The 65,924-nt window shown below is 44.3% G+C and overlaps 5 protein-coding genes across 6 annotated transcripts; 3 read left to right on the top strand and 2 right to left on the bottom strand.

Annotated features, from left to right (window-relative positions):
• Positions 1 to 3,047: 3,047 nt before the first annotated feature.
• Positions 3,048 to 3,719, bottom strand: Ccdc70 (coiled-coil domain containing 70). Its single transcript, XM_075984517.1, has one exon. The coding sequence runs from the start codon at positions 3,717 to 3,719 to the stop codon at positions 3,048 to 3,050; it is 672 nt and encodes a 223-aa protein (XP_075840632.1).
• A 10,940-nt stretch (positions 3,720 to 14,659) lies between these two features.
• LOC142857017 (ubiquitin carboxyl-terminal hydrolase 17-like protein B) lies at positions 14,660 to 25,604 on the top strand. Its single transcript, XM_075984634.1, has 4 exons — positions 14,660 to 14,699; positions 14,777 to 14,870; positions 24,120 to 24,295; positions 24,385 to 25,604. The coding sequence occupies exons 1-4, from the start codon at positions 14,660 to 14,662 to the stop codon at positions 25,602 to 25,604; spliced, it is 1,530 nt and encodes a 509-aa protein (XP_075840749.1).
• Positions 25,605 to 33,822: 8,218 nt separating this feature from the next.
• Positions 33,823 to 36,895, bottom strand: LOC142856875 (beta-defensin 12-like). Its single transcript, XM_075984516.1, has 3 exons — positions 36,826 to 36,895; positions 36,442 to 36,483; positions 33,823 to 34,475 (listed from the first exon to the last, which is right to left on the bottom strand). Exons 1-3 carry the CDS (start codon positions 36,893 to 36,895, stop codon positions 34,351 to 34,353), a joined length of 237 nt encoding a protein of 78 aa, XP_075840631.1. The 3' UTR covers positions 33,823 to 34,350.
• Positions 36,896 to 39,361: 2,466 nt separating this feature from the next.
• On the top strand, positions 39,362 to 42,768 carry LOC142856689 (beta-defensin 15-like). Its single transcript, XM_075984362.1, has 2 exons — positions 39,362 to 39,410; positions 42,605 to 42,768. The coding sequence occupies exons 1-2, from the start codon at positions 39,362 to 39,364 to the stop codon at positions 42,766 to 42,768; spliced, it is 213 nt and encodes a 70-aa protein (XP_075840477.1).
• Positions 42,769 to 48,640: 5,872 nt separating this feature from the next.
• LOC142856873 (sperm-associated antigen 11A) lies at positions 48,641 to 55,434 on the top strand. Of its 2 annotated transcripts, XR_012911736.1 has the most exons (3): positions 48,641 to 48,775; positions 50,310 to 51,339; positions 54,418 to 54,499. XR_012911736.1 is itself a non-coding variant. In XM_075984514.1 (2 exons), the coding sequence occupies exons 1-2, from the start codon at positions 53,109 to 53,111 to the stop codon at positions 54,579 to 54,581; spliced, it is 219 nt and encodes a 72-aa protein (XP_075840629.1). In that variant the 3' UTR covers positions 54,582 to 55,434. The 2 variants fall into 2 exon arrangements, 1 of the variants encoding a protein (XP_075840629.1); XM_075984514.1 differs by lacking the exons at positions 48,641 to 48,775; positions 50,310 to 51,339 and adding an exon at positions 53,109 to 53,163 and having other exon boundaries at positions 54,418 to 55,434.
• The last annotated feature ends 10,490 nt before the right edge of the window (positions 55,435 to 65,924 follow it).

The following is a 65,924-nucleotide window of genomic DNA, read 5'->3' as shown; positions in this document are numbered from 1 at the left end:
TTTTGTTGTTTCTATTATTGTTGATATCCAGCTTTATTCTATGGTAGTAAGATGGGATTCATGGTGTTGTTTCAATTTTTTAAAATTATGTATACATAGTCTTTTACCTGCATGTCTGCCTGCAGGCCAGAAGAGGGCGCCAGGTCTCATTACAGATGGTTGTGAGCCACCATGTAGTTGCTGGGAATTGAACTCAGGACCTCTGGAAGAACAGCTAGTGCTCTTTTTTTTTATTATTATAAAAAGTTTTTAATTTAATTAATTTTTTTATTTTGCATACCTGCCACACTTTCCCCTCCCTTCTTTCCTTCCATGCTTCCCCTCCCCGCCCCACCTCCCATCTACCCCTCCCCATCCACTCCTCTTTCGTCCCTATTCAGAAAGGGGCAGGCCTCCCATGGGTGTGTCCAAAGCATGGCACATCAAGTTGAGGCAGGACCAAGCTCCTTCCTCTGCATCAAGGCTGGGCGAGGCATCTCTGCATGGTGAATAGGTTCCAAAAAGCCAGCTCTCATGTCGGGGACAGGTTCTGATCTCACTGCTAGGAGCCCCACAAACAGACCAAGCTACACAACTGTCACACACATGCAGAGGGCCTAGGCTGGTTCCATGCAGGCTCCCTTACTGTTGTTGGTAGATGTTGTTGGTCCAGCATCCATGAGCTCCCCACAAGCTCAGGGTAGCTGTCTCTGCAGGTTCCCCTGTCAGGACCATGACCTTCCTGATCTCACAATCCCTCTCCCTTTCTTTAAGAGGACTCTCAGAGCTCAGCCCAGTGCTTGACTATGGGATTAGCTTCCATCAGTTACTGAATAAAGGTTATCTAATGACAATTAGGGTAGTCACCAATTTGGTTACAGTAGATGGCCAGTTCAGGTACCCTCTCCACTATTGCCAGGAGTCTTAGTTGAGGCCATCCTTGTGGATTCTTGGGAGTTCCTAACCCTGAAATACCCCTCCCCATCACGCTCTTTACTCTCCCCCTCCGTCCCGCCCCCAACCTGCCTCCTGTGCCCAGGTCTCTCAGCCCCATCCCTCATTTCCCATCCCCCATCTCTGCCCTGTCCCCCCATCCTCCCACCCCATTTTACCTGGGGGTCTCTTCTATTTCCCCTTCCCAGGGAAATCCATGCATCCCTCTTTGTACCCTCATGTCTTATTCTCTGGGGCTGAGGGTGCAGGTTGGCTATCCTATACTTTACTCCTAATATCCACTTATGAGTACATACCATGTTTGTCTTTCTGGGTCAGGATTACCTCAGTCAGAATTGTTGCCTGCGAATTTTGTGAATTCATTGGTTTTACCACTGAGTAGTACTCCATTATGTAAATGTACCACGTTTTCTTTATCCATTCTTCAGTTGAGGGGCATCTAGGTTGTTTCCAGGTTCTGGCTATTACGAATAATGCTGCTGTGAACATAGTTGAACAATGCTAGGGGGATTGCAATTCCACATCTTAAGATACATTACAGAGCCATAACAAACAACAATAACAGCAACATGTTACTGGCACAAAAACAGACATGTAGGCCAGTGGGACAAAATCAGAGACTTAGACATGAATACACGTAACTTTAGTCACTTGACATTTGACAAAGATACCAAATACAAAAGCTGGAGAAGAGCGAGCATCTTTAACAAATGGTAGAGAAAGCCGGATGTCCACATACAGAAAAATGAAATTCGACCTGTATCTCTCATCATGTACAAACAGAACTGCAAATTTATCAAAGACTTCAATATGAAACCTGGAACATGAAACTTCTAGAAAACATAGGCAGTGCTCTCCATCATGTAGATGTAGGAAAGGACTTCCTGAATAGAACTCTGTTTCCTCAATAGTTAAGGTTAACAACGGACAAGTGGAACATCATAAAACTTTAACACAGCTAAAGAAACAGCTGGATGAAGAGGAAGCCCACAGAGTGGGAAAGAATTGTTGCAAGCTATACATCTAACAGAGGAATAATATTCAGAATATATAAAGAACTCAGAAACAAAGAATCAAAAAAATTTAAAAAAGGAGCCATTCCAAAAATGGTCCTGGAACCTGAACAGAGAGTTCTCAACAGAAGAAGAAAATGGTTGAGAAATACTCAAAAGTGTTCGTTGTCCCTAACAATTAAGGAAATGCAATTCAAAACAACTTGGAGATTCTTTCTTACCCTAGTAAGATTAACAAAAAACATGAACAACAAATCAAACATCAATAAAATGGGACAACAAATGCTGGAGGTCGTGTGGGGGAAAGGAAACCTAAATTCACTGTCAGAGGGATTTTGCAGTCGGGTGCAGCTGCTGTGGAAATCCGTGTGGAGAATTCTCAAAAAGCTGAAAACTACTCTACCTACATGCTCTTTGGCATACGCCCAAAGGACTCAACATCCTACTCCACAGATACTTGCTCAGCCATGGTCATCGCTGCTCTAGTCAAAATAGCTGTGAAATGGAAACAACTTCAATGTCCTTCACCTGTCCAATACATAATGAAAAGGTTGCTCATATATACTGTAGGGTATTATTCATCTGTAAGGAAAAATGAAATCATTAATCTTATATGTTAATGGGTGGAACTGGAAAATAACCTAGGGAGTGAATTAACCCAGAAAGACAAAGGTCTCATGTTCTGTCATTGAAGGCTCCTTGCTCCAAATCTTCAGATGTGAGTACCTGTCTTGGAATAACTGCAGAAACCAGGAAAGCAAAAAACCAAAACAAAACAGAGACCTTTGTCAGGGTGGGGTGTGACGGAGCATGGGGGGAGGGATAGCAGGTACCAGTGATCTGACTGGTGAAATGGGAAAAGTGGGGAGGACTCCAGGGAGGGGGAGGGAGGAAAGTAAGAGAATGGTGGATAAAATAACAGTAATGATGTCTGGGAAAGTTATAAGGAATCATACTATTAACCACTCCTCAGGTCTTTATTATCTCTCTCATGGCAAAGAGACAAATTAGTGTCTATTTACTCTAGCACATGGGGCCACCCTGGTCTTGGGTCCCTACCAGTGATGGCTGTTCCCCGTGGTCCAGCGTGTCTAGTGTTCACTATGCACGCCCTCGGGGGAAGACTGTTGACTGTGGCTCTTCATTGGCATGGTGAGGACCATTCTGGGGTCTCTGCTCCCCAAGGATTTGGAAGCCATGGCCTTCCACCCAGAGAGCTTTCTCTTCCTCCCAAAGGGCATGCTCTTCCTCCCAGAGAGACTTTTTATCCTCCCACAGAGCCTTCTTTTCTGCAAGCAGGGCTCTTTCCTCTACCCACAGGGCTTTTTCCTCTTCCCATAGAGCCTTGTCTTCCTGAAGAAGATTCCGGTCTCTTTCCCGTAAAGCATTGTCCTCTCTCCAGAAGGCTTTGTCCTCTTTCCAGAAGGTTCCGTATTTTTTCCAGAAAGCCTTTTCTTCTTCCAGGAAAGATTTTTCTATTTCCCAGAAGGTTTTTTCTTCTCTCCAGAAGGTCTTCTCTTCTTCCCAGAATGGTCTTTCTTCCCCCTGGAAACCCAGGATCTGGCTCCGAAAAGCCCGGATCTTGCCTCGGAAATCCCATATCTCTTCCCGGAAGTCTTTTATTTTCTCGTGGAAAATTTTCACCTCCTCTCGAAAAGCCTTTTCCTCTTGCACCTTGTGTATTAGTTTCTTCTGACGAATACTGGGTGGGGACAGCACCAGGGCCCGGAGGCAAGCCAGCCCCATCCATTTGCTCACCTTGAAGGGAAACATCTTCCAGTCAGCTGGAATGGTGGGGTGGCTGTGTTGGCGATTAGTCTGTTGGCCACGTCCAGGTCAGTTGGTCAAACCCTGTGAGTACCCAGAGAGAACACGTCCATGAGTATGGGAGGCTCCTGTCTGATAGTGGAAAATTTAATCACCGCTCTCTTCGTGAGAGGCAAGACTTAGTACAGAAGAATGCTGGGTGGCCATGGCTCCGAGCTTCTTGATACGTACAGGGATACAAGGTCTAGTGTTCCACAAATAATCTCGCCCAACAATGACAGCAGTGCTAAACTCGGAACCAAAGTACACAAGGATGATGTGATAATTTGAGGTGGTTCGTGGCAGAAAAACTGGGGAGCGACAAAGAGATGATTGGTGAGCGCCCGAGAAAGGCCTTAGAGGGGTTGGCAGTGTTCTGTTCTTTTGCTTGGGAAGTGGCTGCAAACACGTCGTATATATATAAAAAAAAGGTTCATAAAAATATTTTACACCAGAAAGGGGAAGAGAAGAGGAAAAAAGAGGAAGATGAGAGGGAATGGGAAGAGAAGAGAAAGGGAATTAAGGGGAAGGAGAGAAGAGGACAGGGAGGGAAGGAAAGGGAAAGAGGAAGGAGGGGAGGCAAGAGGGGAAAGGAAGGGAAGGGCAGGAAAGGAAAGAGGGAAATGGAGAGGATGAGGATTTTCAACACCAGGTAGCATATATCAGGACAATCCACAATCCAGATAACTACCAAGGCCATCGCAGGGCGAGAAAGACAAAGGCTTAGAGTGCAGGGAAAGCTGAATGCAGACAGTGTGCACACTCGGGTGCAGAGATTGCATTGTGTGCTTCTGGGAAGCAGAGGTTTGTCCTCAGTGACCCTCACCAAAGCACCACAGTGTAGAGCAGCATCAGATATTTGCAGGGGGTTTCCAGACCTTCCCTGCGTTTTTCTTTCTCTTTTGGATTGGGATGAGAAAATAAAGAATCTCTATCCCTCCTTCCCCCTCTTTTCCTTCCTCCCTCTTCTCTTCCTCTCTCCCTCCTACCCTCTGTCTTCCCTCTTCCCCCCACTGTGTGTGTCTTCATGCTCACTCACACTGGGTGGCTCACATGTTAAAGTTGTTTTAAGACACCTGGGAATTGGATGGTGAACCCCACCAATGGAAGGAGGTGTGTGTGTGTGTGTACATGATGCATATGCATACACGAAGAGATAGTGGCTATGGTGTGTATGGCTGTTGACCTCCCTTCTCTCCAGTAACACAAACCAGAAACCTGAGGCTCACCTCTGATCTCCTATACTAGGCTTCTCCTCAACCACCAAGCCCTATCAATTCTAATTCTTTACATCTCTTGGAGGCAGGCACACATTTGCTGTTTCATCTTCAGGGTAGGATGTCTTTTCCCCTCCTGCCTGGTGTCTGGTGTTGATTTTGCAGTCCAGATTCTCTGCCTACACAGTATAGCCTTTCTCCGTCCTGCATGGATTTCTAAAGATTTGTCCTGGTGCATCACACTTGCTTACAAGCAGTCAAAGACTCCATAGGCTGCAAATCAAAGCCAACCGACTGCTGCTTGTCTGTCTCTTTGCTTCCTTCTGTCTCTCCACTCTGTTCCATGTGGCATATAGTGAGTTCTCTAGATACAACTTGAGCAGTTTTACCTCTACACCTAAGCACCAATTGTGTCCTCTCGAAGGCTTCCTTCACCTTCTGGGATGGGCTCCAGTTCTTGTTTCTCCTTCCTCTCTGTGTCTGTCTGCCAGTGTCCTACCATTACCTGACATACTTGACATTATGTATGGATGTCTCTTCCTGCCGTCTCTGTAACCTGGGAGCTAGTAAAACAATGCTGGATGAATATAACTGAATTTAGAACTTTGATTTTGTTTATGTCATCGTATGGTTCTTGATCTAGAATCCCTGGAATATGCTAAGTTCTCCATTAGTCCCTTTCCCCTGGATAGCTTGAACTAATTGACCTGATTCTTTCAGATTTAGGCAAGAAGACCCCCTCTCTTCACAGCTGCTGAGACTCAGGGCCGCCCTCCTGTCCAGTTAGTAGCCCCGTCTCCCATCCCTAGGCACAGTGCCTAGCGTAGTTTCTGCTTCAGAGTAGATGGTCAAGAAACAGCAGCTGAACTGACGGCAGTTTCTTGAATTAGAATATGAGAGGGAAAATCGCCCCCAGTTTTTCTCCTGTTACCACGACTCAGCGAGCCCGGTTGGGGGCAGGGCAGGGTCTGGCGAGGTGGCTGGTGCTTGCTGCCAAGGCAAAAGACCTGCGTTTGGTTCCTGGAAGCCACATAAGGGAAGGAGCAAGCCAACTCCTACATGCACAGTGGTCACACCCCCATACCTATACACACAAACGAATATAAAACAAATGCTCTTAACAGAAATAAAATCGGTAAAATCAAGTATAAACGCATTATATATCAAGAACAGTAGAAAACTGCCTATATGTGTCTATGTAGATACTTTTAAATTCAATAAAAACATGCCTGGCCTTCATAACCTTACTTTTGAGGTTACTTACTGCTTAGCTGTTTCCCACCTGGGAAAGCTCTGTAGCCCTCAGAGGGCAGGCAGTCTTTGTCACATCAGGATCCCAGTGATGCCTCTCTTGGGCCCACCCCTCCCCTCCTCACAGTGACCCCTTTGTACTCAGTTCTGAGTCACAGGGTGGGGGCTAAGATGGGGCCCTCAGTGAGAGACCTATGAAAGGAGAGAGGACCCAGAAGGTTGGAAAGATGGTGACATCTGTCATCTTGGACTTCACCAATTGTAACTGTTACCTCGGATTCTGTCCAGGTTGTTTCTGGAAGGGCCTCTGGGACCATGCTTCACGGGGGCCTATGTATGTGATGAAGGGCTCTTGTCGCTTGCTTTGTTTGTCTTTGTCATTTGGTAATTTGACTAGGACCCAGCAAGAGTTTTCTGCCAGTGCTCAGATCATCTGCCGGGAAGCATGTAAACACGCTGAAACATGATGTGATGTTGATTTCCAACACAGTATATGCCTTTGGGTGGCTGTGTCTTCGACGGACACATATTTTCAGGGCATAGCAGGAAAGTCAGAGGCTTATCATCCACACAACATTCTTTTTTGTGGATAGAGATTTTTTTTTTATTATGTATACAATGTCCTGTCTGCATGTGTGCCTGCAGGCCAGAAGAGGGCACCAGACCTCATTACAGATGGTTGTGAGCCACCATGTGGTTGCTTGGAATTGAATTCAGGACCTTTGGAAGAGCAGGCAATGCTCTTAATCGCTGAGCCATCTCTCCAGCCCCTAGAGATTTTTTTTTTTACTGTGGTTTTTGTTTGTTTCGCTTTTAGTGTGGTTTCTCTTTTTTCTTTTCGTTTTGCTTGGTTTGGATAAGGTTGGTTTCAGTTTTATGACTGAATCTCTTTGCTTGCTTGATTAATTTGTATTGTTTCCTTTGTTGAGGGTATGGTAGTGATGAGGGGTGGTAAGGGGGGGATTGGTAGTGATTATCATCAACTAGTGATTAGTGTTTACCATCAAGTCAGGTCTCAAAACCTAGGCCAGGGTAGCCTGGAATTGACTATGACTTGTAGATTGACATATTTTTTTTTTCAAAAATCCTCCAGCCTCCCGTGGTAATGAATTGCAATGCATGTGTAGACAGATAACAAGAAGGAAATGATTTTTTAAATTTTATTTAATTAATTAATTTATTTATTAAAGATTTCTGTCTCTTCCCTGCCACCGCCTTCCATATCCCTCACCCAATCAACTCCCCCTCTCTCATCAGCCTGAAGGGCAGACCAGGTTCCCTGCCCTGTGGGAAGTCCAAGGACCTCCCACCTCCTTCCAGGTCTAGTAAGGTGAACATCCAAACATCCTAGGCTCCCACAAAGCCAGTACATGCAGTAGGATCAAAACCCAGTGCCATTGTTCTTGACTTCTCAGCAGTCCTCATTGTCCGCTATGTTCAGCAAGTCCGGTTTTATCCCATGCTTTTTCAGACCCAGGCCAGCTGGCCTTGGTGAGTTCCCGAAAGAACATCCCCATTGTCTCAGTGTGTGGGTGCACCCCTCGCGGTCCTGAGTTCCTTGCTCGTGCTCTTTCTCCTTCTGTTCCTGATTTGGATAAAATAATAAAATGACTGGTTCTTTCTTTGCAGCTGCAAGTTACAGCCCACCAATTAGGGAGTTGACTAAGGAAAAAAATGTTCCTTGCTTGCTCTGTGACAAGTTATTTAGATTTATTTCATGTGCGTTGTCAAGATGACTCTGTTTTTATTTATTTATTTTTTTTTTGATGACTCTGTTTTTATCATTTACTTAAGAAATGGAATGTGATTTTCAAATGTAACACCTGAAAGATTTTGTGGGTATTAAAAGCTGTGAAGAAAAAGGAGAACTGGAATTCAACATAAGTAAATAAAGAAAAACCATCAAAAAAAAAAACAAAAAAACAAGGAAATGTTACTTTTGTGGATTTGTCTCAGGTGAGATCAATTGAGACCAAATGTGACCTTGAGCTTGGGTTCTGGCTGAGCTGCTTTGAGCTGCAGAACACAATGCCTTTCCCTTCAAGGTGCTGAAGACAGTGTTCTGAGCAGAGGACTGACCTCAACTCAGAGGGTGTATAATGTGTATCCTTAGGGAGAGTTAGAATCAGGAAGTACCTGTCCATCAAGGACGTCTCCAGCTATCTTGTCTTTGCAGACGTGGAGTTTAAAGAACAGGGACAACAGGCACACAGTTGCTGACTCATGGCTCAAGGACATCAAACCCATACCAATTAAGATCCTGGGAGGACCCTTGCTCGATCTAGTGAAGTCAGGAATGGAGCATGAAGCAAAAGAGAGCTGTTGGAGAAGTCAGAAAGAGTTGATAGCGAGGAAATTATTTCAACTGAGAGCCCAGCAGCCCATAGAGCATGGGTAGCACCCAGGGAACAGAGGTTATGATATGACAGAGGAGGATGCAGCAGGGGATGCCCCAACAGAGTTTCCAGAGCTTATGTTGGTTGTGGGAAAATCCCTATACAAAAGTTAGCCCTCTTCCAATCTAGTAGGCTCAAGACACACACACATCCCTGATCCTGCTAGCCAACTAAAAGATGCAAGCTGTTAGAGCATCCAGTCAGTGTGAGACTGTGTCTTAAGTATGAAAGTTACCAAAAAAAAGAGGCAGTGGGTGTTGACATGAATGGCTGTAAGCCAAAAGCCAGGGTGGAAATTGTGTGTGTGCGTACAAGTGTGTGTGTGTGTTTGTGTGTGTTTGCGTTTTAGAGATATATGGGGGAGACAGAGACAAAGACAGAGAACATCTCGTTTTGTGAGTTAGTCAATTCTAGTGTAACTGAATACACAACCCTCCGGAAACTCTGAGTTTCAGTGCCCAGAGTTCCATACCTTATGGTAGTTGTCCCTATATATCAGTATGACAATCAGACCAAACACTTCAGCGACACAGGGATAGCTAAGATGGCAAGGCCTACAGATTGTCTTACCTCTCAAGGGTCTTGTGATCATAAGGTGACGGTGTGTGTGCAATGTCTGTGTGGCACACCCAATGTGGTAGGTTTGAATGCCACTTGCATTTGTGGATTTTTTTTTTGAACAATAGGTATTTGGAAAAACCCCATGTCCTGGGCACAGGAAAACCTCTGAATATCCATAATTTCTATGACAATTTTAATGATAAAACTTGATAATATCAAAACATGACACTTAGAAGATAGGTTATGGGAAGTATCTACCAGATGCCACTGATTGACAAGGAGAAGAGAGGTGACCTCCTTAGAGTATTTCTCAGGGGGCACACTTCATAGTTCAGAGTCCACACTGAGCTGAGGCTATGGGCATGGAGATGTGAGTCAAGGCATGGGAGGGAGGAGTTCTCAGTTTTGTTGCCACTTTTGAAGTGAACATGAGCGATTACAGTCATCTCCGTAGTTCATTCTGGAGAGGAACATCCATTTCCACTCAGATTCTTCTCCCCCCCAAAGAGGCCATTGTGTGACAACCCAGAGGCATGTGGACAGTCTGAACAGAGGTGGCATCTTCTCTCCAGGTGACGACTCAGTCCCCATCACTGTCCTCTGAAGACGAGGAGACCTGAAGGTCCTCATAGAGGACAGTCCATGGGACCTGGGAGCGTGTTTGTTCGCCATTCTCCTGAGAGGCAGGACATGCAGAAGGAGGTGTTTCCCTTTGAATGCCAAGTCCTGGGGCCGCTGTGATGAACCTGGAAATCCAGGAGTCACCAAAGATTCTGGTGAATTGCATCCTCAGGGGTTGGCTTGAAACATGGGCAGCCGAAGGCGTCTGGAAAAAACCAAAAAGGTCTGGATGAGAACAGAGAAGCTCTTGTTTGTAGGTGTTCTTAGATGCCCTGCCTTGACCCCGACTCTAGCATGGTCTTTTGGGTCAACTCTGTAGTCAACAGGAAGGAAGAGGTTGGGACATGTAGGTTCCAGTAAGAGTTCTCCAATCAAAGTCTGGGTTCTAGAAGCAGCAGCAAGAAGCCGAGCCCTAATGGCAAGAGCAGATTCAGTGGACAGAGGGGAAGGGGGCCAGAAAGCTAATGGGGCAGGCTGCGTTTGTAATACAGAGCTCTGATAGAAGGAGGACCTGGAGGCTAAGCTCCAAGGTCATGCTCAAGGACAAGTGAGGAAGACAAGGACAAGCTGCCTGTCCTCTAGGACAGCTGGTCTACAAGGAGGAGAACCACACAGCAGAGGCTCCCACATCAAAACCCAAGTCAGTCTGAATTCCAGAAGTGACCCAGGGAAACAATGCTGCCACACCAGAGAGGTTTATGTTATCTGACGGGCACAGTGGATATGAGCCGAGCAAAGACCCGCCATGGCAGGCAAAGGGATGATGTTTCAGGGACCAGGAAGACAGAATTTCCTTGACAGGATCAGGTCTTTTACTCACCGCCAAGTTGAAGTCTTGTTCCATCCTTGGACTATCCATGGGAAATTCCATAAAGGGTGCCTTCCCCTGCTGCTCATCAGAACTGTGTGGGGCACACAATGGTGTGGGACACATGTCAGCTTTTGTCTCAGAAGGAGAGATTACTTTCTAGATCTCTGGCCCCCTTTCAGATATTTGGGGACAGAAGATGAGGTGTGGCTTCCCCATGAGCTCCTCTGTCACCTTCTCTCCTGCCAGCCCCTTCCATATGTACCCTGGCCCTTGGCCATCACTCACCTCTGTCTGGTGACTTGTTTCTGTTTCTTGTCTCTCTCAGCTTGGTTTATGGTTCCTGGTGTTGGGAGACCCAAGAGCCTGCGAGGATCCTGGTTCTCTTTCTCCTTCCTGGTTTTCAGAGGCTGTGGCACTAGGAGGCCATAGCCACACTTGTTGGGGCACCTGTTGCTCCTCGAGGCGTGACCAAAGGCCCCACAGTCCTTGCATTTCACCTATGCATGGCAAAGGAGTCACAACCAGAGAGTCACAAAGGGATCTGGGGACCTCTCCACTCTCGGTCCTTGTCAAGGTCTGAATGTGCTTCAATGTTCTCTCTCTAGAGAGGACACACAATGCACAATGGGTTTCAACATCAAACCGTTGTTCCTTTGAATGTGGAAGAAACAAACATACTTGAGAGGTGTCCAAGTGATGATAGTGAGCCCTTTATCAGACAAAGATCCTATCCTGCTGAAGAGTAGTTCCACCTACCTCCCTTTAGGTCTACTATCAGCAGGAGTAGTAATTCCCTTGCCTTGCTGTCTAATATGATCAGAATCATGGATCAGTGGGACAAGTGTAATAGGCCTGAGACCATAGTAGACGCCCAGATATTGGCACCACTGACCGCAGGATGGACGTACCAATTAGGCCATAGAACTCATTCCATTAACTCTACTGGGTGCCAAAATGAAAACAAAGTCCTAATCCATCCAAGTCCATAGTTGTGGCCAATGTATTGCCCTTACCCCTTGGCTTTTGTTTTCTTCTTGGGGCCCACTGTTCTTGTTAACTGAAATAGGTCAACTGAGAATTTGGTGCTTAATTAAAAGTTCATCTTGAGAAAGGCTCAGTGATCCACTGAGATAGGGACCACCCGGCACCTACTCTGCCTGCCCGCTAATAAAGACTTTCTATTGGCTAATCCCATGTCTGAGCAGTCTTCTCTGGTGGATACCCCATAGTACAAAGATTCTGTCATAAACCCAATGCATGTGTCTCCTAGCCCCAGTGTCTTCTGACACATAGGCCTCCTCTTACTCTCGGGATCTCCTTTCCCAGTAGAGCCCATGGTCCCCTCTTGGCTTACCCTGGACTCCCTAGGTTGGAATGGCTCTGTAACCCTGAATCTCCTTATGTGTCTCCTGACTCATTGCTAAATGTGAATCAGTCATCCGGAGCTGTTGCCTTGGATTTGCTGAATCTAAGGAAATTGGAGAGCAGAGCCAATGAAATCAAACCCCATGAGAAGAACACGTGCCTGCTAATGGCCACCCAAACCCCATGAGAAGAACACGTGCCTGCTAATGGCCATTCAAACCCCATGAGAAGAACACGTGCCTGCTAATGGCCATTCAAACTCCATGAGAAGAACACGTGCCTGCTAATGGCCACCCAAACCCCATGAGAAGAACACGTGCCTGCTAATGGCCATTCAAACCCCATGAGAAGAACACGTGCCTGCTAATGGCCACCCAAACTCCATGAGAAGAACACGTGCCTGCTAATGGCCATTCAAACCCCATGAGAAGAACACGTGCCTGCTAATGACCATTCAAATCCCATGAGAAGAACACGTGCCTGCTAATGGTCATTCAAACTTCATGAGAAGAACACGTGCCTGCTAATGGCCATTCAAACTCCATGAGAACACGTGCCTGCTAATGGCCATTCAAACTCCATGAGAAGAACACGTGCCTGCTAATGGCCATTCAAACTCCATGAGAAGAACACGTGCCTGCTAATGGCCACCCAAACTCCATGAGAAGAACACGTGCCTGCTAATGGTCATCCAAACTTCATGAGAAGAACACGTGCCTGCTAATGGTCACCCAAACTCCATGAGAAGAACACGTGCCTGCTAATGGTCACCCAAACTCCATGAGAAGAACACGTGCCTGCTAATGGCCATTCAAACCCCATGAGAAGAACACGTGCCTGCTAATGACCATTCAAACCCCATGAGAAGAACACGTGCCTGCTAATGGCCATTCAAACCCCATGAGAAGAACACGTGCCTGCTAATGGCCATCCAGCAGTGATTCCTGTTTTGTGTTTCCACATCCCCAGCATATTCAACTAAGTGGGAATTTAGGAACTTGAAATTTGAATATTCTGGGGGAAGTTTCACTTTAAGAAAGCTGTCACTGGGCAGTGATTTTACATGACTTTTATCCCAGTCCTCAGTGAGGAGCAGGCAGTGCATACCTGAGTCTGAGGCCAGCCTGGCATACAGAGTGAGTTCCAGGACAGTCAGAGCTACACAGAGAAACACTGTCTTGAAAAATCAACAACAACAACAAAAACAAAAACCCGCTGTCAAACTATCTTTATGGAATTATGGATTGAGCCCAAGTAAGCAGCCAGAAAACCCTCATCTTGCTTATTCTTTTTCATAGACCTTGTCTGAACACGATTAGTTAAAAACTCAGAGGCAGAAATTGGGGTTCGACCTGAAGGTCAGAAAAGTGAAACAGCCAGCCACTGGCTCTTTCTTACCTCTCCCATAGTCCAAAATGGCAATCCTGCCTCCAAGAATCTCAGAATGAGACTGAGTCTGAGATCTGTCTGCTCCTGTTTTATAGCCCTCTCTGTTTCTGGGATTAAAGGCATACACTGCCTGGTTTCCCTAGTGTGGCTACTGGGATTAAAGGTGTGTGTTACCACTGACTGGTCTGTAAGGGTGACCAGTGGGGCTGCTTTACTCTCTGACTTTCAGGCAAGTTTTATTAATTAAAATACAAACGAAATGCCACTACCGTTGTCTCCCTTCCTGACTACAGAGCTGCCTGCTGTTCATGGGTTCCTTATCATCAGGAGCCTGGTAGACTGCCGATGGGAGCAATTCTCCTTGTAAGGATGTTTTGCCCCCGTCTGCTCCATGTGTGGACTGGTGGATCACCACTGCCATTTGCTGACAGAGTGGGTTCAATTTCCCTGAGGTTCCATGCAGGCTTTAGGTGCTTGTATTTCTCAAGCATTTTCCACTGCTCTAAGGAGATTTCTTTGGTTGCTTTACTCACCATGTGTTCCCACGGCTCTGCAGCTTTTCTGTCAATCAACAGATGCTCTCTTGACCATACTCTGGCATGTTTTCCCTTCCTGGTATTTGGTGCCAAGAAGCCTGTTTACTATCCCGGCTGTGGCATAGACACTATCCTTTTTGGGGTCAGTCTGTTGAACATAAAGCACATAGGTAGGCCATTGAGGACAGAGTCACATCATACCCTGGGACCCCAGAATCATCCTGTTTTTACCAGTGGCCATTGCCGGCTTTGACATAACAGAAGTAATGTCCACTGTGACAAGTCACACTGTCATGAACCAGCCCAGCATAGAAGGCATATACCAATGATTCTCTATAGGGTTGAGACATGTATGGCTGGAAGGGACTCAGGTTAACTCACTTCCCTCACTTCTCTGTCCTTGTTATCACCTGTGAACTTTGAGAAGAGATTTAACACCATCAGGAGGACCTCTGAGCAGCTTGCCCAGTCATGGTCTTGGAAATTTTCATCTTCTGACAATGGCCACATTGGTAGGCCTTTCCCCTACATAGCTCTTCCTCCTTCACTAAATCCTCCAAGGCTTGTTTCACACCCTGAGATGCTGGCAAGTTCATTTCTTCATTGGCATTAGAACATCTTCCTTTGGAATACCAGCATCTAGTGAAGACCAGCTGAGCCATCTAGCCTGGTGAAGGGAGAAGTGGGCATTTATGGAGGGAAAGGATCCTTCTGCCTGCTCACAGGACTCCAGTACCATATGTGGAAGCTCCCCGGGGACATGGAGGCTGCTAAGCTTCTCTCAGAAGTTGAGTCTCGCAGTAAGTCGATATAGCTTACATGTCCTCAACCAAGGCTGTTAGCTCTGGAGTCTATCTGTGATCTTGTCCTCCCACAGATCCTGCCCTGTCATCTCCTGACCAACCAGCCCAGCATCAGGATGAAGTTCAGGTGTCAGCAGAGCTGGCTGCCAGGGGGAAGCACAGTCTGAGGTGGGAGAAATCCCATGGTGTGGGAGATTGGCTCCAGAACATGGGTACCAGCTGCTACCGGAGCTCCACCCTGCAATGTCTGACACACCCCACCTCCTGTCAACTACATGCTGTCCCAGGCTCACTCTTGTAGGAGGAAGCCACTTGTTCTTCCCAGCTGTCTGGCTAGCTTAGACCCAAAATAATCCTACAGAAACCATATTATTTAAATCACTGCTTGGCCCATTATCTCTAGCTTCTTATTCACTAACTCTTACATATTAATTTAACCCATTTCTATTGATCTGTGTATTGCCACATGGCAGTGGCTTACCAGCAAAGTTTGGCATGTCTGACTCTGGCAGCAGCTCCATGGCATCTCTCTAACTCCTCCCTCCTTCTCCTATGCTATAGGTTATCCATTAACCAATAATAGCAACACATAGAAGGACCTCCCACACCACACTCTGAGCTACTATCACCAGGAAGGCTACATGATGTGTGCTATAGAAACTTATGTGATCCAGAGTCTCCTCCACTCCAGGGATGCCATCCAGTCCTCAGAGGAGTTGACTGCTGCCTTCCACAATCATAGGGAGGAAGATGCCCTTGAGTTTCTGATGTTCACCTTGAATGCCATGCATACATCCTATCTGCAATGAAGCAAGCACTTGGGATATACATCTGAGAAGAGCTCCCTGACCTAGCATTCAGTCTGCTCTGCTGTACCCAGAACAGTAATAAAGGAGTTACCCATAGGCAGAAAAACAAAAAACAACAAAGTCTGTATGAACATAGTGGATAAACAAATAACATAGTGAATTGATCTATCCAAGAGCAAGGATAATACTATGGGAAGAAGGTTGTTTACTTTGCTTAGGAAGGGAAAAAAAGAGGAACTAGGCTTCAGTGCTTCACAAGGAGATGAAATCCATATGATTGTGTCAACTTGGTGAGTTAATCTGGCCATCACCTCAAGAAGTAACTCAGGCATGGGCTGATGGCATTACATAAATGCCACTATATCTAACTAGATATTTTTTAAATAATTAAATTTATTGGGCTGGAGAGATGGCTCAGCCGTTAAAGGCTAGGCTCACAACCAAAAATATAAATTTATTTTCACATACTAATCTCAGTTTCCCCTCCCTCCTCTACACCCACTCTCCCTTTTCCTCCAACACATCCCCAATCTGCTCATCAGAGAGGGTAAAGCCTTCTCTGGGATGTCAACTAAATTTGTTCCATCAGTCCATTGAGGCAGGACCAACCCTCCCCCCCTGCTCCTGCCCTGCCTCTTGTGCTGAGACTGAGCAAGGTATCTCTCAATAGAGAATGGGCTCCACAAAATCAGTTCATGTATTAGAGTTAGATCCTGGTCCCACTGCCAGTGGCCACAATTTCCAAAGAAATGAGGAGACTATCAAAATCCCAAATGTTTTAATTGTGGTACAATAGGACATCTGAGAAGAGATTGTAGACAAGGGATTCCTAGGAATAATATCTCCACTGGGAATGGCAAGAATAGGAGGACTCAGCCTTCAGGTATATGTAGGAAGTGTGGCAAAGGCTGACATTGGACCAATAAACGTCGTTCAACAAAAGACAGACAAGACAATCCAATACCATCAGGAAACTCCTTGGGGGGCCTCTTGTAGGCCCCCATGATAAACGTGGTATAATCATTTCCAGTTACTGTGGAAAACAAGTCTCAACAGAAAAATTTAAAAATCCAGTGCCTACTGTAAAAAACCATACTGGTCTGAATGATGGACTAGATCTGGAGGATGAATCAAAAACTCCAGTAGGAAATAGGAAGCATATATTCTGGAAGACTTCTATAAATGATCAAAGACCAAAGCTAAGAGTGTGTATAGATGTCATTGTTATTGAAGACTTGATAGACACAGATGCAGATATAAGTATCATTACTCCAGAATCTTGGCATCCAAATTGACCTCTTCAAGAGGCAGGTGTTCTCCTTGGAATTGAAACCTTATCTCAAGTGAAACAAAGAATGAGATAGGTTGAATATATAGGGTATAGGGCTAGAAGGACATAGAGGAAGGCTCAGGCCATATGTAGCTAATCTTGCAGTAAATTTGTGAGGTCATGACCTATTGCAGCAATGGAATGCTCAGATTAACATTCATGCAGCTCCCCAAAAACTCATGTTTCTGGGGAAGATATTAGAAGATGTTATAGACAAAGGTCACCAGCCATTCAGACTTACAAGAACACAAAGCAATTGACAAACCTTCAGAGGTACTAATGGCCCTACCTTTAAAATGGTTAACTGAGAAACCAGTATGAGTTAAACAGTGGCCTTTAACCGAAGAAAAGCTGCAGGCTTTAGAATAGCTGGTACAAGAGCAACTAGATGCTCACCATATTGAAGAATCTACTAGGCCTTGAATTCTCCTATATTTGTTGTTGAAAAGAAATCCAGAAAATGGAGAATGGTGACAGATCTTAGAGCTATCAAGAAGGTTATTTAACCTATGGGCCCTCCACAATCTGGAATTCCTCTGCCTTCTGTATCAAAAGGATGGCCTCTCCTAGTTAATGATTGAAAGGATTGTTTCTTCACTATACCTTTACAAGAAAAGGCTAGAGAAAAAAATCGCCTTCACAGTTCCTACTTACAATAATTCTCAGCCTACTAGGAGATACCAATGGACCATCCTCTCACAAAAAATGCTCAATGGCCCCACCCTGTGCCAATACTTTGTCAATCAGCCACTGGAAATAATACGTAAGCATTTTCCTAAGTCTATAATCTACTATTACATGGATAACATTTTGTTATGAGATTCAAATTCAGTTACTTTAAAAAAATGTTTGAAGAAGTAAAAGTTTTGCCTAAATGGGAATTAAAAATTGCCCCTAAAAAGATTCAAAGAGGAAATTCTGTTAATTATGTAGGTTACAGAATATGTTTACAGAAAATTAGAACACAAAAGGCACAGATTTGGAGAAACCGATTGCAGACTTTAATGACTTTCAAAGATTGTTAGGAGATATTTCCAGTCTATGATTGGCTGTTGGGATAACAGCTAATCTAATAATCCATTTAAACAAAACCTTAGATGGTGACAAAGACTTAAATAGTCCCAGAGAATTAACAGATGAAGTGGAAAAGGAATTGATGATTGTTGAGGAGAAATTACAGGAGGTACACGTAGATAGGATGAATCCAAATCTTAATTGTATTCTAGTCATATTGTCTTCCAGAATTTCTCCTACAGAAATTTTAATACAGAGGGATGATATTATCTTAAAATAGATCTTTTACCACATAAACCAAGTAAAAAGTTAAAAACTTATGTGGAAAAAGTCTTTGAATTTATTATAAAAGGTAAATTGATACTACCTCAATTAGCAGGTATACAGCCAACAGAGATTATAGTGTTTTTTACTACTAATAAAATAAAAAAGTTATGAAAAGATGATGAACCATGGCAAAAAACTTGTGTTATTTTTTGGGGGAGAAATTTATAGCAATCATCCTAAAAGTGATAGACTTAACCTTATAAAGAGAACTTCTTGGATTCTTCCCCAAACTACGTGACACACCAATATCTGGAGCCTGCTTATTTTATACTGATGCAAATAAATCAGGGAAGGCAGGTTACAAATCAAAAGAATTAAGGAAGGTGGAACTAAGCACTTATAATTCTGTCTAGAAGGCAATATTGTATGCTATTTTTATGGCACTAAGAGATTTTAAAGAACCTCTTAATATAGTTTCCTATTTACAATATGCAAAAAGAGTTGTCCTACATATTAAGACCACTAAATTTATACCAGATAATACAAAATTAACTATGTATCTCAGAGATTTAAAAAAGGAAAAAATCAAATGGGATAATAATTTAGTGAGAACTTCTTCACACTAATAATAATAGTAGGTAGTAGAGTGAATACTTGTGAGTTATTATTATGGATAAATTTACATTAGTATAGTTTTTGTATATTGATAAAGTTCAAATTATACTTGTTTCTGTTTACAATATTTGTGAACCTATGCAAAGTTATTTTGTCAGATTGTATGCATGCACGTTTCTACCTCTGTTTAAGACATTTTGTATATTGATACAGTTTTTAGGATATATTTTCATATTGCATTATATACTATTCTGCCGGGCGGTGGTGGCGCACGCCTTTAATCCCAGTACTTGGGAGGCAGAGGCAGGCGGATCTCTGTGAGTTCGAGACCAGCCTGGTCTACAAGAGCTAGTTCCAGGACAGGCTCCAAAGCTACAGAGAAACCCTGTCTCGAAAAAACAAACAAACAAAAACAAAACAAAGCATTATATACTATTCTTACCTCTGATCAAGATACTTATACATTGTTTTCATTTTGAGTTCATTGTCTTCATTTGCTACACATTTGTTTACAATTTATTTAATATTTTGATATAAAGTCTTAGCCTTTAAGTTATGCAGGTATTACATATTATAGGTCAATAGTTATTCATGTTTTTTATACATATAGTCAGATTAATTAGGATCTTCAGATACATAGAAATTGTATTCTGCCTAGATAGGTAATCTTCAACCACTTCAAGGATCTGCAAAACATAGCATTTAAATAATTAGGGTTCTGTTGACATGAGATATGATTGATCCTGACAGCACTAATCTATTCCCAAGAGAATGTTGAGCACCGAAGACACTCCCCACCCTTCTCTCCCTTCCTTCTACTCCCCTCCCTCTTTCCCTTTCCCACCATGTCCACAGTACCATCCTTGCTCTGCTTGCTTTCCCCTCCCCTACCTTTACCTCTCTCTCCTTGTACCTTTCATGCTACCTCCATCTTGGCAGTCGTCTCTAACTCTAACTACCCCACGCACACCAGCCCAGGTAGAGAACATGCTCAAAGTCAGTGTCTGTCTTAGCATTTCTATTGCTGCAATGAAATACTATGACCCAAATGCAAGTTGGAGAGGAAAGGGTTTATTCAGCTTATGCCTCTACATTGCTGTCCACCATTGAAGAAGTCAGGACAGGAACTCAAACAGGGCAGGATTCTGGAGGCAGGAGCTGACACAGAAGCCTTGGAGAGGAGCTGCTTTCTGGCTTGCTTTCCCTAGCTTATTCAACCTGCTTTTTTAAAAAATAGAACCCAGGGCCAACAGCTCAAGGCTGATACCACCCACTTGGGAGCTGGACCTTCCCCCACTGAGTCACTAATTGAGAAAATGCCCTACAGCGCTAGTATGTTGTTAACCACAGCTGATTCTTCAGCCTTTGCTAACCAGAACCACAGAATCTTTATTCAAAATAACAAAAGGCTTTGAGAGAATCTTTAAACTTTCCTCTGAAACTTCACAAGCCAGGCCTTAGTCTTCTGGGTTGCTCTTAACATTCTTGAGTTTCAAGGTCCTAAAGAACACCCCACTGAGCTCTTAACACTCAATTATTCTTCTAGCCCAAAGTTCCAAAGTTATTCCACAATTATCCCCAAATCATGACCAGGGTTGTCCCAGCAACACCCCAGTATACTGGTACCAGGTTTTCTTAGGGTTTCTTCTATTCCATAACCGAAAAGCAAGTTTGGGAGGGAAGGGCCCAAGAATAAGTATATAAAAATGTAGATTCCAGAAATAGGAATGTAAAAATAAAGAAATATGAAGTTATAAGCCTAGGAGAATGAGGACAGACTGACAGCAGCTTTCTTAGCAGCTTGAGGATTAACTATTCACAGTGGGTTACTCCACTTTACAACCCATAGCTCTATTTACAAGGCCAAAGCATCTCTCCACAAACTGAGAGCTAGCCTACGGATATGAGTCAACTTTTAGAAAATAGTTATATGACCTCTGGGTTAGGCATTATCCCTGCTATGTTAAACTGGCAGCATCAAGCAGACAGCAAGGGCTTCAGTAAGCACCACCTGGAAGTACCAAGGAAGATAATAGGTTAAGTACACACACTAGTTTAACTAAAAAACTGTTAATGGAGGTTGTAAAGTAAGGCAATCTGTATCTGAGTTTTACCTTAAAATTGTAAAAATTTCTTTGTTCAGACCTAATGCTTGGTGCCTACTATAAAAGAGTGGGTTCAGAAACCAACCTCTGCCACAGCCTTACCTCCCCACCCCCAAAAAATCTCTGGCTGTGGTCTCAGCTGATAACTTTTTGTGCCCCGTGGAGATTTTTTAATTTTTTAAATTTTTTTCCTGGATTCTGGTTTCTGGAATGAAGTTTGCGTCTGGTTTATTAGACTTTGGTGGTCTGTCCCTATCTTTGCGCAACCCTCCTGAATCCAACAGGAGGAGTGGGTTTACTCAGCTTACTCTACATTGCTGTTTACCTCTGAAGGACATCAGGACAGGAACTTAAAAGGAGCAGGTTCCTAGAGGTAGGAGCTGAAGCAGAGACCTTGGAGAAGTGCTGCTTTCTGGCTTGCTGTTCCTGGCTTGCTCAGAGGGCTTTCTTATAGAACCCAGGACCACCAGCCCAGGGATGGCACCTCCCACCATGGCCGGGACCCTCCCCCATTGATCAGGAATTGAGAAAATGCCTTACAGCTGGATCTCAGGGAGGCATTTTGTCAACTAAGCTCCTTCCTCTCTGGTGACTCTAGCTTGGGTCAAGGTAACACACAAAATCCACCAGCACTGTCAGGATGGTTCAAAGGATCTTGCCTCAGAAACAAACACAACAGTAGCATTTGCTACCTAAACATTCATCTTATCTTTTTGAAGTGGGAGTCAGCAAGATTTTTGAAGGGAATCAGTACAGTTTATACCACAAAGTAAACTCCAGGGTACCTTAGCCTAGGACTTAGACCTATTTCATGATAAACACTAATTATCTTAGAATTTTTGTTTAAATATTCATTATTCTAATTTTAATCATTTTGTGAAACTTACATTATTACCAGACTTTTTCCACCTTCTTATTTATTACTATTATTATTATTATTATTACTATTGTTGTTGTTGTTTGAGACAGGGTTTCTCTATGTGTAATTCTGGCTGTCCTGAAACTATCTCTGTAGTCCAAATTGGCCTCTAACTCACAGAGATCCATCAGCCTCTGCCTCACTGAAGCTGGGATTAAAGGTATATGCCACCACCACCTGCCTAATTTTGGCCCTTTCTTAGGGAGTAAAACAAAGCAGACAAACAAAGAAACAAACAAAAACCAAACAAAACAACAACAACAAAAAAGGAAAAAACAAAAAAAGAAAAGGAAAGAAACCACACAAGGAAAGTGCCCAGTGCTGGCAAAGGTGGAAGCTCGGGATTCCTCACTAGCTGGATGGCATAGAGGCACCAGTATGCTGGTTTGTAGGCAGGGCCCAGAGGCCACGTTGAGTTATGGGTTGGCACCTTAAACCCTTCAGTAAGGCACCAAGACCCTTCCCCTGCCTGAGATCTCCTCGCCTGAGATGGCCAGGAGCTCCTGCGATCCAGAGGCTGCCTTAATTACAGATTATGTCCCCCTCTTCAGGGTCCTGCATGTGAGAGGTCCCCTAGAGGTCAAAGTTCAGCAGCTCTGTTGAGTGGGGGAGGAGAGGTCTCTCTGAAATACTGCAGGGAGGAGGAGGCGTCAAAAGGAAATGTGGATTTGGAGGAATCTAACCAAATACCTATCTTTCACGGCAGGCCAAAGAAAGGTCAGTGATTGTCCTAGCCTACCAGCCATGGGGGAGACAGTAACATTTGTTTTTCTTCACAGATGTTGTCTGTCTTATCGTTGATTATACCTCCTTTTTGCTTTAAGAAAATTGAAATCCCCTACCCAGGGAATAAGACCAAAAGAAAAAACAAAACAAAACAAAACAAGATTGCCCTAGGCCTGAGTGTGGAAAGGATGAACTTCTCCCAACTCTCTTGATATATTCTTGCCTCACCAAATTCCAAAGATCTAACAGCAACCCTGCATGCATGAATGCCTCTTGTCCACTGCAAAATACTTCCCATCTGGCCAGCACCTAACTAATCTACTGGCTACACCTCTCCTGATTAATAACTCTCTGTCACGGCCATCTCTGTAAATCTGTACATAATTCAAACCAGTCAACCGGCACCTTCCACGAGGACACAGGTTCACCACGCACCCTTTCTCCTCAAAAGCATGACTCTCACAGCCTAGCTCGTTCACTGTGGTGTGCTGAGTTAGCTGTGTGCTTCTGCCTTGTGGTGCGAAGATATTTTACTGTTTGATCTCATACCTCTCTGGTGTGGGGATGTCCCACCGTATAAGACAGGGATCTCTTCCTCAGTAGTGGGGTTACTAGGGAGTGATCAGGATAGAGGGATGCTTGAACCATGAAGCATCTGAGAAGCCTGCTTAGAGCAATTTGTGTGCAGATTGACAGCCATAGAGGCCAGCAGCCTTGCCTGTGCCCGGGAAGCACAGCTGTACTTCTGGGTGATAAGTTTGACCTTGAAAATCTGAGTAAGGAGCAAAGGGCATAGTCTGGAGGTCAAAGGGAGAAGAAATATTTGAGAAACACTCCTGCTCCCAAGAGCAAAATGTTATCTCCAGAGTGTCAAACGTAAGGTTGGTTCTGTGAAATTAGGCTTTCTCTTTTCTGACCTAAGATGTGGACTAGAGGCATGTCTTCCTACCTTAAAGATCCTGGGTAGAGGTGGATCTTCCTGCCTCAAATTAAGGAAAAAAATCTCTTCCAGGTGGCCGCCATGTTTGGATTTTAGATAGTTCCAGATGTAGTTACCTCGACAATCAAGGATAGGGTTGAGGGAAAACAGTAATCTAGGGAACAAGCAAACAAGCTGCAGAAAGGAATGCTACCACAGGGGCATGGCCTCTGCCATCTTGGAAGCTAGTTCAAAACCAGGATCATGTCCATTTGTTGCCCCACCCACCACTGAAGTGAAAGTCTTGGAGTGCACGTCTACAAACCTTTCTGCATTGGCTGTTGTGTAGATTTGTGTTAAAAGGAACACCAGACTTTGAGGTGGGAAGACGGAAGGCTTTAACTTTCATCATGATTCCAGAAGACATACACCTGATGGGTTTTTTTTTTAATTTGCTTTTTTGAGACAGGGTTCCAGCCCTGGCTGCCCTGGAACTCACAGAGATACCCTGCCTCTGCCTCCTGAGTGCTCAGATTAAAGGTGCGAGCCACCAACTCCAGGCTTTGATTGGGATTGTAAGGAGAAAAGACACACCTTTACTCTGGGCCACACCTTCTGTTGGAAGCCTACTTAAGAACCTGGAAGAAGGAAGCTTTTGACTTTTCCTGCTTGCTCCTACCCTGCTAGTAAGCCCATTCATCCTCTGGCATCAGAGACACTTCCTTTGGGATGTCAGCATCTGATGAAGACCAGCAGAGCCAGGTAGACTGCTTAAATGAAGAAGTGAGCTTTTACGAGAGGGAAAGCACCCTGCCTGCTGAAAGGACACCAGCTCCACATGTGGAGAAGGACGCTGGGGACATAGAGTCTGCTAAGCTGTTCTTAGAAGGTGAGTCTCACAGTAAGTCGATATAGCTTACATGTCCTCAACCAAGACTGTTAGCTCTGGAGTCTATCTGTGATCTTGTCCTCCCACAGATCCTGCCCTGTCATCTCCTGACCAACCAGCCCAGCATCAAGATGAAGCTCAGGTGTCAGCAGAGCTGGCTGCCAGGGGGAAGCACAATCTGACGTGGGAGAAGCCTTATGACGTGGGAGCTGGGCTCAAGAACACGGGGAACAGCTGCTACCTGAATGCTGCCCTGCAGTGCCTGACACACACACCACCTCTTGTCAACTGCCTGCTGTCCTGGGAGCACTCTCAGAACCGTTGTCACCAAGGAAGCTGCATGATGTGTGCTATGAAATATCATGTGTCCCGCAGTCTCCTCCGCGCGAGGGGTGCCATGCGGCCTTCAAAGGCGCTGACTGGTGCCTTCCATAAGGACAAGCAGGAGGATGCCCATGAGTTTCTGATGTTCATCTTGAATGCCATGCACACATCCTGTCTCCAAGAAAGCAAGGACTTGAAGTCCACATCTGAGCAGAGCACTCTCATCCGTGAGATATTTGGAGGCTCCTGGAGATCTCAGATCAAGTGTCTCCACTGCCAGAAAACCACAGACATCTTAGAGCCCTTCCTTGACATCACCCTGGATATCAAAGCAGCTCAGAGTGTGGAGCAAGCCTTGGAGGCTTTAGTAAAGGAGGAAAAGCTGTGTGGGGAAAATGCCTATCACTGCAGCCACTGTCAGGAGAAGACGGCAGCTTCCAAGACTCTGACTGTGCAGGATGCCCCAAAGGTTCTCCTGCTGGTGTTGAATCGCTTCTCAGATTTCACAGGTGACAACAAGGCCAGGGAAGTGAGCTACCCTGAGTCCCTTTATTTCCAGCCATACGTATCTCAGTCCAGTGGAGGCCCATTGGTGTATGCCCTGTATGCTGTGCTGGTCCATAATGGTCTGACTTGTCATAGTGGCCATTACTTTTGTTATGTCAAAGCTGGCAATGGCCAATGGTATAAGATGGATGATTGTAGTGTCGACAGATGTGATGTGATTTTGGTCCTGAGGGAGCCTGCCTATGTGCTCTTCTACGTCCAGCAGACTGCTCTCACAAGGAGTGCTGTGGATGCTCCCACGGGCAGAGTAAGCAGGGATCTTTGCCCAGAATCCCAGGTAGGAACATCCGGGCAGAGAATGACCAACAGAGGATCCATCAGAGAAATGACAGAACCACTAGATCTCACAAAGAAAAGAAATACCAACGATTTCTTAGACCAGTGCAATGTGTTTTCTGACTACCCAAGACTGTGGTGAATCTTGGCAAAAATGAATTCACTCTGTCAGCCAATGGAGTTGTGATTCTCCAGTCCATACAGAGAGTGAACTGGGGGAGGCACCATCCCCATCACGACAGGAAGAATCACCCGGTCAACATTCTGCCAGGCTTCTGTCTCATCTGGGGATCACGGACACACTGGGCAGCTCTGTAGTGAGGGTGGGAGACCAAGATCTAAGAAGAAGATAAACTAAGGTAGGAGGCTTCTGGCTGTTTTCTAGGTCTCACTCCACTCCCTGACCCTGGGATCTGTGATCTTGAAGGTAACTTTGGAGAGAGAGATGGGAACCTGTGCTCTAGGCAGGACAGAATTTCTCACCCTGAAGGTTCTCTCCACCTTCCCCTGTGTCCTCCACTGTTGTCCCTGCGACCCTAGGAAAGTCACTTTGGACATGGAAGAGACTGCTCAGAGATCTGGTCTAGTTAACCCTCAGTAGTCTTTTGTATTTGGGAGGTGATGTCTGCAGCGCCCCCTACTGGAGCTCATGGACCCAAAGTAGGGTAGACGCTGCCACCCAAAAGTTTTATATTTAGGATTTCCTCTCAGCCAAGGAGGTGCTGGCCAGACCCACTTTTTAAAGCTAATTCCTTTTTAAAAACCTTTCTCTTGGTTTTACTGAATAGAACACATTGGGGGGATAGTTTTATTCATTGTGCTTGAACTACAGTTCTTTTTACCAAATAAAATCTGTTACTTGACACTCTCTGTCCTTTCTTATTTATTTATTTATTTATTTATTTATTTATTTATTTATTTATTTATTTATTTATTTATTTATTTATTTATTATGAGACAGGGTTTCTCTGTAGCTCTGGAGCCTATCCTGGAACTAGCTCTTGTAGACCAGGCTGGTCTCGAACTCACAGAAATCCGCCTGCCTCTGCCTCCCAAGTGCTAGGATTAAAGGCCTGCGCCACCACTGCCCAGCTTCTCTGTCCTTTCTTTTGTCTTGAAGGATAATTGATATTGAATATTATTCAAGTTGAAGTATTTCCTGAAAATTTACCTCATGTATATTGAAACTAGTTCACCTGCCAGAATTAGTTATTAATTCTGGATTTCTACTCAGCCGTGGAGTTGCTTACCCAAACTGACTTACACTAAACTTTGCAGCTAGTGAAACGGTGGATGGCTTCCTTGAGTCTTTTTTTTTTCACCTGAATTGCAGTCGTCCCCTCCCCCCACTAAACAGCAGTTGATTCTTTTGTCCACCTTGTATGGAAATAGCTTTTCTCTTAGCCCTTACCAAACAGCTCATCTTGGCAGGAATCAGAGATTTAGAGAAAAGCACAAGTGTCATAAAACATGTCTTCTGTCTTAAGACACATGGCTCCAATGCTTACACCAACAGCTTTAGAGGGATGAAAAGAATCTGCGTGGATTCGGATGTTCCTCTCCAGAATGGATAAGGAGATGATTGTAATCTCTCACGTTCCCATCCAAAGGCAGCAATACTGAGACCTCCTTCAATGGCTTGACTCACATATCCATGCCGTCGGCATCACCTCAGTGTGGACTATGGACTCTGAAGTGTGCCGCTGAGAAGCACTCTCGAAAGGTTCAGCTGTCCTTTCCATTGCCACCATTGGGAACCTCTATAAGATCCTTTAGATGCAGGGCGGTGGTGGCGCATGCCTTTAATCCCAGCACTTGGGAGGCAGAGGCAGGTGGATCTCTGTGAGTTCGAGGCCAGCCTGGTCTACAAGAGCTAGTTCCAGGACAGGCATCAAAGCTACAGAGAAGCCTTGTTTCAAAAAACAAAACAACAAAAACAAAAAAAAGAACCCCAAAAGAATCCTTTAGATGACCTCAATGTTCATAACTATCTTGTTGTCAAATGGTGTGACATTATTAACTTATAGCATTAAAATTATCCTAGTAATTATGTATATACAGGGCTTTTCTTGTGGATCACATGGGGGTTATTCACACTACCAATGTATGGTTCAATAACTTACTGCAAACCCTAGTGGCTCAACCTACCTCATCAGGTGCCGCCCAGACACTGTGTACACCTACACTCAACCACTGACAGGTAGGACAATCTGTACAGCCCCCTGTCCAAACAAGTGCTGTGTTGCTGAACGTTTGGCCTGATTGACATCCTGAAATCTAGCTACAACTATCACAAAGTATGCAACTCTGGGCACTCAAGCTCAGTTACCCTAGTTGACAGAAGCAAAATAAAAGCAGTTAGTCAAATCATAACAAGCAGAGTCGTGCCTGTACATTTTCAGATGGGGTTTACTGAGTCGGATGTCCTGTGAACTTATCTTCCAGGGCCTGGAGTCAGAGTCAAATGGCTGGTGGGCATCAAGATGGATGCCTGGCATAAAATGGAGCTTCTCTAGCCATAACACCCCCAACTTTCAACCCTGGATGGAGACGATGCCTCATCTCTTCCTGAGGAGCTAATGGCTGTTGGCGGTTATTAGAGGCAGTGATATCACTTCTTCTAATGGTGTAAACACCGGAGGACTAGCGTGTGGGAGAATGGGTTCTGAAGGGAAGGCAGGAAGGTGCTAGGATGGGGAAAATATGATAATAATAATACTTCGTATATAAGTATGAAACTATAAAAATAGATTTTAAAAGAAAAATAGCACTGTGATACACACATCAGTCTTCAGAGCTTCATCAAGTGGGGATTAGAGATAGGAGCTTGGGCGACGTGGGCTGAAATCACGCTGCAGATGAGAGGTGTTGTCCTAAGAAGATCAAAGAGGAAGGCATCTTGATTAACAAAACACACCCGTTGGCATTTTTATATGATTAAACTCTCAGATACATTAAATTCCAGGGAAAAATTAGCTTGGAAAATTTAAGATTATTTTTACCAAGCTTTCACAGCTGTTTATAAAACTTTTTAAAGGTAAAATTATGGACTTTCTTCCCAATGATAGCTATCAGGATTTGCACACAGACACACATAAATTCTCGTGTGTGTGGTGTGGTGTGTGTGTATTTGTGGTATGTATGTGTGCACACGCAAGCACACACAAGAGCTTGCGTATATTTGTCAGAACACGTGTGACATTCATGTGGTGGCCAGAAGAGATCTCAGCTGTTATTTTTTTCAGGTCTTACCCTCTCTTTTTGAGACAGGGTTTCTCAGTGGTGTGTCGCTGGCACATCTGAGAGCCTGACCTGTCACTGAGCCCCACCTCCCCAGACCTGGGATTACAGCTCTGGGCCTGCAAATACCTGGCTTTTAAATGTGTGCACTGATGATTGAACTCATGTCCTCGTGTTTCCAGGGAGTCAGTCACATTACTGATAGACTTATCTCCTGTGTCCCCATAATACTCTCAAATAGAACCTCTTGACAGAGACAAGTTTGTTTTAAAAACTGATTTTATCTTCATAATTATTCTCTATTGGAGTTATGTGTGGATTTAGCTCCTGTTTTAGGATACTAGTTTATTATTTAAGAGATAAACTCAGTTAAGGGCATCACTCTAAACATTTCCATTGTTCACGTTTGGCTCCAACGGACTTTTACTATCGCGAATTACAGTACTCTTTCCTTTTCCCAAGTGTGTTACTTGCTCATTAGGATATATCTGTCCAGACAGGATCAAATCACGGGATAGTCAGCAATGCCTTCAAAGAGTTTACAGAGAAAAGGGGGTGGAGCTGGGGTGCCAAAAAGAGCAGGATGCAAAGGAATGCTCACTGAATGACATTTCCACTAGATGGCGCCATTGACTATCTTCTGATCCTTTGAAATGTAAACTGTCCTAGAGAATTCTAAAATCAAAACGGAGCCACCAAAATGTGAAGAAAAAATTCAAATGGTATTATCAGGTTGAATTTTGTAAACCACACTTACTTCTTGAAATTGGGCCTATGCTCATTAATTCAATGTCTGACACCACCAAATTTAAAGTTTTGTAAAGCCATTATTTTAAATACAGACCAAACAAGCTTGATTTTATGTCAGGGTACACAAATCCCTGGCCTTCCAATTTTGTCAAATTAGGGCAAAGGGCAGGCTTGAGCATGCTTTTTTTTTTTTTGTGGGAGATGGAGCACGGGCTCAGCAGCGGCGTGAGCTTTCTTTCTCAGAAGATTGTTTTAACCTGTTCTTCCACTCAGCTTACCACATTTCCTCCTAAGACATCTCCCACCTTTGTGAACAGCCTTCCTTGTCCCATCCTTACACAGAACACTATTTACTGGGCATGCTAAGGACACGAGACACAAAAGCCAGACGTCTGTGCTATGGAAGGTAGTAAGTCAGAAACTGAAGGCGGGCTCATCCGTAGTGAGGCACTGTGCTCATGACTTCTGAGAACTGGGCTGTCTGCATGGGCTGTGATGTAAAGTTCTCTGTACGTGGCCTGTGTGAAACATATCTACTCTACAGCCAACCTGAATTTTGATGTGAGCTCCACTCTCTATGGAGTGCCGTGTTCTAGGCCACACACCATATGGAAGGCAGCCTAAACAATGCCTCGCAACACGTGACAGGGCTACAGTTGAAGCCACTGGTATCTTGCAAGTAGCCATTTACTGCGAGGGTCAAGTTCCCTCTAATCACATCTATCAGACACTGGGGGAGAAGAAAGACCTATTGTCAAAGATCTGCTTAAAGCTAGGGAGAGAACTAGAGAAATCAGTTGGTTTACCATCTTTACATGCTTTTACATGTTTTCTTACTTTGATCAGCCAATAAAAGAGCCCATAGGCTTTCTCTTTCTTTCTTTCTTTCTTTCTTTCTTTCTTTCTTTCTTTCTTTCTTTCTTTCTTTCTTTTTTTTTTTTGCCAGAAACAGAGTGTATAGGGTTTATGAGATATAGTGTCGAGAAAGTCCAGAGAGCTTTGTTGGGAGATTCTGCCTGGGAGATGGTGTTGAGAATTTAATCCTGGGAGCTGGTGTTGAGAATTCAGTGTTTCTTTCTTTTTCTGCAGCACAGTGGTGTTAAGTCAGCCCGACAGCCCCCGATCTTTTCTTCAAAGGTAAGGCAGTCAATCGCACAGTGACCATCCAGCTTTGAACAGAGATGCTGTCTGTAGAACGAGGCACTGCCTAGGGGAAGAGAGTGGCTGTTAGTCATTTACTAATCTACCAGGCCAAACAGTAAATTCTTAATTATTAAATCTGGGGGGTGGGGAGGCCAGACTCCTGGAAAATCATATGCAATGTCCTCAGGCATCATTTCCAAAAGGCGCAGGTCATTCCCCTGCTCAAATCAGCCGGCTTACACCAAAAGAGAATGTCTCTTCCTAGGAAGGTGGCAAGCCGCTTTCCAACTCCAACAAACAAACCTTTCCAACACGATGTTTCTTCTTTGTATTTCTAGTAGTGTCGGACAGAGATCAAAATTTACAAAGCAGTACAATTTAGTTCAAAATTTAAAAGCAGTGCAAAATATTATAGGCAGATCAACAGTAAACCATGCCCATTTATTGTAAGATCTTTAAGTTTCAGATGTAAAGTTAACCAACAACGCTCTCAATATTGCCACTGGCAGAAAAGAAAAGTAAGCACAGAGTTCAAATCATTTCATGGGTGCTTCCTTCTGCTGATTATTGAATTCACCCCCACCTCATTGCCTTGGCAATGGTGGTCACAGTTTTCACCACTACCTCCCCTGCCCCCTGCTTGCTGGAATTCCAATATAAATAGATTGAGTTCTGGGGCCGGTGAACACATAAGTCTATGTGCTGATCTGGCTACAGGGAACTCCCGAGGTAGGAGGGGACGGAGAGGACAGATTGAATCACTCTTCTATTCTGCACCCATTGTCTGACCTCTCTGCAAAGAGAAAGGACAAGCTAGCTAGGGACCTGGTTTGTAAGGGAGAGCTCGGCACAGGCCCTGTTCCCCGTATGCTCCTTGCTTGGTTCTAGGGCTGCCTCTTCCCAAAGGTTCATCCCTACTACCCAGGAGGCCTTTCTGCACCTCTTAGTGAGAACATAGCTTGCTCTGTTTCTAATACAGTTTCTCTATATTTTGCAATCTGGCTTTTTAGGGGTATTGTTTTGTGTGAAATTCCATGTATGTATTTTCTCACTCATTTACTTATTTATACATCATAAGTTTTGAATGGTTACTCTCTCAGGGAGTCTATATTTTATTAACAGAAATAACAGACGTATTGACGTTTCTAGAAAATTAAGGACAAAGATTCAGCTTTAATTAAAATTTTCTGTTTGTTTTGTGTAAGTGAATGAATGCAGGTGGGGACAATGTCTCCCAAGTCATAAGGACACATTGTTAGGATCTCTTTCTAACTAGAGCTTCTGAGGATGACACACACACTCAGGAGGATTAAACACTTGGGAGCTTATGAAGGAAGGGATGGGAGACCTCAGAATACAGGTAGCATGTTTCAAGGGTATGTGAGGAGGACTAGCCAGAAGATCCGTTTGGTTGCAAGGTTATACTGAGCAAACAGATCTGTTTGAAGCACCGAGTCTCAAGTGCAAACAAGTCAGGATGGTAGGGGTTTCAGTGAGATCATTTTCTATTTATTATTTATGAGATCCCAAAGAAAGTTTGAAATACTCTCAGGGCAAAGTATTTGAACCACTACTGAGACACTGAAAATGTTGATGTTTTCCATTTTAAAGTAGTTACTTTGTCATATGCTGAGGTGTGTTGAAGATTTGAAAACCAGGGGAGGGATCTAAAAGAACGAAGAAACCCAAATCCCCATGTAGACTGACTAGAAAAGTGGACCAGGTGCTCTAGTTGCTAAAGATCTAAGACAGTGGATTGGATTCATCTGTTTCTCAGCTCAGTGATTGGCTTAGCCTGAGATTATTGCTATCATAGAGCTGAACAGTGAGGTTTCCCTGAAGTCAGCTTGCTTTTCCAAAGACAGATCCTGATTAAAGTGCCAACACTACCTCTCCAAGGATTTTTCTCTTACCTGGGTGAAGTTGAACAAGAAGAATGAGCCCAGCAACAACTAATGAAAGGATTCTCATGTCTGTAACCATCAGTGGAGAGGAGATGAAGGAGGTACGGCATAGAGCCTGGCTCCTTTATTGAGAGAGCAGAGTCAGACCCATTCTGCTGCTCAGCAACGGCCTTAAGAGAGAATCATTTTCCATGCTCCATTGAGTATCGTGTGGGCCAGCAGATCAGGTTTTCGTCTAAGTCTTTTATCGGAGACAAGGCAGAGAAAGAACCCTGCTTTCTTGCCTGGAATATTCTATTCCATTTCTTCTTAGGCTTTCTCCATTCTCCTTTGTGTTCCATCTCAAGTGTCCCCGTTTCCACAAAACCTATAACCATGCTCTCTCTTCTTCCTGTGCCTTAAAATTTTATGTATAATGTACGCTTACAAGTTTTAGCCACCGGTTGTTAGTTAACTGATTGATACCTGCTAGAGTGGCTTTTAAAATTTGAGGTTTGGAATAAATTTTAGCTATCCCAATAGATATTAAATTTCATAGAAGAATCCAGCTCAAATTTGATTGCTTTTCTCCATTAGATTCTTAAATCAGTGTTGTTTAATTTTCTAGTGGGAAACTATCTGCTTGGGGAAATTCACAAATAAACAAGCAATTATATGCAAATTATTGTTAAATCTTTCAAGCTTATGCATATGTAAGTCTTTGAAGACGGTATATTCTTAAAATTTCTTCCATAACCATCAGTGGTGGGAAAGCCATGTATATTTTACTACACAGTTTTGTGCTACCAACAGACCCTAATTTTGTCCTAAAGGCAATGGAGCCAGTGTAGTTTTGTGCAGTACAGTTATCTGGAAGAATAAAAACCAACATCCACAACAGAGCGAGCGCTTGACAGATCAAACCATGTAAATTAATTTCTGGGAAATACGGAGCTGCCGAAAGGATGAGAAAGATGCAGAGAAGCCATCTTGGAGAAAAGAAAATGTCTAGTCAAGGAATGAAAGTACGGGGAGCCACCTGTGATGATTAAAGTGTTAACCCTGGCCCTCAGTGTGAGATATGATGGAAACTTTACAATTAGGGCTTTGAATCCCGCTGTGGTGGCACATACGTGCCCTAGTGCTCAGGAAGTGGATGCAGGGGGTTTCTGGCCAGCTTGGGTTATGGAGTGAGTACCAGCCCAACTGGACCGCGTACTGAGACTCTGTTTCAACAAAAGTAAAACCAAAAAAATATGTGTATGTTAGTGTAAGTTTATTAGGTTGCTGGGGACACTGTCCTTAGAAGGAGTTAGCATGTTTCTTATGGGGACACTGGCTGTTCCCAGAGAGTTTATTATGAAATAATGAAAATGTCCCCCACTCCCCTCCCTGCCCTCAGGCCTGTTTTCACGCAGCCCAGGATTTGTTCTCATCCACGCTCTTCTTCCAGGATGCCCTCACCATGGTCTGACACAGCGTGGGAGACCTCTACAGTCAAATGCGTGAGGTCACCTGATCTTGGACTTTAGTCTGGGAGTGAAATAAACTTTTCTTTATAAAGTAACTGAACTCAGTTGGTGTGTGACAGCAAAAGAAAAGGAGACTGACCTATGGGCTCTCTGCTCTGCATTCAGCCACACCTACTCTCGGGTGGTGACCCTGTTCCGTGCTTTATGAGAGATTGAGTAGAAGGTATTCATTGCTGTTTTGATTTTTATCATCTTAAAATGAAAAGGAAGCACAGAAACAAAAGTGAGGGGAGACGAACACTGAACTGCATTCACTGGGGCCCAGTTAAGCCACAGAACTTCTGGCTTTGGACATTCATTCAGTACGAGTGGAAGTTCCGAGGAGCGATGGTTGGTGCGTTCAGATCCTCTCCCGACAGCAGAAGAAGTTCAGCTTGCACCTTCCTGCAATCTTCTCACTTTCCAAGCACACCGTCCTGCATTTCCCCCGACCGAGCCAGCAGGTCTCACACACAGCAAATTCACCTGTGCCAGGAAAGAGCTGCTGAGATGTTCGCTGGAACTTGTTGGGAATGGGAAGAATGTCTTAGGCCACCCGAACACGTGTATGGTTCGCACATATGGTTACGGAGAGCATTTTCTACAATTCGCCCAGAGGCTTTGGGGAATGGCTCAATTGGTCAAGTGTTTATTGGATAAGCATGAGGACCCGAGTCTCATCCTGGGCTGGATCTGAGCTGGGGAGGCAGAGACAGTTGAGTCTTGGAAACTCAGTAGTCAGCTTGAGTTTCAAAACACAAGGTATGGATGGCTCCAGGGGAATGACATCTAAGTTCCGCCTTTGGTCTGCACATGTATATGAACACGACACACAGACACACACACACGCGCGCGTGCACACACACAGACGCGCACACACACAGACACACACAGACACACACGTGCGCGCACACACACACAGACACACACACACAGACACACACACACAGACACACACACAGACACACACACAGACACATACACAGACATAGACACAGACACACACGCGCGCGCGCACACACACACAGACACACAGACACACACACACAGACACACAGACACACAGACACACACACACACACACACACACACACACCCCATATAAGGAAAGCACTACCCCATAGCTTCTGTTTACCATGGTATGGAGCTGAAAAGAGTTAAAAACAAGAGAAGAACATCATCCATGTTCCCCAGGTGTTTATTGTCTTTCATTGTTCCAATATAAGTGATAAAATAATATCTCTTTTTCAGAACTATTAAATGTGCATCTGATACTACTGAAAAATTACTCGTGAAAAGGCAAGGAATAGATTAGGGTTTCAAATCCCTGAAGCTGGAATGAAGAATTTTAGTCTCAATGTGTGGGCCTAGTAATGGCCGTATATTTTCAATAAATTTCTTAATTTACCTAGCTTTATTCAGCTTAGGGACATATCAGAAATACCTGTTCACATTTTAAATTTGCTTTGTGGCCAAACAAATTAACTGTGTGATGTTTGTGCTGTAGAGTATTTACTTATAAGGGTGCTGTAATGATTAAATGGCATAATTGATGCATGTTTATTGAGACCTGGAGAAGTTGGCAGTCTATGACTTCCATATTTCTCATTCTGGAATATTGTCTGAATTTATTCAATAAATTACTATTATTATTATTGTTGTGTGTGTATGTAGAGAGAGGGGGTTATGTGTTTGGTACACATGCACATGTACGTACAGGTACATGCATCCATGTGTGTGCACATATAGAAGCAAGAAGAAGGCATTGAGTATCCTCTCCCTCTATCACTCTCAGCCTTGAAGCAGGGTCTCTCTTTGAATCTTAGCCATTTTTTTCTAGCTGGACTGGCAGATAAAAAGGTTCCATTGACTCCTAGCTCTGTTTCCACAGTGCTGGGGTTACAGGTTCAAGCAAGCCTGCATGGGGGCTTGAGTCCAATTTGGGTCCTTATGGTTGCACAGCAAGCACTCTTAACCAGTGAGCTATTCCTCCAGCCTTCCAAGAACATTTCAATATTTATTTAGTGTTTACATTTTGCTGTCTTCCCATGTAAGAGACTCCCCTGTGCACACCCAATGCTCGTGACTAACCATTATAAGCAGCTTTTTCTATAACAAAGATGATTTATTACAAAACCATTTTACTTAATCCTCCTTACTCCAGCAGCACACAACTGTGCAGACCTCATTAAATTTAGGTTATAAGATAAGGGAAACCGTGATCTCTAGGTAGTGCCAATTGGTGTGGATGAGATTGAACCTAAGCACCGTAAATGAATGAGAGAGTCAATGGAAAAGTACAAATAGGATCATGGGTTCAAGAAGAAGAGAAGATGGAGCCACGGATCCAGAACTCAGTCTATACATCCTTGGTTTTATCAGTCAAAGATAGCTAACTAGGCCTGAATCCCCAAGAGAAAATGAGAAAGTACGGGTAAGAAATATAATTTACCTCCTGGAAATGACTGGGAATACTCAAGTCCTGCCCAGGACCCTAAATTTAAAACAAAATATATATTAGGAAAGAATATTAAGGCAATAAATGACACTCTATAAGACTTTCCTGCATGTGACAGGGCTCGTGAGGGACTACCGATGCTATGGCTGCCATCTTTATTTGATACTCAAGACCTGAGCCAGGAAGATCAATGTACAAAACAAGAACAAAATGAAAATTAAAGCTCTATTCAGGTGGCTCTTAGGATACATGAGTACGGCTCCAAGAAATCTTTGGGGAAGAGATTTACTGTCAATTTCAGGGTGATACATGGAAGAGTCACCGGGTTTCATGATCTGCCCCCATCACCCCATCAAGGTCCCATCAGCTTTTCTTTACCTGATGGCAGTAGGGCTATGCTGAAGAACAAAGCACACACAAAAGAAAACATCGCTCTGCTCGGGGCCATGTTTGAGCAAAGATTCTTCAGAACACGAGATCAGGATTTCTTTGAGAGGACAAGAAGGCATTTATATTTGAAAGTAATGAGTTCTGTTTTTGGTCAGTGATGTGGATCAATGAAGAAAGCACAACTGCATGCTCCATTTGCCAAGATCAAGAATTGGAGCAGTGGGTTAGAACCTTGGAGCCTGCAAAGTCTTATTCCCCAACTCCCGGCCAGCCTGTGGAGCGGAGTGGGTGTTTGTGCAAGTCTGGTAGATCGCAGGGTAGAATGCACTCTTCTACTGTGGGAATTTAGGGGAGAGGATCTCGAGGGTTCTTCGTATCTTCCTAAGAACCAAAGCGCATGTATTGCCTTTGCAGCATGTTCCGGGGATCTGGTATAGTCCCAACACAGAAGTACTTTGAGTGCTCATGCCTCTTACAGAGCTCTGGCGGGGACTGGGAGGCAATCCACAGATGTGCACACTTGTCCTTCTCTTTCTCATTGCCGTATCTGGGAATGTTTCAGGAGAATGTGAGGGGTAAACAGCCCTTTTGCTGAGTTTGCTTTGAATCCCGTGCCTGTCAGACATCACATCACAGACGATCTTTAACAATTAAAACCATGGGTATCAAAAAGAATAATCATGTCATTCATGTCAGTCCCATGAATGGAGTCCTGTTTACTGCCACCCTGATGCTTATAGTTACATGATGTTTCTGATCTTCAGTCTTGGAGGCCGAGGTAGGCCTGGAGCCATAGGTTTATCAACAAGTTACTCCAGAGACCGAGGCAGGAGCATCATGGGCTAACACCCTGCCTGGGATATTCAGTGAATTCAGTGAGCTCAAGACCATAGAATACTTAAAAAGAGGGTTGTAGTGTTTGTCTAGCACACACAAAACCTTATACTCAATTCTCAGGAATCCTCTCTCTCTCTCCCTTTACACACACACACACACACACACACACACACACACACACACACACACACACAGAGAGAGAGAGAGAGAGAGAGAGAGAGAGAGAGAGAGAGAGAGAGAGAGAGAGAGGCACATACATGAAAAATGCAGACTATATAGTTAGAAAGATACCTACCAAGAAGATCACCTTTTATAGGTCATAATTTTTCAAACCTCAGTCTCCTTATCCTTAAAATTGTGTTAGAATTATGATATCTATCTCATGGGACATTTGAAAACATTGCATATAACATAGAAGTGTTTAGCGTAATGCCTGATTATTATTATTACTATTACATTCATATTTCTATATAACTTTGAACAACCACTCTGCTAAATGAGCATAGTAATAAGACACCTAAAGACATCTCCTATACTCAGATCAGGGCATCACTCAACCCTTTCCAGAGAATCTTGCATTATAAGGTAATTAACATAGACCTTCACTACTGGACAATGTGTGGAGAGCAAAAGACTGGTTGGAATGTCAGCCATTACTGGGATTCTTATCACACTCCTCCACTCAAGGCTCAGGGATCTATGTGGAAGAGGAGGTGGGACGATTATAAGCACTTGCAGTAGTGGACAACTTTGAGGGAACTCCTTTGACACTGATGCACATATGAACTCATGGAGACTGTGAAAGTGTGCACAAGACCAGCGCTAGATTAACAAATAAAGCTCCAGCACACTGCAGGGGAAGCGGGCACCAGGCTCAGTCCTAGACAAGAAGCTATTTGTGTGTAATTGATAGCTCTGGAAGAGGGAGAATCAGTTTTTGTCACTGGAGTGATGGGTGTATCAACCACACTCCAGGACATGCCTTATGCTTAGTGTAGTTGGCCAACACGAATCAGACAACACGAAGTTGGGTGGGCAGTGGGGAAGATCCGGGAGGAGTTATGGGAGCGGAAAGAATACGATCAAAATATATTGTGCAAAATTTGAAAAAAAAGAACAAACACAAACAAAAACAAGAAACCCTCAGCTAAAGTAAGATGAGTAACACTTGAAATGGGCTGCATATAGCAAAGTCCAGAATTTAAAACAAACAGTGGTGTGCATGCTTAGGTCATGTTCTTAGCCCAGCGTGCGCAGTTCGCAAAGATTGAATTTGGAGTTCAGAGTCCACCTGACCACAGCGCACCCGTTCTTAACTGTCATATGCTTACACTTTCACTACACCTGAGAGCTGACGCTATTAAGGAACACAGTCAGGATTAGCAATAAAATGGCTGGACTCCAGATTCGTCTCCCATGACCCCTGTCCCCACTCATCCATCTGCGCCCACCTCTGTTCTCTTCTCATGCCTATTTTCCTTCTTGGGAACTTTCCAGAACCAGAAAAGCAACAGCTGTAGGTTGAGAGACACCCACTGCGGCAGGTAGGCTCCGTGTAGCACGGCATGGGTTCACTCATTCTGTAAGCTTCACTGATCAAGAATCTTAGTCTGGAGAAATGTATAAAGGTGGGTGTTGCTTTCTTTTCCCACGGACACTGCGCTGACCCCTCACCGTCCTCCAGGTCATGAAGACATCCTTCTTTCTCTTTGTTCTTCTCTTCTTTCTGGACCCAGGTAAAGAAAACAAACTACTTTATATGAAGGGTGATCTAAGATGCTGGCCCAGACACAAGGTCTATCCTGCAAATGCCGAGGTGTGATCAATCCTAAGATGGAAGGATGCCTTTGGTCTGTTTCCTTGAAAGAGAACAGTTGCTGAAGAAGTTAACTTTCCTATAATGAATCATCTATTCATCAATAACCACATACTCATACATTGCATTTTCCATTAGTATCTATGAGAAGTTGTCATAGGTTTGAATAAGTTGCAGAACATGAAGAAAGATACTTTTTGATGCCTGGGTTTATGCTTATTAACAAAAATAATGGACAAAAATTAAAGGTGTAATTAAAATGAAAAAAAAACCCCAGATTTTTCAAATGTGTTTTAAATGAAGAGTAAATAGGCCATAAATAGATAGAAAAAGAAAGGTGTGGAGGAGGAAAGCCACGGAACTACATATCCATGTCCTTGTCCGTCATGGCAAAAGACCACACTGGAGACGACCACTTGTTTACTGCTTATCTTAAAGATGGATGCTCTGTTGCAGACTCCTGATAAAGAAATGCATTGAGTTCTCTACAACCAGTGCCTTTAAGAAAATTTCTGTTCTACTTTTAACTTAATGATACTCAGGCCTTTCTCGTTTAGTTTGAAATATTTACCCTAAACACACACACACACACGCACACGCACGCACACACGCACGCACGCACACACGCATGACTGCACGCACGCATGCACACACGCACGCGCACACATACACGCGCACACACACACACGCATGCATGCACACACGCACACACACACGCACACACACATACACACACGCACACACACACACGCACATGTTCATGCAGATGGGTGAAGGTTCATTTCAGGGACATACAGGTAAGGCAGAATTGGTACCCTGTGTTACACAGAGAGAGATGTGGGATATCTTTCCCGCATTAGAAGGTTCATCTCAGGGACATACAGGTAAGGCAGAATTGGTACCCTGTGTTACACAGTGAGAGATGTGGGATATCCTTCCCGCATTAGAAGGTTCATCTCAGGGACATACAGGTAAGGCAGAATTGGTACCCTGTGTTATACAGAGAGAGATGTGGGATATCCTTCCCGCATTGGAACTCTCTAGGCTCTCTCACCCTTCTGGCAACTTTGAAAAGATGTAGCTGTATCCTCTCCAAAATTAAGGCACAGGTCCTAATTCCAGGGAGCTGAGTGAAGGGACATTTGGGAGCCAATGTGAATTTAACTTTACTCCAGGTTCTAGTGATGTAGCAGCCCGTGTGTGTTGCTCACCATTTTGTGTGTGCCCCTGGTCTGTGTTGTGACAAGTCTATGTGATGGGTTTTGCATCAGGATCTGGAGATCTAGCCCTTCAGTGAATGAATGGTTTATCCTGCATCCTCCTGGCACTGATGTGAACACTGGGGTTGATGAGAGGTATTGCAATCATTCATATGTACTACAGAGTTAGTTAAGACAACACAAAATTATCCACTATAAAATTATCAATCATACCAAATGCATCACACATGTAGAGACTCCATTTGAGCCATTAGAAAGCTATCAGCAAAGATGTTCTTTTGTTCCAAAAACTGCTGGTTCATCACTGTAAACTGGATGTCCTACAAAGACTCTTGTGATGTGGGAGTGTCATATCAATCTGTTGATTTCTTTGGCTAAGCAATAAAGAAACTGCTAGGCCCATTTGATAGGCCCACCTTTAGGTGGGAGGAGTAAACAGAACAGAACGCTGGGAGGAAGAGGAAGTGAGGTCAGACTCCACAGCTCTCCTCTCCGGAGCAGACGCAAGAGAGACACCATGCTGCCCGCTCCAGGGAAGATGCACGCTATGAAGCTCCGACCCAGGATGGACATAGGCTAGAATCTTCCCGGTAAGCGCACCTAGGGGTGCTACACAGATAATTAGAAATGGGCTAAATTAATATGTGAGAATTAGCCTAGAAGAGGCTAGATAGAAATGGGCCAAAGCAGTGTTTAAATGAATACAGTTTGTGTGTAATCATTTCGGGGCAAAAGCTAGCCGGGCAGGCGGCTTGGGGTGTTGGGGGACGCAGCCCCGCCGCCGCTCTCTTATTACTACACTCTTGGAAGAAGAAGGTCCTGAACTTGTAGTCTGACATAGCCTTACTATATTAGGAGAGCAGAGAAAGTGTTAAATATTGCAGTGAAAGCCAGATTTCAAGGGGCTTTGAAACATGGGCCGCTTATACCTGCGAACCGACGGTCTCATAGTAGTTCATGGCCAGTACAGTTGAGGGTCGTCACCCCTGGATTATATGTTTTGCATAAATTTAAATTAGCAACTTTATGCATTCATATCAAATGGAATCTCTATACACTGGATACCTCCACTGCATGTACTGCAAGTCAGCAACTCTTGAGATTTTGATCCTGGTAAGACAGATTGTCTATCTTTAACATGCAGTGGTCTGCTCTTGTGAACGCTGCGGAAAAGGTGCTAATGCAAGAACTAAAATTTCATGAAAAATAATGAGTAAGATAATGAATGTAAGAGTCACAGCGAGCTTGTATCAACTACCCCCGCTTCCCCTAGACTGTCTGACTTTCACAGTGGCATCCTGGAATGTGGTAGAGAAATCAGATGTCTTTCTCTACTTGGGTATCGTGATGGCCCATTAGAAACCCATGGACAGAGATGTTCTTTGGCTTCAATCTGCCTGGGCCACCATTGTGAATTGGATAGTCTACAGGCCTCTTTATTTTCTGACTACTCCATTAAACCTTTGTTTTATGTATACAGCTACCACTTTTAATACAGTCTTGAGTCATCTCCCCCTTCTTGGGCCTTGCTCTCAACCCTTACAGAGTAGCAGTCTTTGAAAGTATCTTAGGGAAGTTCCTAGCGGTGAAAGTATTTATGAGCTGAGTTGATATTCTTTTCCCCTTCAGATTTGTATTTTCAGGGATGTCAGCTTCTGTCTTCCAAAGTCCTAATCAAAACTTTCTAAGTATTACCTAGTTCTTTCTGATATTTTACCTAGTGTGACAAAAGGCAGAGATGCCGCACAGAAAATGCTCGTGTTAGTAACCCATCTACTAGAGAACTAGCACGTGTAAAGAGACTGTTGCTGACGTCACACACCAATCACAAGTGATAATTAGCCACATTTGAAAAAAGAATTAACCTGAGTGGGGGTATCTCTTCTTTTTGTAGCCAAGAATGCTTTCTTCGATGAGAAGTGCAGCAAGCTTAACGGGAGATGCACGAGTTACTGTCTGAAAAATGAAGAGCTTACTTCTCTCTGTCGGAAGACTCTGAAGTGCTGTGTGACAGTCCAGCCATGCGAAAGGAGCAAAGGCAACGATTCGGCTACATAGAGATTCAGAGATGACCTAGCTGTGTCTTTTTGCTGTGGCATCTGCTGGAAGCAGATATGCCAATGAAAATAAATGGCTGCTTTTCTTCAGCTTGTTAACTCCTTCTTTCAGAAGGCCAAGAATGGCTATCTAAACTTTACGGTCCCTCTATTCTTGTTTATTTTTTTATGCTTTTGGGGTAAGGCAATTGTTCCAGAGAGGTAATACAACAGCCAAGAACCATGTAAGCAACAGAGATGGCACACAGAAAAAAGTAAGAAGCAGCCCACTTCTATGAAGCCAGCTATTTTTTTTAATAGTTATCAGTAGTATAATGGTTGGCTTTAGTTCACTCTGATTGTGTTTTTATATCTAGTTGGTTTTGATGTTGTTGCTGTTATGGTGGTTTGTTTTCACCCGGGTGATACTAGGGATTAAGCCCTCAAAAGAAGACCATTTACTAACATGACCATCAACAAACTTGATTCCCCTTCCAACAGTACACAAATCACCCAGGAGATGCTCTGCCTGGGATTCTCTTGGTCACACCCTCCAGCTGAGAGCTTTGATGCCTGGGTTGTTCTCAGGCAGTTTCCATGCCAATGCTCTATTGTCTTTCTGTTGCTTACTTTTTGTTCATTTATTCTGCTTGCTCTATACTTAATAACTTCACCCATTTAAAACGGAAAACACCGCTTCCATGCAAAATACATTGGGCATTTATTTATTTAAAATAACTCTTGACCTATGGTACTTGGGTTTAGTCTGGATCCTGTTTCCTGGGCTATGCATGCTTGAGGGAAGGCGGCAAGATGAAGGCGCCTGCCTGGTGAGAGGGTGAAGGAGAAAAGGGAGAAGAGCCTCTTGTGTGGTCATCACTGCAAGAGAAAACCTGGGCTCAACTGTAAAACGTTTTTTTCTGCAAAACTGAGTTGGATCTAACAGTATCACTAGGAGGTGCCAAGGAGTAAAATGAATGAAGGAGAAAGGGAAAATGAAGATGATTCAGATAACTTAAAATGAAAAGGGAGATAGTAAAGGAGATGAAGGGCAAGGGAGGAGTAAAGAACAGAGAAAGAGACTGAGCAAGAGAAAAAAGAGCAGCCATGGAACTCTTCACAGCTGTGACTGCCTGGAGCCCTTCCTAGCTGGGATGTTTTAAGTTTTTATGCACAATATTTTTCCATTAAAACCACGTGTTCTACAGACAACATAGAATCAGCATGGTAGCCTTCTGTTAATCACTGTTTTGATGCCTTGGAGAGGGGCACTGAAAAGTAACCAGGGAAACTGGAGATGTGCTAATAACGTTTATTTTTCCTCTCCATGCCTTCCATCTTAATTTAATCCTGGATTCTTATTCATCAAGCTCATCCAAAGCATTCAGGCATATTATTTACTTCCTGAAAAAACCCCCCACATAACTCAAAAGTTTGTTCTGGGAACAGTGTGGGAACTAACACGTCTTCTGGTGACCTTTGTGGCTGTGCGCTCTGTCTGGAGGCTCCCAGCCCACTTTCTAAGCACAGCTATAAGAGATCCTGCAGCTGCTACCCACCCACCTAGGGTCCTCCTCTGCCAGCAGTCCCCTCTGCAGCCATGAAACAGAGAGCCCTTCCTTTCTTTGTCGGCTTTCTCCTTGTGGTCCTGCTGTTTCCAGGTAAAGCAGAAAGGTGGCTTAGTCTTGGGGGTCAGGCTCTTTCGGCAATTGCCACTTTGGGTGTGGAAGTGTGGGGTGGGTCAGAAGGCATCAAAGTTCTAGAGTACAGAGCTCATTTTCTCAATGAGGCTTTTGGGGAGAAGTCAATGTGGTGGGGTCTCAGATGCGCTGGTGTTGTTAGCTATCCAAGAGAAAGAATTCCTCCTCCCTATCTTATGTTACACAGAGGACACCGAGTTTTAGAGTTAGGGACTCGTGGCAGGTGCATTTAGGATGTCCAAGACAAACGTGGAGCCTTTTGTAGCTGAGGTACTCAGACCCACTGTTCTTGGCACAGCTTCCACAGGCCACTCTTTTCCCTTTTTGCCCCACACAAGTGAATAGCAAATACATACATAAAGAATACATGTAACCGTCCGAGAAAGAATGAAACCTGCTGCACACGTACAAACTGATGTCACCAATAACTAAGGCCGAAGGCCTGCACACCTGCCAGCTCACCTGAACTGCGGTGTCCTTCCCGGTGTGGGAGCCCTGAAGAGGTGGTTAAACAGAGAAAGGTGGAGGCATCTCTACCCATGTCGGGCAATCTAAACATTTTATTATGACAAAAGTAAATAACAAGAGCTGTCTACAAACTAGCTTACAAAAGGCCTGCTAACTTCAGAGACATCTTCAAAGTCACGTCATTCATGCCGGAAGAGGTGGCTGTGATAAACCTTCATAGGAAAGCATTCAAACAAGGTGTTCTCTCACTTCAGGAATAATTTTGGTTGCTTTCTTTTGTCATGCGTCCTAAGAAGTATGAATTAAAAACATGGATAAGATACACACAGAAATAAATATCTGAATGGACAGAAAAATACGTCTGTATTTATGCTTTAACAAGGATGTATTTCAGACAGTACTGGTAGACCATTAAGAAGTAGCTCCTGGGGAAATCTGAGAAGGTTTTGTAAGATGACTAGAAACTAGTCAAGTTGGGAGAGAGGGCAGACATTTCTGAACATAGGGTGGAGTTTGCACAAAGGAATAGGGACATGAGGAGTTGGTTAGTCAATTAGAAGGGGAGAGTTTAAGTAGAGCTGCAAGGGAGGTCAACTCACAGAAGCAGGTGAGCTTCCCACAGGAATTGGCGAGATGTCGCCAAGGCAATCAGATAGCAACATCTTGGACTGCTGAACAAGAGGAAGTTGTAGCAGGTGCTCTAGGATGCTCAGAGCCTCTCAATGCTCATTCTAACGACAGAACTAAGAATGAACTAGAGAGGAGAAGCGAAAAGACCAGGGGAGAGGTGGTTGCAGCCCTTGAAGTTGGAGAAAGTCAATCATGACTAAAGGTGAGTGACAGTTGAGAGGAACTCACCAGACGACTCTATGGAAGTGGAGTTCACGGGACTGGTGGCCACGGAGAAGGAGGAACAACAGGGTAGAGGTGAGTTATGTTAACCAAAGCTACCCACACAGCACAAGAGAGGGACGGAGAGATTGCTTTGAATGCACTGAGCTCTAAAGCGTTCGCAGATGTCCAGCGAGGAGTTGAATGTTGTATTAAAACCCTGGGAAAAGAGGAAATGAAAACCCCAAGTTGCAGTCTTTTGTCAGTAAGTGCTAAAACCTGTTAGAGATGCCATTCTGGGAAAAAGGATCTCTACTTCTGCTGTTTTAACTTCGGCACAGTGGCTGCCCCTTAATCTACTCTTATTTCAGCCAGCAGTTGCAGCTTCGCAGTTACAGGCCTGCTTCTCTGGTAGTAGCCTGGCTGCTCAGGCTGTAGCCTGGCATGAGTTCTGTTCCCACGGGCACCAGTTCTGTTGCTACCACTAAAGGTATCTTTAACTAAATCTCTGTTGTTCTATTTATAAATAAGTCTCAAGATTCAAAGGCTGGGGTGAAATCCTGCTAGCTCAGACAGGCTGGGTCACAACTAGCTAACCTCTCCTTGCTGGCATCTCTAAAAGGCTCATGCTTCTGCTCTGCCAAACCAGAAAAGGCCATGCCACTCCAAATCCCTCTCTATGGTTTCCTGTGTCTCTCTATCTCTCCTGGATGCGCTCTGATGCTCTATGACTACTTTCTGTCAACTAGTTGGTAACTCAGCCTCCTGACCCAAAGTGAGTCTTATTTAATTAATACAAATGCAAACTTAGGGTTCACAGGTGATTGAATATCCCCCCCCTACATAATTCAGAAAATGACTTTCTGGGGGTGGTGGGGCATACTAATTGAAGTGCCAGAAATAACACAATTCTAAAACTTAAGACTGGAGATGGTTTGGTGGACTGGAGAGTCATAGAGGTCAATGGGAAGTGGTCCTGAAAAGCAGTGATGCATAACTCCTCTGTTCTTCCTTCTTTTCTGAGCTACCATACCTTGGTAAGCGGGGGACAGTTGGGCTCCAGACTGAGGATTGAGTTCTATTAGCAACAATGCCTCAGATGTTCAGTTGTAGGAGGTCAGTGTTCCTTAAGTGAAGAGAACAAAAATGTATTCAAGGAGGCATTTTGTGTGTTTGTGAGATAAGATAGTGAGTAAGATGAACCTTGAGGGTGGAGTGGTGGAATGCATGTCCATGTGAGACATACTCAAAGAAGGAATAAAGCTGAGATGGAGGCATGGAAGAATTTAAAACCTTCCCTGTAAGAAAGCAGGTATAGGTATTTCATTATTAGTCTTAAATCTAGTATTATTTCTGTTCTTCATTCATCTGCTCATTTACTTACTCAACAAATATCTAGCAAACATCTTTACTTCAGTTGCTATTATTATTGGTTTCAAACAATCATTAGCAAACTCACTGTGCTCATGTATTTTATATTCCTAGTGTCATGGCAAACCATGATAAATATCTGTAAGAAAGATACATGGCATGCTAGAAAACAGCAAATACAACGAGAGAAGAAAATCATGGAAGGAAATACAAACTGGGAGACAGAATGTTGATTTTTAGAGTCTCACTGAGAAGGTAGACACTGGATAAAACCCTAATATGTCGGGGCATGGTGGACATGGACACCATGGGGATGGGACAGTAAAAGACAACGCATTGAGGACCAGCTTTATTTGGTATATTTTAAGAGTATTGTGAAGAGGCCAGTGTGATCAGAAAAAAGGGAATAAGAAGTCGGAGAGAGCTGGGGGTTTGCTAAAGAACCTGCAGGTTGGGTGGAGATGACCAAACACAGCCAAGTACATTGGAAAGAGGACCACTGCCTTCCTGCTCAGTTGATGACTTTGGCAGACTGGATTGTAGCCAGAGGTTTCTCTCCCACCCTCCAGTTCCCAAATAATCACTCAGAGGCTTCATATTAATTAGAAATGCTTGGCTGATGGCTCAGACTTCTTAATAAGTAGCTCTTATATTAAATTAACCAATTTCTATTAATCTGTGTATCGCCACATGGTCCATGGCTTACTAGTGGTGCTCTGGCATGTTGCTCCTTTGGTGGCGACTGATTTCTCTCAGACTCTGCTCTTCTCCTGTATCTCTGCTTGGATTTCCCACCTGGCTCTATCCTGCCTTGCCATAGGCCAAAGTAGCTTTATTTATCAACCAATGAGAGCAACACATATTCACAGTGTACAGAAAGACATTCCATAGCACTGGATAAAAAAGGGAGCCTTATATGGTAGAATCCCTTTGTCCAGCTCATCTTTTCAAATAAGAAAACTTCAATCTACTGTCTCCTAATTGGGTCCCTTTCATTCCTGAGCCATAATTAATAAAGCATGGAATGTTCTTCAGTGAACTTGGACACCACCTATTGCAGATGTAATATGCTTCCTTGTATGTTCAGTTCTAGAAGTTCATTATCTAATCTTACACATCATTTCATTACATACTCCAATTTCCAAAGAACATATTTAAGAAAATGCTATGCAGATTCAACTGCAAGATCACTTTTATACAACTTTTAAAATGTCATTCTGGAGGTCTTTACACATAATGTGCCTTTTTATGAGTGACTATATAAATTCTATTTCTTGGATGAACCTAATATCATTTATTAACTTATAATCTTTTGATAATAAATGTAATTATATGATAAACATTTTAGTTATCTCTTATAAATGATTCAAGTAATAAAGTTAACATTGTTGGGTCATAGAGTATGTACTTATTGTTACAATATGTGCCCAAATTTCTCTTTAGATGGAGAATTATTATTCTTTCTATCAGCAGTGTATTAAACAGGAAATTCTCCACATTCTTTCTAACCCCTAAGTACAGACATCACAAGTCTCAGAAAGGTGACTCATCACCAGTCCTGTAGGACATTACATCTTGAGCTCAAGAAGGACCTGCAGTGCTGGGCTGGCTTCTTTCCAACATCCTCCAACCCGCTCTGAAGCTGGATGGCTGGGGAAGGTATGTAAGACAGTCTGATTCAGCTGTTAGCACTTGGTCTTCTCAGACCGCAAGCTCTCAATAAAACACAACCTGAAGATTCACCCTCTGTCTCTGCTCACTGACATTTATAGCTGCAGACAGCATGAATTAAGAACACACACACACACACAGACACACAGACACAGAAACACACACATGTCTTCATAAATATACATGCTAAAAGAAGATAAGAAAAAGTAAAACCTGCTCTTATTTCCCTCTAGTCTCAGAAGACTTCAAAATACAAAGCCTCATCCATTCCGCATCCAAGCCAATCACTCAGGTGGTAGCTGTAAACTTTGAGCTTCTTTTTGTTTGTAAAGTGTCTTTACTTTTAGATAGGAATGCATGTAGCCTACACCATCCCCAAACTCAATATGTAGCCAAGGATGACCTTGAACTCCTGACCTTACCCTTCCAGTGCTAAGAAAACACCACACCATGCCTACAAGTTGAGTTCTCAACATAGGGACAAACTTCTTGCAAGACAATTGTGTGTAAGGAAACCTCTCTCTCCCTCCATGACCCGGATGCTAGACCTTGTGCTCTTTGTCCTTGTGTGGTACCCAAGGGGAGAGCTGCTCTAAGCTGTTGTAGCCCCATTAAAGCTCCTCTCTAGTTTCTGTGCTCTCGGGACACCTGTGAGTAATCATTAACTCCCCAAGCCAGCTGAACCAGGAGCCAAACTCCGTACAGTAGAAGCACAGAAAACCTACAAAAGACTTTATGAAGTGATCTATCTGTATGAACACAAGACTCAAAATGCATGTTCCTGTCATCTCAGCTGCTCTGCATCTCAGAAATTATCCCCCAGGTGATCACAAAAACATTTTGAAGTTTTGGGAAGAACACCATAGTGTGAAAAAGAGAGCCATATCTAACTAAGCAAGCTAAGGTATGTTTACTTAAAAGGATATTAAAACAAAGATGCAACAAAGACAAAAGCAGTGAGAAACCAAAGAAAAGATAAAAAAATCCTCAAAGGTAGCTTTCTGTCCTCATAGGAAACAAATGTTCATATAATTTTGCACGAGATTCATTGTTAAAACTATTTGAAATCAATACAGAGTCCAATGTAAATATCACTGGTGGTTTTAATTATTTTATCTTTATCGGTTCCCCATGAAATCATTGCATTTATTCTTAAATTTGAAATATACATGCTAAGGAACAAATGCCCTATGCCTCAGGATATGCATGACTGTACAGCACCATATCTCTTGAGCATAGAACTGTATTCTGTAGAATACTTAAATGCTACAGAATTTTAAATTTAATGTAAGGCAGAACTTTCTAAACATTAAAGTGATAAAGACTTTAAAATGATATGACTACAACCCAGGAAGGTTGTAGAGCCTCACTAGATTCACAAGGGATAAAAAATATCTTTGTCACCCATCTGAGGTAAATTTTGCATTTCTGATTTTGGACAAGGAAGTGGACACAATGGCCTCTTGGGGTCAATTTTGAACCATCAGATCTATTAATCATCTTGTTCATGATCTTTTTTCAGAAGCTGTTTATTACAGAATCCCAAACAATGACAGGATCTTCATGGACTCCAGCTGTACTCTGGTGGGAAGATGCTCTAGCCAGCAATACCTCAGGCTATTCAAGAGCCACTTGGGGCACAGCTGACTGCCCGGTCTTCCTCGTTTCCACATCACCTTGCACACACAATGTCCTCCCTCCCACTGAACCATGGAAGTCTTCCAGAGCTTTGATCCCTCTGCTTTGTTCATTTCTTGAGACTTCCCCATCATTGGGAAATCTGTTTCTTCCTCAGTACCCGAAGTCAGTTAGGCAGCTGACAGCTGGCAAGTTCAGTCAATGCTGTTCCCAAGTTGGCTTTTTATGACCTATGACAACCACGTCTAACCTTTTCTCCCTGTCTGTATGTGTGGTCGGCATTACAACTTTACGACCTGGGCTTTTCTGGCCTGGCTTGTTTTTGCTACTTAGGTCACGGGAACTGATACCGTGGCTCCCAAGAAATTTTTTAGAGTAGGAAGGGAAACTACTGTGAGATCGAATTCATAAACACGGGTTCTGTTGCTTTCTTGATGAAACAGACTAGGTTCCTGGAGCAATCCCAAATAACATCAGCTTTTCTGGGCAGACGAGGAAGGCAGAGAAACAAGGCAGTCTCCTGATGAGCAGAGATCTTCTCCGAGGGTCTCAGACATGGCTCTGTTGGGTTGAAGTGCTTGTTGGTGACAGGATGGTACACGAGGCCACTGTATTTAAGCATTGAGGGAAGTAGGAAAGCATTCTGGGGACTCCCTGCTTGGACCTCAACGCCATCATCCTCTAACTCCTAAGAACTCTCAGCACAGAGAATTCTGGTCATTGCCTGCTATGTTCTTATCTGAGGCACCTGTTGTGGGCAGTCAGCACTTCTGTTTCTCTGTAAGACAGCTCATTAAGAGGATGTATCTTTAAGTAGTGCTTGGCCTAGAGACCCAGGGATCTGAGAAGCCAGAGGCTCAACACTTCGGAAACAAGCTGACTTCTCTCTCACCTGCAGCCAGCAGACTTCACAGGTAAGGGAAGGACAAAGGCAGTCAGTCCAACATACTGGAGTTCAGGTTTGCCCCTGAGGCCATTCCATCAGCCATGTTTATGAGACTTGTGACACGTATTGCCTCTCTTACCACGTTCTACACTTTTCCTCATTCTCCGGACATCTGGGTTCAGCTACTTCTTGGAAGACTGAGTCACGGCAGTGTCTGCATTGCCCAGCTGCAGTGTAACTCAGAGGAAGCAAGAGTAACAATGTGTGCTCGCTAAGAACTAATTCGGTGTACGTGTAGATTCCTTTCTACAATAGAGACAAAAGTGCCCCGGGCGATTCCTTGTTCCCTGTCACTTGGTCTGATTAATTATAAGTTATAATTATAATTATAAGGTTAATTCAAGGAACTAAGAGAGGGTCAAATTCATACAGACGTAGCACTGAGGGACATAGTCCTCATTATGTTCTTTTATTTATATGTGCGTTCTGTCTGCATGGATGTATGCACACCATAAATATGCTTGGTGCTCATGAAGGACAGTAGAGGGTGTCATCCCCTGAAACCGTAGTTTCAGATGGTTGCGAGCCACCACATGGTAGCTGGGAACAGAACATGAGGGGTAAGAGCAGCAAGAGCTCTTGAACGCTGAGTCATCTTTCCAGTCCCCCACAGTCACGATTTTTGTCCTTGGGATGATGTGTAAACCTGATAATAAGGATATAAGAAAATGGGTTTTAATGTGGATATATTTAGAGGATGAATTTGGCAACCAACATTCCATTTTTAGAAGGGAAATGAATTATTTTTAAAAGTAAAAGTTATTTGGTAACCTACAGCTTCTGGGAGGGGCTTGATCTCCTCGGTAGGGTAACTTCAGTTAAACTCTTTATATATATATATATATATATATATATATATATATATATATATATATAAAGTTTTTATTATTAATTAATTAATTTTTGTACGTGCTAATCCAAGTTCCCCCTCCCTCCTCTCCTTCCCCTTCCCCTCACCTCTCAACTCACCTCCCATTGGCTCCTCAGAGAGGTTAAGGCCTCCTCCTGGGAACTCAACTATGACTGCTGGACAATATTCCAGTTCGATTCTGCAACTTTGTGAATTTGGTGTGTTATATCTGGTCTTTTTTTTTTTTAAACTTTTTACTCGGCATCCCTATATCGTTGCTATTGTCATTGTGTTCTGCTGTTTCCTTGCTGGGTGGGAGGTGACTAGTTGTTTCATGATGTCGTAATCTGCCGCTTAAATTTTGTCTACAGATTGATGAGTCACACTACTCTGACTGTTCTTGTACACCCTCTTGGGTGTACATGGGGCCTTGTTTCTGTTGAGCAAATATCTGGGAGTGGCTTCTGGTCAGACTCTGTGGTGTTCTCAGCTGAGGTGCGTCCAGCCCCGGTTGAATACCCTGAAGGCCCAGGACACATCTTTACACGGTTACATCTCTGTCACCTACGACTGTAGCGCTTGGTGCGAAGTAGCCAGGGCTCCCTGTTGATTGTCTTTCTTCAAGTTTCCCAGCTTAACTGGCCAATCTCTGCCTCTAGGGAATGTCACAATGCCTGTCTATTTTTAGGCCAAAAAAGGGAAAGATTACCTGGTTCTTCTGCCCACAGTCTAACGCAGTAGAGCAGATAAATGCACTCATTTCCAGGTCGCATTCTTCAAAACTATAAAGGCCGCATTTCCTCCCTCACCACCTGGCGTCACGCAATCTTTAGTCACACCTGTGTTCCTGCTCAGACGAGCAGAGTGGACCGAGGGAGGCAGAAAACATGAAGGTCTTGTTATTCTTTGCTGTTTTCTTCTGCTTGGTCCAAGGAAACTCAGGTAAATGGTTTTGGATAGCTCTGCAGAAGGCAGGACTCCCATTTTTGCGTGGGACAGCGCTGGGGTGTGTGAGTACAGACAGCGGACACAGATGGTGGGCCACTCTGGGGCTCAGGGCTGGACCACCAGTATAATGAAGAGGTTTGGGGGTTTTATATTTGTTTTTGTTTGTTCTGAGAATTGTGAGGTTTACAGCACAAGACAGAAGCCTGTGTTCTCCAATACAAATAGAAAGGTCTAATCACATTGTGAGACAGTTTGTGCAGGCCAGAACTACAGTCACACATGTGTCAGAACTGGAAGAGAACTAGAGATCTTCTCAGGCAGCCCAGAGTCTGTGGGCAGGGAAACCAGACTGCAGAGAAAGATTACTGCCCTGCAGAGAACAGAGAGGGTATTCTCGCCAACAGCATCCCCTAGCTCTTGTAGATAGCCTATTATGTCCATGACGAAACAGATGTATCCATCTAAATGAACTTCCAAATGAGAGAAAATGAGTTACTTTAAGAAAACCAGAGTCCAGACCCTGAAGTCATTGGATTAGTGACTCGTTGGTTGTTAGTGAAGGTGAACTACACCTGCATCTCCTCGTCCCCTCCGAACTGTGGTAGACTTTATGGGCACACTATCGTAGATCAGTCCCCATTGGAAGTCTGGCTATTGCAGGGAACTGCTTTTCTAAACATGTAAGACCTGTGCTATGTTACTGTTGCTTTTAAATTCATGATATGTAACATTCTTAAAAAGGTCTCTTTCCCACAGAGCTTTCTTTGTGGCAATTCTAGTTGTTTTTTTTTTATATATTCTTAGAAGGCCACACACAAGTCATATTTTTATTTTGCTTCAATAAAGAATATAAATTGTATATATATAATTATAAAATTATAAAATATAAATTGTAGTAATATTGTAGTAATTGTGACAGTCCAGCCACAAGCTGAAAGGCAGACCCATTTTTAATTTTTCTACAGCCTGATACCCACCTCCCATTACTCTGTTCTCTAAAATGCCACCCTGCCAAGGCCACTGAAGTAACAGAAGTTTCTCAAGGCCTGCACTGAGCCAAGTGAGTTGCATGACACACACAGCCTGTCTCATGCCATCCTGGGACCACTATGAGATAGAAAGTATTGTTTTATAAGCTAGGGAGTCAAAACTCACTGAAATCGGGCCTTGGTTTTGTAAGAATATGGTGAACTCTTAGCACTGGGTTGTAGACTGGACTTGCTAATTCTCTGTCTACTGGATCCACAGGGGACATTCCACCCGGAATCAGAAATACTATCTGCCTCATGCAGTATGGCCACTGCAGACTTTTTTTGTGCCGTTCTGGTGAGAGAAAGGGGGAAATCTGCTCTGATCCCTGGAACAGATGCTGCATTCCCAGTTCCCTTGAACACAGAAGACAGATGACATAGGACGGAAGAGCTAGGATCTGGGGTGCAAGCCTCTGGAAGGTGGAGTCCTGGAAACACCCCAAAGTCTTTGAGGGTGGGCATCTGATGGTGTGTGTTCAATAAACACTTGTTGAATGACTGTAAGCCCCAAAGCGAAGCTTTGATGACAGGATTTTATTGGAAACGTGTTAATTCACCATTGATTTTAAAGAACTTGGGGGACTTCCAACATTCACTTCATTTCTCTACCTCACCCTTCCTTGGTTTCAGGAGCTGTCTCCTACACATTCGGGGATGGCAGAGAGCAGAAACAAGCACAGCCCCAAACAGTTTTCAAAGGGACAGAAATGGCTGACTTCCTGGCCTTATGTTCTCTGTGGCACCCGTATTATCAAGCCCAGCGCTAGCTTCTTCCCGCTTGCTCAAGTCACCAGGGTGCCGGCTGCAGTCCTGGAGCCTCCTCACGCTGTGGTTTTGTTGCCCTTTCAACATTTACTCTTTGGTTATCTCACCCGAATAATGGTGATTATTATAATATAATAAATGGTGACCTTGCCATCTTTATAGAGAATGTAATAAGGCTTATACATGGCCATCGTGGGATTTAAGAAAAATGAAAAAAAAAATATTCTCAAGGCCAATCAAATTGCCCAAATCAGAAATTCATAAACAGGATTCTTGATAAGCCTGTAAGAGTTGTTCCTTCTGTTACTTTTATCTTTAGGTGTTTGTTTTATTGTGTGTGTGGTGTGTCTGTGTTTGTGTGTGTGGATGATGTTTGTCTGTGTGTGTGTTGGTATGTATGCACGTATACAGTGTGTTTGTGTGTGTGCATGTGTATGGAGTCTTTGTGTGTGTACAGTGTGTGTGCATGTGTGATGTGTATGCTGTCTGTGTATAGTTTGTGTATGTGTGTGCTGTGTTTGTGTGTGTGTACAGCATGTTTGTGTGTGTGCATGTGTATGCTGTCTTTTGTGAATACAGTGTGTGTGTTATTGTGTGTATGTGTTTGCTGTCTTTGTCTGTGTACAGTGTGTGCATGTGTGTGCTGTGTTTGTGTGTGTGCATATGCTGTCTTTTGTGGGCACAGTGTGTGTATATATGTGTGTATGTGTTTGCTGTCTTTGTCTGTGTAAAGTGTGTGCATGTGTGTGCTGTGTTTGTGTGTATGTATACATGTATGTGTGTGTGCGCATGCGCACCTTCTCATGCCCTGTGCACACATGGCGGTAAGAGGATAGCTTTTGGGAATGATTTCTCTTCTTCCTCCATAGGTTCTGGGGTGGAACTCTGGTGATTAGGGTCAGAGAAAACTTGCAGGTTTTATCTGCTGAATCCACCTCCCAATTCTGTTCACTTTCTAGTAGGCCACATCCCCTCTCACCTCTGCTGTGCCCCCCCCCCCCCCCATGAAAGAAAACAAAACAAGGTAAGGAAGCAAGCAAACAAAAACAAGAACAAAAACCAGAACAGAACAAAAAACACACCGGGAACAGAAAAATCTTTGCATTCTGCTATTTTCAAAGAACATGTTTCTGGAGACTTGGAGCTCCGCAGGGCCTTGTGGGTGAAATTTCCTAACTAGGAGCAGCTTGCTGTTCTCTGTGGGGCAGCTGCCTATGAGTAGAGAATTCTTCACAGGTGCTGAATGCAGAGGCCCTTTAAGGAAATGTGCTTAGAGACAGACCACATGGCGAGCTCCCTTTAACTTAACAGGTAAAATCCGTGTTCCCATGTTTCTCTTTACTTCCTGAATCCAGTTTGTTTCTGAAGCAGCTGAAACTACTTTGGGTTCCTGCTTCAATTCTCCTCCCAACTTACAATGAACCCTTGATATCCTGGATTCGGCCTTTCTCCGGCCTTTTTTCCAAGGTACACATTCATTCCCCCCGCCCCCAAATATAATCCCTGGACTGCACAGAGGGGAGCTTCCCTCAGATACCATTTTCCTTCAGAGCGTCCTCCACGCCTGCCCGTGTGAACGCCTGTCTGGGGAGGGCGCTGGCCCCGGGTTCAGCCTCTGCTCTGAGGTAGTGAAACTCCTGCCCACAAGCAGTAGAGTTACCTCTCCGAGCGCAACAGATCTGTCTCAACAATAAATGGCTCCAAGTGGCAACTGGTGCTGAGACGAGGGCCTGGTTCACCTTCCCACGAGCATGACACAGGAGGCCGGTAGCACAGGCTAGCTCCTGGCTGTATCACACACCTGGACTAGATGGCTGAGGGAGTCTTCTTTAGCGGCCCCGGGTGGATTCTCCGCAAGCAAAGTGTTGAGAGATCCCACCCCTTCACCTTCTTTCCACCACACAGTCAGCGGACACGCCTAAACGAGGATCAAGATCAGCTGAGGACCAGGCCGGATAGATTTCAGAAATTCCGTTACATACTCACGTTGTAGAATATATTGCTCACGGTATGCTTTTACGTGTGTTTGGTTGTTGTTATTTCATTTTTAAGAACACCTTTTCATGTAGTTCAGGCCGGCCTTGAACTTCTGCTCCTCCTGTGTCCACCAACTGAGAGCTAGAGTTACAAGTATACACCCCCACACGGTGCGTATTCAGTAGTGGGCCTTGAGCTCAGTCCTCATGCATGCCAGGCAAACATTCTACTAACTGAGCCCACTCTAAGACCCTGTATAAAAATCTGGAGCTGGAAATTGGACCAACATTGTAGGGATATTCTTCGGCTACAATGCAAAGCTTCTTTGAAAGAATGTTCGGGCACCGCAGATGGAAGAAAAGAGGCTTCTGTGGCCTCTCGTCCTCGAAACTAAGACCGCTCCGAAGTGACAGTCGGTAGGGAAGAACAAGATGGCCAGAGCTTCCCCAGGAAGTCTTCAGTGGCAGTTTAGCGACAATCTGATACCCTGTGAAAGATGTCCCCGAGTCTGAAGGGATCGGTTTAGAAGTCCTAATGAGCGCCAAGAAGAGCATTCATTTCCTCATCCCCATGCTAGACGTTTTCTTATATTATTAAGTGAAAGTACTTTTGGTACTAAACAGTCCTGGTGTATTATTAATGATTGTTTTTCCGAGGCGACCGAAAGCCGGGGCCTGGTGGGCCAGGCGTCGATACCAATACTGGCCACAAGAGGGCGAGCCGCCACTGGTAGTGCCTGAAGGTTTTTTGTTTTCGTTTTCATGTTTATTTTATTTACTTTCCCCCACCGAGATTGGTCCCATGATTAAGAAAAATCTCCCAGGATTGCCTCAGGATTTGGAATTAGTTGGACTTCTAGCCTGGATCTCTTGGTACTAACTAACCGCAGTGTCTTTATCTTTGCCCTGCCCAGGGTAGCCGTTTCCTCTGTGGAGTGGAAAAGAATTCAGTTCAGACTGGTCCATCAGGATATTTATTAAAACACCCCCCACGAATCTCCTGTTTGAGAGCAGAGTCCAGTAAAAGCTGCATGTAACAAATTAAAAGCCCATCCACTTTCTGTGGCGGATCTTCAGTGGTTGCAATCCCCGCGGAGTCCTTCGCTTACTGCACAACAGCCCAGAGGCAGGTCCGAGCCAGCTGGTGAGACAGGGCTCAGAGCTGACTCAGCGCAGGGTTGGTGGGCTCTTTCTAGCCCTGTCCAGCGCAGACCTGTGCCTCACCATTGCCGCCTTGGAGGGATCATACCAGAGCCTGGGAACTTCGTAGTTGTGCGGGCACGTAGAAGCCAGTTACGGCTTTCACTGCAGCTGCCCTCAAAGCGCAACGCTTTTACCTACCGCGCTTGCACTGTGACCCTTGCAGCAGAGCCCAGAGCAGCTGATCCACGTTAGGGATGCGCTCAGTCCTCTCTTGATGAGCCTAGCAGAGACCCTCTATTGACCCCAGAAGCAGCCGAGGTGTCCCTGGTTGGGAGTCTGCTCCGTGCAGCCAGCGGTGCCAAAGAGTTTTCATGGCTCTTCGCCTGCGAGAAGTTCGGTTAAGCTCCGTTCCCTCTAGGGCGCTGGCTTACTCTGCAGAGGACATAGGAAGCTGTAAGGACAGCCGCTCCCCTCTTGCTGTTCCACACGTGCTCAAGTGTGGCCTCCACAGCTCCCCCCTTCTGTCCCCCTCCCCACATCATCGCTTTGCAGGGTCAGCCGCTTTTCCTCTTTGTTCCTTGTGCCCTCCGCGGCATCCCTGCTAAAGGACTCAGGCCTTTCGGCCCCATAATCTGCTTCCATTCCTGTTTTTTTCATTACACTTAGAACTTAAAGGCAGACTAGTTATAAAGCGGCGGTTCTCAAACTGTGGGTCGTGACCCCCCCGTGGGGGGAGTTGTATATCAGATATTTACATTATGATTTATAACAGTATTTAAATTACAGTTATAAAGTAGCAATGAAATCATTTCATAGCTGAAAGTCACTACAACATGATTGGAGCTGTGTTAAAGGGTCGCAGCGTTAGCAAAGTTGAGAACCACTGTCATAAAGGGTCTGGTAGTTATAAACACTAACTTTTATACTTTTATTGACCACGTGAATTCACGAATTAACTAAGCCAGACGTCAACACAGGTTTCCTTCGGTGCTCCCGTTCTTTCTCACCCAGGGGCTGGTGTGTGTCAGGCGGCATCCTTGTGACAACCTCAAGCCCCTCCCGTGTCCTCTGTCTTAGCCCCTCCAGGTTTTGCTGTGTCCCTCTCTTCTCTTCCAACTGGGTTGGGGTTTGTCCTTTCTCTCCTCTCAGTGGGACTCAGTAACCAATTCAGTTCCAAGGGGCGCTTAGGATTCACTGAGAATGGCATTAACTGCTCATGCCCACAGGGGGCAGTGTGACAGAGGCGGGGGAGGGGGGTACGGTAAGGGCATACAGGGGACACTTGAATCCCGAGCCTCTTGGGGGAATGCCACACTCTACTTCCTCTGTCCCTCTGCCAGAGCTTCAGATAAGAAAGGGACCTAGGAAGTCACTGAGTAAACCTGTCTGTCCTCAATGACGGGCAACAGATCCCTGAGCTAAGTCAAATTCCCTAGTCCCTGTCTTGAACTTGTGGCCCTGATTGGCTGCACAGAGGTTCAGCCCCCACCATTGTAGTTTGGGTGTGAGTTTTGCAGTTATTAATTATGAATGATAGTGTATGTGTACAACTTGGTGAATGATGGCTTTGTTGTATTTTGTTTCGGGGAAATGTGATAGCATTTTGTTATGTAGCTCAGGCTAGTCCAGTACTTACTGATAGCACAGGATGACTTTGAACTCACTCATGATCATACTGATGAATTACTCCAGTCTCTGGCTTGCTGTAATTACAAAGCCGAGCCACCATTTTCAGACCAAGGCTAGAGTACTGGATGGAACACACGGGTGATCCATTTTCCTGCCTACTGGTTCAATCTTACTTCAGATAAGACACGATACGTACTTGAGATTGTTTTAAACGTGGAGATATTTGAGTATCACATGCTTACAGTAATGCAGTGGTGAAAACACACGTGCGTGTATTCATTCACATTTACACAGGATCATTCCCTGCAGTGGTGAAAACACACTTGTGTGTATACATTCACAGTTACACAGGCTCATTCCCTGCAGTGCAGCCTTGATGGATTTGTTAGCCACATGTAAGCTCGGTGTCTGTGACATCAGAGTCAGCCGACTGTTCTAGACTCCCTTCTCCCTCTCAGCTCCTAGAACCCTTAGTTCAGCGGTTCTCAGCCTTCCTAATGCTATGACACTTTTTTAATACAGTTCCTTGTGCTGTGGTGACCCCCAACCATAAAATTATTTTGGCTGCTATTTCATAACTGTAACTTTGCTGCTGTTATTAATATAATTCAAATGTCTGCAGTTTCTGAGGGTTTTGGGGGGATCACAACCCACAGGCTCATAACCCCTGCCTGAGAGGAACATAAAGACAGAAGGGGCAGTCCTGTCACCTGTCCCCAGAGGTGACTTACTACCATTTGATCCCGCCCATTGCCAATGCTATTCTGGGAGACATTATTATATCAGCCCCACCAGACAGTTTTGAGCCAAACCCACCTCCTAAAACTAAGACATAGGAATCCAACACAGCTCTCTTAGGATCAAGAGGTGATAGACAAATGAAATATATATTTACAAATTAAGGAACACTCCAAACACTCCCTCTGGGAGCCAGAAGCTAGACTCTATCAGCAATGTCACAGCAGCTCATAACACCAGGAATACTTTCACGGAACTAGCTTCAGAGTCCCTCCAGGTTACATTCCTGCAAAAGCCACCCTCTGCATAGATCTGGTTCAGTTGGACCACACGCTTCTCTCCTAAAGAGGTTCAGGTCTCCAGAAGTTAGGAGCTCTACCTACAATTCTCTGCTACTTTCCTTACTCCAGGGAGAAGCAAATCTTCAGCACACACAGTCCACAGACAATGAATGGCTCTCTAAATTCCTGAGTCATTGGGGTGGCTGGATGCCAGGTGAACATGCCAGGTCCTGAAGCTTTCTCAATGTGAGATGCCCAGTGTGTATCAGTTCACCTGACTTTAGGTTGCTCCACAGGTGACTTCACTGGAGGCTGCTATGTGTCTCACCTGCAAGGGAATGTGCTTCCTCCAGCTAGGTCTGAGAATTCACAGAGAGTGCTCTTCCCACTGACGGGGCAGCCAGGGGCTGGTAGTTTCTGTATGAGCCACAGCGAGGCATCTTGGGGGACAAAGAACATTAGTGTAGCCTGGCTCAGACTCAGATGAAGTGTTCCCGGCATCCAGATGCAAATGAATTCTGGGAGGAATGTCCCAAAAGCCAGGCAGTACTCCAAGACACACTCAGCTATATTCCCGTGTTTGTTTTCTGTCACTATGAACAAAACACTGCAGATAATTAACTTTTGTGCATTTGTTCTTTAATCAGCATAGGAGGTATCATTATGACATTGTCACACAATGTGCATTTAGTGATTCTCCCCTCATCTCCTCTCCCCACCCCTGCCTACCCGATTCCCCCCCCCTTGTGACCTCCTTCCTAGTGTCTTCTCTTTCATGCCCCATGTGTCCTTTTGACCACCGCATCCTTCCTTATCACTGTTCTCTCTCTCTCTCTCTCTCTCTCTCTCTCTCTCTCTCTCTCTCTCTCTCTCTCTGTCTAATTTTAACTGCTAGGAAGACAAAAACATCAAAGAGAATCAGCTTTTAAAGAGAAAGGTGCTATTTGGGTTCACACATTTGGAGGTCCTCATCTAACTAGCATCTGAGGCTTTGATATTTTGAGGAAGGGAGGATGAAGACAAAAGGAGGAAAAGGAGGAAGTGGGTGAAGAAGAGGAGGAAGAGCAGGAGGATGAAGAGGAGGAAAAAGAAAAAGAAGGAAGAAGATTAAGTGGAGGAGGAGGAAGAGGATTAAGAGGAGGAAGAAGAAGAGGATTAGAGGAGGAGGAGGAGAAAAGAATCAGTGAGAACCACCACAGTCTCCTCAGAGGCACGACCCCCGTACTAAGAACCTCTCACTAGGCAAACATCTACCAAAGGCTCCACTATCTCCCAACAGCAGCATACTGGGCACCGAGCCTGAGGACTTTCCAGCTCTGGGGATGGGAATCACTAGTTACTTGTGGCTTATCTAATGCCCTTCCTATTCCAGCTTCTGCGTTAAGCTCTTCCCACAAATCCACCTCAGTTCATCTACAGAGTGGCTCGCATCTGCCCACAATGCAGATGAGACACTTAAGTTACAGGCACGTGAAGTCACTCACTGAGAGCCACAGAGCTGCTCTACAGGGAAGCTCGACTCTTAGCTGTCAAGACAGAGGCAGAGACTTCCAGTATGATTATATTAAAGTACATGTTGGAATAAATTTAACACACCTCGTATTTTTACTGATCGGAATCAACACACCAGTTTATTTCTGTATTACTTGTTGTCTTCATCTTACAGCAGCAGCGCCAGGTCACACGTGACAATAAAGTCCAAAATATTTAGCTCTTTGCAGAAAAAAAAAGGCCATAACTTGAGATTTGTGATTCATAGCTGGGCTTGCTGGTGCTCAGTAGGTATAGATCAGTCAGCAGATTACCTACAATTTCTGTATGTTTAAGAGCAGAATTCCAGTTTAAATCTCACTGATATTAGAGAGACTATCCCCCAGTACACACACACACACACACACACACACACACACACACACAAAGGAAGCAAAACAAACAAAATAAAGCCATGTACTTATGACCCTCAGGAAGTCAATCGTTTTTAGTCCAAACCACTGTCTCTTATGGCACATTCTTTTCATTTCATAAAACACACAGATTGCAGCACCAGTGCACACTCCTGCTCCCCAGAGCTTTCTAGCTTAGAAGATGGCGATCGTGAGACTCACTATAGGCACAACATGAGAGGAAGGCTGTGAATCACGCTTCATATACGTGCCTGATTCTGGGGGACGAGTGAGTCATGCAGACTCTAGAGATGGGGAAACGGGGACCTGAGTTAGGAAAGCAGCAGGAAGGGAGGATAGCAGCCTGTCATCCCCCTGCGGTGGGCTAATGTGAAAAGACGTTGGAATTTCTGACACACCTCAGGTGTTTCTAGATTTGCAAGGCTCGAAGTGAACTTGGGATGTTACCTCAAGCCACACCAGAGCAAAATTCAAAGAACTCCTATTCTATCTTAGAAGAAAACGGGGTGACAGACAGCTGTTAAGGTGGCCCAGGAAGATGGGGAATTCTCTCTTAGTACAGCCTGGCAGTAGCAGCAGGCAGCAAATGATTCCCCCCTAAATTCTCCATGTCATGCTCACAGCCTTCTCCCCTTGATGTGTGAGTTTCCTAAGAGGGCTTGGGTCCATGGTTTGTAAGACTCTTTGGAAACACAAGGAACCTGGCTTTCGCACAGCCCTTCTGGCATATGCTTGTTATCTGTACTGAGCCAATGGGAACACAGGTGAGAAGGACACAATCCCTTTGCTTGTCTCATGTCTTGGGATTGCCTAGGTATCCACCTTGACAGACCTAAATTTTCCAACATGACCTCTAGGACCCCTTGTGTCAAACTCCGATATTTGCAGCTATTCCTATGGTCATCTTTAATCACTTCGAAGTGTTTTAGATTTCTTAACTACCATGCCATTTATTTCCCTATTTTGTACCTCTGTTTCCCATGCCCAGTGCTTTTCTAAACTTTATAATGCACTGGCCAGGTGCCTGCCTTAACCTTCTTCCTCATCAGCTGGCACACACCTCATCTGTCACCTGGCCCAGCTGCCACTCACTCAGAACACCCAGAGTTACGCCATTCTTTCTTGCACCCTAAGCTGGGCATCTGTTTTATATTTTTGGACAGAAGAAAGAAAGGGAAAGGGAGAAGGAGAAGATGGAAAGAAAGGAAAGAGAGAGAGGAGAGAGAGAGAGAGAAAGAGAGAGAGAGAAAGAGAGACAGAGAGAGAGAGAGAGAGAGAGAGAGAGAGAGAGGAAGGAAGGAAAGAAGGAAAGAAGGAAGGAAGGGTAAGAGTTTAAAGCATAGAACCACAATCCACTCAGAAGCGTGACTTCGACAAGATCGTCCAGAATGTAGGGAGGGTCAACAGAGCCCCAGTGCCCTTGCTGTGCTCTTCTTGGTTCATTCCCAGTCGTAGGATGAGGGAACCTAAGGAAGAAGGCATCGGTGCCAGACCAGGTGGCAGGGCAGCAAATGGAAGGGAGGGACAGCCAAGGAGGAAGTTCGCAGGCTCTCTGAGGTGCACCAGGAAGTTCTGCAGGTACACCAGGTTACTATGCAGAAGCAGGGAGAATTGGAAAATGTCGAAAGTTGAAGTCCTCAAAGGAAATATTTCTATTTCATTGTGTAGGGCCTCTATCTTCTTCCTCTACAGAGGGAGTGTCTCTCGATCCCATTCCTTTCCCAAAACACACGTGACTCCCCGACTTCCAGGTGAGGAAAGCACCGTGGATGTTAGCAATCCAGGCGCAGAGAGACACCGTGAGACAGAGTAGTGGTGATCTGGGCCTTTCCCGGTGGATGGAAGGCATTGACGAGTCAGCCCAGTGTTTCCTGGAACCTACGTTTGCCAAACCAGTCGGCAGCAGAGTCACGATGACTCGCTTAGTCGGCTGCACTGCAATGCTTGAGGCTAGGCGTGGTGCACACCACAGGGGAGCATAAACACGGGAGCCAGAAAGAGTCTCATTTCACTGTGGCCCTCATTGTGTACTCGTGGGGAGGAGGCTGGAGGGACACTGATCCTTCCTGCCAGTTACTAGGCAGGGCTTGTGTCTCAAGCAGACATCTGTCCTCACCCTTCAGGAATCAGCTTCCTCCAATGCTGTGACGCTCAGTCCCAACCTCAGAGCTCAGGAAACTACTGTTATCCCTAGGCCCCTTCCCAGGGATCTGACCTGTGCAACTGGAGTAGCTCCTTCAATATTCTTATCGAGGTTCTAAAAGAGCAATTATTTTATTTCATGAGGTGACAGCCATACCCTACGTTATGGAATCCTGGTGCTTCCCGAACAACCTGTGAGCCTCCCTCTGCTCATCCAGTCTGCGCTGTCACGTATATGCAGTAGATGGTGTTTCCTTCCCAGTAGCTCACAGAGGACTAACAATAATGATGATAATCCCTCATTGCCCCATGTCCTCCAGCTCCCCAACACACCCGCCCTGGATGTTTCAGACACAAATACAAGTCTTCAGTATTTCCTTAGAGGAGGTAAAATAGTAAAGTCAAGCAAGTTTACGATTTCTTTGGATTCTAAAAAAAATAAAAATAAAAAATAAAAAATGCACCTTCCCTAACCCCCTAAAAAGCTGGTTTTCTAAGTGCTGTCTTATATGTTCTGGGCTCAGTCTCTTTCCCCAAAGCTATCTGACTACTAAATTTATTTTCTTTCTACTCTCTTTCTCCTCTATTCTTTTCCCACGTACTCCTGGAAATTCCATCCCTGGCTCAATTCAGGAACGCCTGTCTGGGGACCCTCTCAAATGACCAGACTGGATCACCCACCGTGAGGAGCTGCAGGATAACTGTGGGTGTGTAGTGATGCCCAGGTTGAGGAGGAGAAGTGTGAGCGGTGTCTGTGGGGTTTCAATGGTGTTCTGTCTAGAATGGCATGGTTCCAACGCCCGAGGCTTTCTTCTTTGTTCTTACTGGCATGAGTGCAGAGAAGCTCATCCCTTATATCATAAACTTGCTGGGCAGAGGATTTGTACCACTCCTTAGGACGGGTGTTTGCCTTTCACAATAGTACACTTGTAATGATGGTGGTGAAGGAAATAGTTCCCTGATTGCTAAGAGTTCCTCACTTCCCAAAGCCTTAGGAATCCATTTGGTATCTTCTCTGTCCCACCTACGTCTGCCTGGACACTCAAGACATACTGTTATCCTTTCCTTGTGTTACAGGTAGTGATGTCGGACTCCCCAATTAGGATACAATGAAATGGTAGCATCTTCCTAAGGAAGGTGGACAGA

The sequence above is a fragment of the Microtus pennsylvanicus genome, chromosome 9 (assembly GCF_037038515.1).
Source record: "Microtus pennsylvanicus isolate mMicPen1 chromosome 9, mMicPen1.hap1, whole genome shotgun sequence".
NCBI classification, from domain to species: Eukaryota; Metazoa; Chordata; class Mammalia; order Rodentia; family Cricetidae; genus Microtus; species Microtus pennsylvanicus.
The sequence above is the reverse complement of the archived record's forward strand: the minus strand, read 5'-3'. Positions and strand labels throughout refer to the sequence as shown.

Bases quoted from the DNA above. Each gene is read 5' to 3' on its own strand.
- LOC142856689 (XM_075984362.1), top strand. From the start codon at position 39,362: ATGAAGACATCCTTCTTTCTCTTTGTTCTTCTCTTCTTTCTGGACCCA. The intron at 39,411-42,604 runs GTAAAGAAAACA...TTCTTTTTGTAG, and splicing joins TCTCTTCTTTCTGGACCCAG to CCAAGAATGCTTTCTTCGAT.
- LOC142856873 (XM_075984514.1), top strand. From the start codon at position 53,109: ATGAAGGTCTTGTTATTCTTTGCTGTTTTCTTCTGCTTGGTCCAAGGA. The intron at 53,164-54,417 runs GTAAATGGTTTT...CTGGATCCACAG, and splicing joins CTTGGTCCAAGGAAACTCAG to GGGACATTCCACCCGGAATC.
- LOC142857017 (XM_075984634.1), top strand. From the start codon at position 14,660: ATGGAGGCTGCTAAGCTTCTCTCAGAAGTTGAGTCTCGCA. The intron at 14,700-14,776 runs GTAAGTCGATAT...GTCCTCCCACAG, and splicing joins CTCAGAAGTTGAGTCTCGCA to ATCCTGCCCTGTCATCTCCT. The intron at 24,296-24,384 runs GTGAGTCTCACA...GTCCTCCCACAG, and splicing joins TGCTAAGCTGTTCTTAGAAG to ATCCTGCCCTGTCATCTCCT.
- Ccdc70 (XM_075984517.1), bottom strand. From the start codon at position 3,719: ATGTTTCCCTTCAAGGTGAGCAAATGGATGGGGCTGGCTTGCCTCCGG.
- LOC142856875 (XM_075984516.1), bottom strand. From the start codon at position 36,895: ATGGCCCCGAGCAGAGCGATGTTTTCTTTTGTGTGTGCTTTGTTCTTC. The intron at 36,484-36,825 runs GTAAAGAAAAGC...TTTTAAATTTAG, and splicing joins CATAGCCCTACTGCCATCAG to GGTCCTGGGCAGGACTTGAG. The intron at 34,476-36,441 runs GTAAATTATATT...TTCCTGGCACAG, and splicing joins TTCCCAGTCATTTCCAGGAG to GTGAATTTGCTGTGTGTGAG.